The sequence below is a fragment of the Telmatherina bonti genome (genome assembly GCF_933228915.1).
Source record: "Telmatherina bonti genome assembly, chromosome: 7".
Taxonomy (NCBI): domain Eukaryota; kingdom Metazoa; phylum Chordata; class Actinopteri; order Atheriniformes; family Telmatherinidae; genus Telmatherina; species Telmatherina bonti.
The window spans coordinates 36,641,316-36,712,640 of record NC_136625.1 but is presented as its reverse complement, the minus strand read 5'-3'; the positions used below and the strand labels follow the sequence as shown (position 1 = coordinate 36,712,640).

General features: G+C 46.3%; 3 protein-coding genes across 3 annotated transcripts in view; 1 reads left to right on the top strand and 2 right to left on the bottom strand.

Annotated features, from left to right (window-relative positions):
* The window catches only part of cUnh5orf22 (chromosome Un C5orf22 homolog), a 27,132-nt gene extending 16,382 nt beyond the window's left edge, over positions 1-10,750 (bottom strand). The window contains exons 1-2 of the mRNA XM_079244166.1: positions 10,587-10,750; positions 7,851-7,996 (exon numbers count right to left, since the gene is read on the bottom strand). Coding sequence (XP_079100292.1) covers positions 7,851-7,996; positions 10,587-10,655 — 215 coding nt within the window. The 5' untranslated portion in view covers positions 10,656-10,750. The remainder of the gene's footprint in view (positions 1-7,850; positions 7,997-10,586) is intronic.
* A 26,962-nt stretch (positions 10,751-37,712) lies between these two features.
* LOC306758014 (cytochrome b-c1 complex subunit 6, mitochondrial-like) lies at positions 37,713-39,027 on the bottom strand. The gene is made up of 4 exons (XM_079243224.1): positions 38,884-39,027; positions 38,461-38,523; positions 37,993-38,154; positions 37,713-37,910 (listed from the first exon to the last, which is right to left on the bottom strand). Exons 1-4 carry the CDS (start codon positions 38,929-38,931, stop codon positions 37,878-37,880), a joined length of 306 nt encoding a protein of 101 aa, XP_079099350.1. The 5' UTR covers positions 38,932-39,027; the 3' UTR covers positions 37,713-37,877.
* Positions 39,028-39,217: 190 nt separating this feature from the next.
* Positions 39,218-53,369, top strand: nsun4 (NOP2/Sun RNA methyltransferase 4; the record flags this gene model as incomplete). The annotated part of the gene is made up of 8 exons (XM_079243046.1): positions 39,218-39,310; positions 46,018-46,225; positions 46,309-46,462; positions 46,539-46,693; positions 46,780-46,940; positions 47,865-47,989; positions 52,290-52,422; positions 53,104-53,369. The coding sequence occupies 8 exons, from the start codon at positions 39,218-39,220 to the stop codon at positions 53,245-53,247; spliced, it is 1,173 nt and encodes a 390-aa protein (XP_079099172.1). The 3' UTR covers positions 53,248-53,369.
* Between the last annotated feature and the right edge of the window lie 17,956 nt (positions 53,370-71,325).

Below are 71,325 nucleotides of genomic sequence, written 5' to 3'. Positions count from 1 at the left end.
GGAGTCGCGGCAGATTGGAGTCGCGGCAGATTGGAGTTGTGGCAGATTGGAGTCGTGGCAGATTGGAGCTGTGGCAGATTGGAGTCGTGGCAGATTGGAGTCGTGGCAGATTGGAGTCGTGGCAGATTGGAGCCGCGGCAGATTGGAGTTGTGGCAGATTGGAATCGCGGCAGATTGGAGTCGCGGCAGATTGGAGTCGCGGCAGATTGGAGTCGCGGCAGATTGGAGTTGTGGCAGATTGGAGCCGCGGCAGATTGGAGCCGCGGCAGATTGGAGCCGCGGCAGATTGGAGCCGCGGCAGATTGGAGTCGCGGCAGATTGGAGCCGCGGCAGATTGGAGTTGTGGCAGATTGAAGTCGCGGCAGATTGGAGTCGTGGCAGATTGGAGTCGCGGCAGATTGGAGCCGCGGCAGATTGGAATCGCGGCAGATTGGAGCCGCGGCAGATTGGAGCCGCGGCAGATTGGAGCCGCGGCAGATTGGAGTTGTGGCAGATTGAAGTCGCGGCAGATTGGAGTCGTGGCAGATTGGAGTCGCGGCAGATTGGAGCCGCGGCAGATTGGAATCGCGGCAGATTGGAGTTGTGGCAGATTGAAGTCGCGGCAGATTGGAATCGCGGCAGATTGGAATCGCGGCAGATTGGAGCCGCGGCAGATTGGAGTCGCGGCAGATTGGAGTCGTGGCAGATTGGAGTTGCGGCAGATTGGAGTCGCGGCAGATTGGAATCGCGGCAGATTGGAATCGCGGCAGATTGGAGTCGCGGCAGATTGGAGCCGCGGCAGATTGAAGTCACGGCAGATTGGAGTCGTGGCAGATTGGAGTTGCGGCAGATTGGAGTCGCGGCAGATTGGAATCGCGGCAGATTGGAGTCGTGGCAGATTGGAGTCGCGGCAGATTGAAGTCGCGGCAGATTGGAATCGCGGCAGATTGGAATCGCGGCAGATTGGAGTCGCGGCAGATTGGAGTCGCGGCAGATTGGAGTCGTGGCAGATTGGAGTTGCGGCAGATTGGAGTCGCGGCAGATTGGAATCGCGGCAGATTGGAATCGCGGCAGATTGGAGTCGCGGCAGATTGGAGCCGCGGCAGATTGAAGTCACGGCAGATTGGAGTCGTGGCAGATTGGAGTTGCGGCAGATTGGAGTCGCGGCAGATTGGAGCGGCAGATTGGAGTCGCGTCAGATTGGAGCTGCAGAAACGATGGTGATATTTTAGCTCCACAAACAGCAACGGTGAACAGTTTTGATGTTTGTTTGATGTTTGATGTCCTCCTTAAATGGCTGAGATTAGATCGTAAGACAAGCAGAGGTGCAGAGGTTACGATGAGTTGAGTTAAAGAGGAGGAGGACGGATGCTGCAGGAGCATCTGCTTTCGAGTACATCTTTAGCAGCAGAACATTCAGCGCTTCCGGCGATGTCGAACACTTACTGGTTTTTGGAGAAGTGGTTTACATCTGTCTGCTGATGGTTTAAGTTTTTCTGCTGATGGTGGAACAACAGAAGTTCCCTCTTAAAACCAAAGCATCCTGTTTTGTTGAAACGTGTGGTTTATGAAATAAATAACTTCATGTGTTCAGCTTTGATCACGTCATTTCTACAGAACTAGAATCAGTCGGGCAGATAGGTCGATCTGCACTTAGACCTCACGTATTTACCATATGGAGTAAAACAGCCACTTTGACTCATTAAAAGAAGAAAACGATTAAATATATTTAACAGATCAGATTAATTACATTTTAATGTAAATATTTATATATGCACAAATGTCTCCAATTTCACAACAATTTTTTAGTTTATTTTCTGCAGCTGGTGTCGCCGTTTCCCGTTTCTCCAGATGTTGTGCGTGCGGCAGGTCAGAGTTGGCGTGAAGGTCGGGACATTTTACCGCCAAACCGTGTTTTTATGAATCCCAAAAGCTGACTATGATTGGCCCCTGCTGGGTTGTGTGTGTGCGACAGCTTTATGAATAAAGCCCCTGATCATTCCTTCAGTATTTTGGAGAAAACGATGCAGCTCTGGACAGAAAGAAATATTGTGATGATGCAGAAGCTTCTAGAGACGCCGCCACAGCGATCCTGCTGGGATCCCAGGTCAAAGAAGGTTAAATGCTGTTAGAGTCGGACTGTTTTTGGACAGAAACACTCCAGAAAGTTCTTCCCACTTGGGAGTAACTACAGAAGAAAATCCAACTAAAACCCAGATGTCCCAGCGGTAACGTATTGTGTCATTTCCTGTTTCCCTAGCGTGTGTCACTGCGGATTGCTACGAGCCGTTGGCTCCTTTAACTTCTTTCTAACTTCTATCTATTGTTAACCAACCACTCACTTTAGTGCACAATATCTTCCCAAACCACTGTTCTATATATTGCATTTATTTTCGGGATCTTTGGCTTTCTGTTTACTGACTTAAACAGCTCAAGCACTCGGTTTTAGCATGGCTGCCAGCTCTCTTTCCACACCCCGGTCCCCTGCCTTTTCTTGCTCGGTGTGCCTGATGTTTAGCTACTCCTCCGCTCCTTTAGTGATAACGGTAGGTGTATTAAGTGTAGCAGCTTGGCAGCTTTGGAGGCGAGGCTCTGTGAGTTAGAAGCCCAGCTCCGCACTCAGTTAGGGAAGCAGTTAGTCAGCAAGCCCCCATTAGCCAGTGCGGAGCTACCAGCCAGGGCAGCCATCCCGAGCCGTCCCTCAGCAGTTCCCGCGCAGCCGGGAGCCGAGGCGGGCTGGACGACGGTCAGGCGGAAGCGTAGCCCCAAACCAAAACCCACTGGCCACCACGTATTTATTTCACGTTTCTAACAGATTTTCCCCGCTCGGTGACACACCCGCTGAGGCAGAAACCCTGATTATAGGTAGTTCCATAGTCAGAAACGTGGCTCTAGAGACACCGGGGACCATAGTCAAATGCATTCCTGGGGCCAGAGCGGGCGACGTTGAATCGTATTTGAAACTGCTGGCTAAGGCTAAACGTAAATACCGTAAGATTGTAATTCACGTCGGCGGTAACGACACCCGGTTACGCCAATCGGAGGTCACTAAAATTAATGTTGCTTTGATGTGTAACTTTGCCAAGAGCATGTCGGACTCCGTAGTTTTCTCTGGTCCCTTGCCAAATTTAATCAGCAATGACATGTTTAGCCGCATGTCATCCTTCAACCGCTGGTTGTCTAGGTGGTGTCCCGATAACAACGTGGGTTTTATAGATAATTGGAGCGCTTTTTGGGGAAAGCCTGGTCTTATTAGGAGAGATGGCATCCATCCCACGTTGGATGGAGCCACTCTCTTATCTAGCAATATGGACTCTTTTATTAGTCAGCTAAATTGACAACTCAGGGTTGGGACCAGGAGGCAGAATTGTAGTCCTACACACTTTTCTGCAGCTTCCCACCTGCCGCCGCCCACCCAAAACCCCATTCCGACCTTATACAACTCCCCAGCAGTAAGAATTAAACAACACAAAAACACTTCTGGGGTTAATCGTGAAAACCTCATAAAAATAAAAACAATGGATCTAATAAAATCTGAAAATAAGACAATAAAATGTGGCCTACTGAATATTAGATCCCTCCCAAATAAGTCTTTATTAGTCAATGACTTGATAGGTGATCACCACATTGATTTATTCTGTCTTACGGAAACCTGGTTACAGCAAGAGGATTATGTTAGTATTAATGAAGCTACGCCAGCTAACTATTTAAACTTTCACATTCCTAGAACTACAGGCAGAGGAGGAGGTGTTGCAGCTATCTTTAAGTCAGAATTTTTAATTAATCCTAAGCACAAAACTAACCATAAATCCTTTGAATTCCTGACATTAAATTTATCTCATCCAAAATGGAATTCAGAGAAACCGCTCCTTTTAGCATTAGTGTATCGCCCACCTGGACCTTACTCCGAGTTTCTGACCGAATTCTCTGATCTCTTGTCTGAGTTAGTGCTGACTACTGATAAGGTGATTGTACTAGGTGATTTTAATATTCATGTTGACGATGAAAATGATAGTTTAAACATTTCCTTTAGCTCTATTCTAAACTCAATTGGGTTTTCACAAAATGTCAATGGAGCCACTCACTCTCATGGCCACACTCTTGATCTTGTTCTAACATATGGTATTGAGACTGATAAGCTCAAAGTATTTCCTCAAAACCCTGTCTTGTCCGATCACTTCTTATTAACCTTTGAATTCACTTTATTTGATTACTCACTGACCAAAAATAAATTCTACTATAGTAGATGTTTATCAGACAATAATATTACAAAATTTAAACAATCAATTGAATCAATTTTTTCACATCTACCATGTGTTAGCATGACTGAGAGTCCCCCTTTAAGCCTTACTCCTGCTCAGATTGATCAACATGCTGATACTATAACAGCTTCAATGCGTACAACCTTGGATAATGTTGCTCCCCTAAAGAAGAAGAAATTAGGTAAGATTATGAAGGCTCCCTGGTTTAATTCCCAGCTTCGAGCTCTAAAACAGGCATCAAGGCGTTTGGAAAACAGATGGCGTTCATCAGGACTAGAGGAGTCTCACTTAACCTGGAAAGAAAGTTTAATCGTATACAAAAAAGCCTTACGTACGGCAAGAACAGCTTATTATTCATCATTGATAGAGGAAAACAAAAACAACCCTCGGTTTCTTTTCAGCACTGTAGCCAGGCTTACTAGGAGCCGGAGCGCTGTGGAGCCATGTATTCCTTTCTCACTTAGCTGTGATGATTTCATGTATTTTTTCAGGAATAAAATTGACACTATTAGAGATCAAATTCACAATACTCTTCCTTCTACCTATAATGTTGAGCCTGTTGTGGTCTCCGAAGCATCCTTAGAACCAGGATCTGACTTGTGTCTAAATAGTTTCTGTCCTGTCCAACCCTCTGAATTAACTAAAATAATAGCTTCATCTAAACCATCCACCTGTATCTTAGACCCTCTCCCAACGAGCCTCTTTAAGGACATTTTCCCTTTAATTAATACATCACTACTAAATCTTATCAATATGTCTTTAGTGACAGGATATGTACCACAATCATTTAAAACTGCTGTAATCAAGCCTTTACTTAAAAAGCAATCTCTGGATCCAGAGGTGATAGCAAATTATAGACCTATATCTAACCTCCCGTTTATGTCCAAAATTCTGGAGAAAATAGTTTCAGCTCAGCTACATGCCCACCTGAGCAGAAATAATTTATGCGAGGAGTTTCAGTCAGGATTTAGAGCTCATCATAGCACTGAGACGGCATTGGTAAAAGTTACTAATGACCTTCTTATGGCCTCAGACAAAGGACTTGTGTCCGTACTTATCTTGCTTGATCTTAGTGCTGCATTTGATACAGTCGATCATAACATTCTGTTACAAAGACTAGAACAGGTGATTGGAATTACAGGTACAGCGTTAAGCTGGTTTAAATCATATTTATCTGATAGACTTCAGTTTGTTCATGTAAATGACAAGTCCTCCTCCCAAACTACAGTAAGTCATGGAGTTCCTCAAGGTTCTGTACTTGGACCAGTACTCTTCACGCTATATATGCTCCCTTTAGGCAAAATTATTAGACAGCATGGAATAAACTTTCATTGTTATGCAGATGATACTCAACTATACTTATCCTTTAAACCAGATGAAACAAATCAGCCCAATAGGCTACAAAATTGTCTCATAGACATAAAGACTTGGATGTCTAGAAATTTTCTCCTCTTAAACTCAGATAAGACTGAAGTAATTCTCGTTGGATCTGAAAAACTCAGAGCTAAATTTTCCGGTTTTGTAATGAACCTGGATGGCATTACTTTAGCTTCCAGTGCTACAGTGAGAAACCTTGGAGTAATATTTGACCCTGACCTGTCCTTTGGTCCACATATTAAGCAGGTTACTAAAACAGCCTTCTTTCATTTACGTAATATAGCCAAAATTAGGGACATTCTGTCTCAGAGTGATGCAGAAAAACTGGTTCATGCTTTTGTTACTTCGAGACTAGATTACTATAACTCTATTACTGGGCTGTCCTAAATATGCCCTGAAAAGCCTTCAGCTGATCCAGAATTCTGCAGCCAGAGTCCTGACCAGAACCAGCATGAGAGATCATATTTCTCCAGTTTTAGCCTCTCTTCATTGGCTGCCTGTTGAATCTAGAATAGAATTTAAAATCCTTCTCCTTACATATAAAGCCCTCCACAGCCAGGCACCACTATATATCAAAGACCTCATAGTTCCTTATATACCAAGCAGAGTACTTCGTTCGCAGACTGCAGGCTTACTTGTGGTTCCTAGAGTCTCAAAGAGCCGAGCAGGAGGCAGAGCCTTTGGTTATCAGGCCCCTCTCTTATGGAATAAGCTCCCAGTTAGTGTTAGGGAAGCAGACACCCTCCCCACCTTTAAGACTAGGCTGAAGACTTATCTTTTTGATAAGTCCTATAACTAGGGATGGTTAGCATCCCTTAATTATGCTGCTATAGGTTTAGACTGCTGAGGGACATTTCCTGATACACTGAGCTTCTTTCTTTTTCTCTTTATCTCTTTCTTTTACCCCCCCATAACAGTGTTGCATCATTAACATGTATGTCTCCTGTCTCAGCAGGTCTCCCTGGCCGGGAGTAGCAGTTCCTGTTGTCTGTTGTCTTTCTGTCCTCTTCCCCCCACACAGCAGAGGCAGATGGCTGCCTGTCCTGAGCCGGGTTCTGCCGGAGGTTTCCTTCCTGTTAAAAGGGAGTTTTTTTCCTTCCCACTGTTGCCAGTGTGCTTGCTCAGGATGGGAGATTGAGTTGGACTCAACTCAATCTGTTGGTTTCCTTATATAGGCTGTTATGAATTGGCCTTCATTATGTTTTCCCCTCTGTCTGTAAAGCGTCTTGAGATGGCATTGCCGTGATTTGACGCTATATAAATAAAGTTGAATTGAATTGAATCTGCACCTGAAGGCAGCATGTGTTTGCACATGCACACACAAGCTGATGAGTGAGCGCACGTTTCACCATCTGTCTGCACAGGAGTCTTTCCCAACCTCAAAACGATCCCATCTGGGAGGTTGGAGGGAAAAATGTACACGCACAATATTAATTTCCGTACTTTCTAACATGTTTGTTACAAATATGTGAGTTTTATGAGTTCAAACAGCAGCTGTGTGAATGCAGTTCCACAGAAACGGGATTGTTGACCATGCAGCTCTTATTCAGCCTGATTTCTCTCCGCAGAAACGACTCGCAGGCTTTATATAAACTGTTTATACCTGCTGTTTATCTAAAACTTAAAATGGTTCTTTGGTCACGTGGCTTTTCTGACAAAGTCTCGTTCATCTGGAACCGATCTGTTCCAGGAAGAATTCATGCCATTCAGTCTCTCTCTCTCACACACACACACACACATTAAAAACATGAACTTACAAGAAAACCACTCAAAGGAAAATCTACATGTGTGTTAATATGTTTAAAGTTTCCCTGTGTGCTGATCTACGGGCAGAATTACGTTCCTGTGATGTAAAAAGCTGCCTGTCGAACCAGACTCAGGCTGTTCTAATCTAACATTTAACACATGTTCTGTACTGCTGATACCAGAAAGCTTTCTGCAGCGCGGACTGGTTTGTGGTTTTACTTTGGAGGATGATGGAGCCGTTCCTTCATCTTATTTTTATATATTTCTAAAACCTGTTATTGTGATATCCATGACATGAATCCATGACACCGCTGCCGTCTGCATGAAGAGCTGTACACAATGTGACTGGATGGACTTTTTAACATTACTGCCTGCAACATTTTATGGTCACAGATCAACTGTTAAAAGGATAAAACTCAATAAAAAGTACGGAGAGAAATCGCAGCTTGTGGGTAAGACAAACTGAACGCGTGACAGCAGTCATACCTGAAAAGTTTCTCCTTGTCAAAGACGGTGTCAGCAGGCATGTTGACGGGGATGAGCAGGTCGGGGTGAGAGTCCAGATGAACCATCCTGATATTCTGAGGTGGGAGATGTCTTGATGCAATGGCCCGGTAGATGGGACACACAACCTGTAAATCAGGAATTATATATAAAGTTCTCCCATAATGAAATGACCAAACTATCTAAAGGTTTTTCCACGACTCTGTCACCATAAAGAACTTGCAGAGAAGTTTAAACAAAGATCCAGTGAGGCTGTTTAGACCTGCTACATGGAGACGTTAACCTGGGCAATTCATCGATGGTCAGAACCACATTCAGGACATGGTCCAGGAGATTTACCTGCATTATTCTGATTACTCACACAAAAACCATCCTGTTCTGCAAACACCTGAGTGAAGGAGTTACTGCTAGGATGTTTGCAGATAAATGACTCGAACAGCAGCAGATCTGCTGTTAAATACCTTCTGTTCCAGCTTTTTATGATCATCTCTACAGAAACAGCGGCTGCAAAGCTCCAGACCCTTCTCTTTTTTTTTTTTTTTTATGATTGAAGCATTGATGACGGCGTTCTTTTTTTTTTTTTACTTTTATTTTTTTATAGTGAACATGGTTACATAATACATTATAATCATGCCCCATTTGACATTACTTACGCAACAAAATGAATCAGAAATATCAGGGGTATGAAAAATCTGATATTAAAGCGAGAAAAAAGTACAACAATAACACATATAATCAAAACAACCAAACACACGCATACACACACTAACAAACATAAAAAAAGAAAGAAAGAAAAAAAAAAAAAAAAAAACTCTGAGAAGATTGTTTTGATATTCAGTTAAAGCTCCAGACTCTTCTGGCCGACAAACTAATGGATCATTAAAGGTGTTTACTTGTTTACTGAGGTAATAAACCTACTCTGCAGGGCTTTGATGGTGCGAGATGTTGGGGCAACTGGTCTGTAGTCACTTTTTAAGCACTGGAACACAAAGCAGGATGTTTTCACAGCTCAAGAACCTTTTCCAGACTCAGACAGCCATTCAGTTGCCATGGAAACACGTAAGAGATGTGGAATAAGGTCAAAACAAACATGAAAACAATAAAGTGAAGGTTATGTAAAATGATTCAGCTGTAGTTTGCTGCCACCTGCTGGTGAAAGCCTGGAACTGAGAACTTTATGCTGACATGTAAACACTTTTCATCAGCGTCAACATGTTGTTATTTACACCTCAATGAATAAACACTGTCATTATTTTCCATACAAAGACCGTTCCCTTCAGAGGTAGGAGATACAATCTGGATCTTACAGTCATGATGTATTAAAGCTCCAGTTTCTAGAAGCTGGTTTAGTTTTCTTATCAATTAAACACATTTGAACACAGATTGCTAGAAAAACTGAAAAGTGGAAGATTTTTTACACTTTTCCACTGTAAAATATCATGTTACTTGGTGGCATCAGGTCTGATATGACATATAAAGCTAGCTAGCTTGGAATATGTGAAATTATTGCGGGAATTATTTTGTGTTTCTCTTCTTTCTCAGCAGGCATCTCTAGCTGAGAGCCATGCTGCTTATTGACCCGTCTTTTCTGTCCTCTCCGGCTGGTCCAGGCAGGTGGCCGTCCTTCCTGGTTCTGCTTCTGACTGAGGTTTCCTTTCCTGGTTATGGTGGAGGTTTTCCCTCCAGTTTCCTCGTGCAGCTCAGGATGAAGGATTGAATTAAGGATAAGACTTGATCCAAACTGTTTTTATGGTATTTTTCATTACCTTGTTAAATTTAACACTTTTATTATAAACTGGACTGGTGTGGATCATTATTAATTGGATTATACATACATATATTAGGGGTGGGAATCAAAATCAAAATCAAAAAATCTGAAATCGGTTTTTTCTTCAGTTTTAAAATCGATTTTTTTGGTTAAAAAATTGTTGTTTTATTTTTAAATGAATAAAATAAATCCACTATAAAATTTTTGTCATTTTTATTGTTTTTTTATTGATCTTTTTACTTGTCTTCTTGTTCATTATAGCAGCAAAAACGATGGTATTGCTACTGCATTGTTTTTTCCTCATTAAAAGAAGAAAATTAAGCCCAAAAAAAAAAAAAAAAGTTTTATACTTTTTTTTTTCTTTTTAAATCCACAAAAAAAAATCAGCAGTATTGGAGAATTGTGAGAATCGCAATTTAAATCGAATTGGCACCCAAAAAATAAAAATCAAATCAGGACAAAAGCATATAGTCACACCTCTAATATATATATATATATATATATATATATAATATATATATATATATATATATATATATATGTATACATATGAGCTATTTTCCCATATAAATCAGATAAAGCTGTCTGTGCTTAGATTTTAATCAGTCTGGACTATAAATAGATTTATTTATTTATTATATAATGTTTAAAGGAAAAAATGGTTCCAACTCGTCATGGTGAAAGTCAATAATTTAAATGACTGATTAAATTTTGAGGGGTTAAATAGAAAAAGATTTCCCTCCAGGTCAGAATCCTACTTTATGCCTCAAGACACCAAAACAATTCAGTCACAAAAACAGCTTCATCTGTCAACAACGTCCTGGTTCATGGTCAAATATGCACTTAAACATGTGTATAAGGTAAATAAATGACATTACTTATGACTTTAAATCTGTCTTGATGAATTATAGAACATGATAAAATACTCTCGGCTTCATATTCAGCCTTACTTCGTGGTGGTCCTCCACGATCCACACCGGTAACTTCTGGTAAAACCTCTTCTGTGGAGCTGAGTTCATCCTGACAGCATGGAGCTGAGGCCATAAAGCTGCGTTTTTAGTCACCTTCAGCCCAGCAAGCTCACCACCTGTCAGCTGCTGCGAGTCAAAACAACCCGGCATGAAAACACATTTCACTTCCGACGGAAATTACGACACAGACACCATCTAAAGTCCGGGTAGAAACAAGCTTCCGGACAGATTAAAGGTTCTTATTTTATCCTACAAAAATAAACAAATAAATAAAACAAATAAAAATAATAATGAAAAATATTAATTAGAACTTAAATAAAATAAAATAAACAATAAATAAATTTTAAAAAAGTTTCAAATGACTGCTAAACATATATTGTATAAAATCTTAAATCTGGGTAGAAACAAGCTTCCGGACAGATTAAAGGTTCTTATTTTAATCTAGAAAAATAAACAAATAAGTAAATAAAATAAATAAGAATAATTAAAATATATATTAATTAGAAATAAAATAAAATAAACAATAAATAAAATAAAAACATGTTTCAAATGACTGCTAAACATATATTATATAAAATCTTAAGTCCGGTGAGAAACTAGCGTCTGGACCAAAGACTTTATTAAAGGTTTTTATTTTAATCTACAAAAATAAACAAACAAATTAATTAATTAAATTAAAAAAAAAAAAATTAATTAGAGATAAAATCAAATAAACAATAAATACAATTTTAAAAAAATGTTTCAAATGACTGTGAAACGTATCTTGTATAAAAAAATAAAAAAGTAAATATGAATCGCAAGTGAATTTGATCATTTTGTCATATAAAAGAATACAAGAAAAAAAATGCTCAGTTGTCTCAGATTTGTTGTGGAATTGTGATTTTTTTTTTTTTTTTTTTTTGTACATTACAGTATTTGTCTTTTCTTCCACTTCTTTCCTCTGTGGTCAGAGCAGGGCTTTAGTGAGATGGAGATGGAACAGACTGACAGGGAAACTGGTCTTGATACAACACCCGCCATCTACAAGAAGGCTACACTATTGCAGCTGAGTAGCTCTGATCGACACTGTGGAAGGCGACTAAATTCTGTCCTACAGTCAGTTTTCCAGGTATTCTCGCAGAGAAGAAAGATGCTCTGTGTTTGTCTGCAACTATGGATAAAGTGATTGGCTCCATGAGGGATGTGAAGCTTTTCACTGTGTTCAACAGCACACTTTCCCTGCAGCTTAACACAGACATCTTATTAAGATGATTTGTTTTGGACTGATTGAAGGATGAGGCTGTTCAGAAGTCTGACAGTTTTAGATATGATTATCAAATATAGTACAGCTAGAAAATGCTGAATTCAACAAACTACAGAAACGTTTTCGTCTTCGTCGTGATGCGAGGGAAGCTCCGGTAGGGTTGGCGAGGGTGAGGGGAACACTTCATTTCATTTCATGTTTACGTGTCTGTGTGTGACTTGTTTCCAGTTTGGGGTAAATATGGGTTTTTATGTTCATTAAGTTTCGTAAAGAACTTTATGCTGCAGTTTCTTCTCGGATTTTTCAGTATATTCCTTTTTTCTTTTCTTTTTTTTAAAGAAAAACATAAAAACAAAAAAATATAAATCATTAAAGCCCAAACGATTTCAAGGGGGGGGGGGTCATTTACCAAGAGAGGGAATGGTTGTGTTGCGTGCACAAACTCACGTCCACTGCAGTGATAACTGGTCACATTAGAGAGACATGAGAAATAAAACATCTTTAATAATCTGGATCTCCAAGTGGAAATATTTGCAACAAGGATCAAAACGCTCCACATGAAGGTCAGCTGGTTGTTTTGGGGTAAAAAATGTGAAGCTTGATGTCGTAGTCAGGATCAGGTCTGGTTTACTGTCTGTAGACTGGATCCCTGTGTGGCTACCTCCATGTTGGGAGCCGTTGGGATGGTGATATGAGGTGGGGGGGGGTCTGTCTCCACCTGATCTGTGTCCTTCCTCTTTACAAAACAATGGAAATATCTGCAAATATCGTCTTTCTTGTGTCGTCCATGAAAAACATTTCTAAAGGAAATGTTAGAGCCATTTATCCAATATCGTTCATTTAAAATAAAATGCTTTCTAAATGACCAAAAGTAATAAAAAATGATTAAATTTATCGTATTTTGATGAACTGCACAGCAGAAGAAACACAAACACCAACTCAGTTCAAACATTAAGTCAAATACAAAAAGCTTTATAAAGTACTTAATATGATCAAATCAAGTTATGCACACTAACAGGCACAAACCTTCACACACACGTGTGTGTGACAAGACAAAAAAAACCAAACACACTTCATGTTTAATTCCAACTTTCCTCTGTACAAACATGAACACTAACCATACTTTTTGTTTCTTACCTAAATATAAATGTAAAAACACAAAAGTAAAACACATCAGGGTCCACGCGGCAGCCAAAGGGCTGCAGCGCAGGACCCCCAATGTACCAGGAAAGTTTCATCTCCATGGCAACAACTCTGCAGATCGAGCAAAGCTCCCAGAGAGAAGGTTCCTATCGAGGACACAAGTTGTGGACAGAGTACATTTACTTAAGTATATTTTTGAGTATTTATACTTCACTTGAGTATTTGTTTTTTTGGAAGTTTATCACTGAAGAACTGAAGATGACTACTTTGCCCTTCACTGAAGAAAAACACCAGAGATAAAATGCTAAAAGCACAAATCAACCTTAAATCAATAAGAACACATGGGAGCAACAAGTATTAAAGTATAAATTAGAAAGTTAATAAGAAACAATGTAAAGAATAAAAACAGTGATGTAAAACATGAAGAAAGGAGAACAGAGGAAGCTTCAGAAACAGGTAGGAAGCATACAGTTGTGCTCATACGTCTTCATCCCCTTTCATTAAAGAAAAGCTGAATTTACAACAGTCACTCAAATAACTGGAGACTTAAAAAAGGAACAAAAAAAAAACCTTGCAAAAATATAATTTAGTCATATAAGACACTGTTTTTTCATTTTATTGAGTTGAAGAAAGAAAAAACAAACATTATTCATTATTAATTTTCTTTTTTTTTCACCATCAGTGTTTAATTTACTTCTCAGACTTTTTTACGTTTGCAAAGCTATTGTGACTTTTCTGACTTTGGAGTCAGAAGCTGTAATGGCAGAATGATCCCTATCTCCCCAAGCTGAAGAACTCTGCCTGGATCCAGGCTCTGATCCAGATCACCTCCGGTGTTCACACTACGTCACCACTCACTGGAGAGGTCATATTTAATTTTATGGGTATCTCACTTGTTTCTTATTCCATGAGATTTCCTGTAAAAATTCATTTAAAAAATTCATCCATAACTTTGTAAATGATGTTGCGAACATGTTGCTGAATATGTAACCTACACTTTATATATCTATATAATAAATATATTGCCCCATATAATTACTTCTAGATGAATAAATTTAATGTATTTAAAGCTGCTTTTATATCAATATTCATAGTTTATATATATGATTTAATTTGTATGATTTGTATCATTGATATAATTTATATAAAGATATTATATAAACATATTATTCCTTCAGTCATTCAGTTCCTTTCTGTAACTCTTCAGCTCCACTTGGAGAGTGTTGAAGGTGTTTGTTTTCAGAAAACTGAACTTGATGTAGTTCAGCAGTTTGTCCATCAGAGGGGGGCAAATATCTGATGTTGTCGCCGTGGTAACTGTCCCATCCTGGCTGCTGGATGCGGAGGGCAGCAGCACCACTACCGGGAGTCTGCTTGGGATTTATTTGTGAGTAAATTCTCTGCAAACGTTCAGCCTTTACCGGCAGGGCAGCAAGGGGTTTATTCCAGGTGCTTTACATGAAAACATGACAAAATAAGAAGCTTCAGTTAATATTAAAACAAGAAGGAAGGAAAAAGAAACATCTGATAAAAAAAAAACAACTGTAAAATAGTGATAAATTCCAGCTGAAAAGAAACATGCAGACCTGGACTTAAAGATAACTTCAGATAGAAACTAATGAAGTGCAGCTGAGAGCAGCAGAAGCAGGAAGATGCTGAAAGCTGTGAGGTTGTTCACCACCTTTTATCTGCAATGTTTTACAGAAATGATGAGAACTTCAGCTGATTTTTCTCCTCTATCCTCACCAGGTCATCGCCACAGTATTGATCCCGTCATGAGATACTAGTAAACTGACCACCTCAGAGGATATCACGGAGCCATCCAGTACATCATTCATCCATTTTATTCACCACTTAGTCCACTTCATGGTGGCAGGAAGCTGGAGTCTATCCCAGCCATCATCAGGCAGACGCAGCTGGACAGGTCGCCAGTCCATCACAGGACACTACGACTCACTGAAGACTAAAGAAATGTCTCGTTTTATGGGTTTATTTCATTGCAATTAATTACAATTAATCTCAGTATCCTGAGTTATTTTGCCATTAATCACATTTTTATCAGCTTTTAAATGAACCAAACCAGGATCATGTAGCTGCTTGTAGAATCATCCATAAGGGACAGTCTGCAGAGGAGGAGGAGGAGCAGGAGGAGGAGGAGGAGGAGGAGGTCTTTTCCAGGTGTTTACCAGGTCTTTTCCAGGTGTTTCCCAGGTGTTTCCCAGGTCTTTCCCAGGTGTTTACCAGGTGTTTACCAGGTCTTTCCCAGGTCTTTTACAAGTCTCTTACAGGTATTTTTTCCCAGGTCTTTCCCAGGTGTTTACCAGGTGTTTCCCAGGTGTTTTCCGGGTATTTTCCAGGTTTTTTCCCCCCGGGTGTTTTCAAGGTCTTTCCCAGGTCTTTTCCGGGTGTTTTTTCCAGGTGTTTTCCAGGTGTTTACCAGGTGTGTTCCAGGTCTTTCCCAGGTGTTTTCCAGGTCTTTCCCAGGTGTTTTTTTCCCAGGTCTTTTCCAGGTGTTTTTTCCAGGTGTTTTCCAGGTGTTTACCAGGTGTTTTCCAGGTCTTTTCAGGTCTTTTCCAGGTGTTTTCCAGGTGTTTACCAGGTGTTTACCAGGTCTTTTCCAGGTGTTTTCCAAGTGTTTACCAGGTATTTTCCAGGTCTTTCCCAGGTCTTTTCCAGGTCTTTTCAGGTCTTTTCCAGGTCTTTTCCAGGTATTTCCCAGGTGTTTTCCAGGTCTTTCCCAGGTATTTTCCAGGTGTTTCCCAGGTCTTTTCCAGGACTTTTCCAGGTGTTTTCCAGGTCTTTCCCAGGTGTTTACCAGGTGTTTCCCAGGTCTTTTCCAGGTGTTTTTTTTCCAGGTATTTTCCAGGTGTTTACCAGGTATTTTCTAGGTCTTTTCCAGGTGTTTTCCAGGTCTTTTCCAGGTTTTTTCCAGGTATTTTTTTTCCAGGTATTTTCCCGGTGTTTCACCAGGTGTTTTCCAGGTCTTTCCCAGGTCTTTTACAAGTCTCTTACAGGTATTTTTTTCCAGGTCTTTCCCAGGTGTTTACCAGGTGTTTCCCAGGTGTTTTTTTCCCAGGTCTTTCCCAGGTGTTTTCCGGGTATTTTCCAGGTTTTTTCCCCCCGGGTGTTTTCAAGGTCTTTCCCAGGTCTTTTCCAGGTGTTTTCCAGGTGTTTTTTCCAGGTGTTTTCCAGGTGTTTACCAGGTGTTTTCCAGGTCTTTCCCAGGTGTTTTTTTCCCAGGTATTTCCCAGGTGTTTTCCGGGTATTTTCCAGGTTTTTCCCCCCGGGTGTTTTCAAGGTCTTTCCTAGGTCTTTTCCAGGTGTTTTCCAGGTGTTTACCAGGTGTTTTCCAGGTCTTTCCCAGGTGTTTTCCAGGTCTTTCCCAGGTGTTTTTTCCAGGTGTTTTTGAGGTATTTTCCAGGTCTTTCCAGGTGTTTTCCAGGTCTTTCCAGGACTTTTCCAGGTGTTTACCAGGTCTTTTCCAGGTCTTTTCCAGGACCTTTCCAGGTGTTTTCCAGGACTTTTCCAGGTCTTTCCCAGGTCTTTCCCAGGTCTTGTCCAGGTGTTTTTCCCCCAGGTATTTTCCAAGTGTTTACCAGGTATTTTCTAGGTCTTTTCCAGGTCTTTCCAGGTGTTTTCCAGGTCTTTTCTAGGTCTTTTCCAGGTTTTTTCCAGGTATTTTTTTCCAGGTATTTTCCCGGTGTTTCACCAGGTGTTTTCCAGGTCTTTCCCAGGTGTTTACCAGGTGTTTCCCAGGTCTTTCCCAGGTGATTTTTTCCCCAGGTATTTTCCAGGTGTTTCCCAGGTCTTTTCCAGGTGTTTCCTAGGTATTTTCCAGGTGTTTTTGAGGTATTTTCCAGGTGTTTCCAGGTGTTTTCCAGGTGTTTCCCAGGTGTTTTCCAGGTTTTTTCCAGGTCTTTCCCAGGTGTTTTCCAGGTCTTTCCCAGGTGTTTTTTCCAGGTGTTTTCCAGGTGTTTTCTGGGTGTTTTCAAGGTCTTTCCCAGGTCTTTTCCAGGTGTTTCCTAGGTATTTTCCAGGTGTTTTTGAGGTATTTTCCAGGTCTTACCTAGGTGTTTTCCAGGTGTTTCCCAGGTGTTTTCCAGGTGTTTTCCAGGTGTTTACCAGGTGTTTTCCAGGTCCTTCCCAGGTGTTTTCCAGGTCTTTCCCAGGTGTTTTTTCCAGGTGTTTTTTCCAGGTCTTTCCCAGGTGTTTTCCAGGTGTTTACCAGGTGTGTTCCAGGTCTTTCCCAGGTGTTTTCCAGGTCTTTCCCAGGTGTTTTTTTCCCAGGTATTTCCCAGGTGTTTTCCGGGTATTTTCCAGGTGTTTTCCAGACGTTTTGTTTCACAGACCGGCCTCTGCTGCCATCTGCTGTCCTACAGTTCTCTTTTCCGTCTTTTCCGACGCATTTCCTTCATGATTCTCCCTCCTTTAGCATTTGTGTGCCTCTATATCTATAGTTCATGTCAGGATTAATGAGGTCTTATGAACAGACTGTTGCTTTTCCAGCTGCATCAGTCGGTAAAATAACTTCAGCCATGCAGGAATTATCCAATAGGAAACGTTTAAAAACTGCAGCATATAAATGGTTAAACTCCTACAAGTCAACAACTGAAACAGAAACTAAACCACCTGAAAGAAATGGATTTACTCTGCATGTATCAGTAGCTCAGGTCTTTCCCAGGTCTTTTCCAGGTGTTTACCAGGTGTTTACCAGGTGTTTTCCAGGTATTTTCCAGGTATTTTCCAGGTGTTTACCAGGTGTTTACCAGGTATTTTCCAGGTATTTCCAGGACTTTCCCAGGACTTTCAAGGACTTTTCCAGGTCTTTTCCAGGTCTTTCCAGGTCTTTTCCAGGTGTTTTCCAGGTCTTTCCAGGACTTTTCCAGGTGTTTACCAGGTCTTTTCCAGGACTTTTCCAGGTCTTTTCCAGGTCTTTTCCAGGACCTTTCCAGGTGTTTTCCAGGTCTTTCCCAGGTCTTTTCCAGGTGTTTTTTTCCCAGGTATTTTCCAAGTGTTTACCAGGTATTTTCTAGGTCTTTTCCAGGTCTTTCCAGGTGTTTTCCAGGTGTTTTCTAGGTCTTTTCCAGGTTTTTTCCAGGTATTTTTTTTCCAGGTGTTTCACCAGGTGTTTTCCAGGTCTTTCCCAGGTGTTTACCTGGTCTTTCCCAGGTGTTTACCAGGTGTTTCCCAGGTCTTTCCCAGGTGATTTTTTCCCCAGGTATTTTCCAGGTCTTTCCCAGGTCTTTTCCAGGTGTTTCCTAGGTATTTTCCAGGTGTTTTTGAGGTATTTTCCAGGTGTTTCCAGGTGTTTTCCAGGTGTTTCCCAGGTGTTTTCCAGGTGTTTTTTCCCAGGTGTTTTCCAGGTGTTTCCTAGGTATTTTCCAGGTGTTTTTGAGGTCTTTTCCAGGTCTTTCCCAGGTGTTTTCCAGGTGTTTTTTCCAGGTGTTTTCCAGGTCTTTTCAGGTCTTTTCCAGGTCTTTCCCAGGTGTTTTCCAGGTCTTTCTCAGGTCTTTTCCAGGTCTTTTCCAGGTATTTTCCAGGTCTTTCTCAGGTGTTCCCCAGGTGTTTCCAGGTGTTTTCCAGGTGTTTTTTCCAGGTGTTTTCCAGGTGTTTCCTAGATATTTTCCAGGTGTTTTTGAGGTCTTTTCCAGGTCTTTCCCAGGTGTTTTCTAGGTGTTTTTTCCAGGTGTTTTCCAGGTGTTTACCAGGTATTTTCCAGGTCTTTCTCAGGTGTTCCCCAGGTGTTTCCAGGTGTTTTTTCCAGGTGTTTTCCAGGTGTTTTCCAGACGTTTTGTTGCACAGACCGGCCTCTGCTGCCATCTGCTGTCCTACAGTTCTCTTTTCCGTCTCCTCCAGCTTTAACTCTCCACATCTGCACTCAGTCCTGCAACTAAAGACTCTTTTGTTCATGGTGTCTAGTTTTCCTTTGGCAGTGGGAGGTTTAAGATGTAAAACTTAAAGACACTTGTCTGTGTTTTCTAATTCATCCTCTTTTCTCTTTGTGTCTTTTATCTTCTGGTTTTAAGTCCTTTGGTTTCACTGGGAGTCCAGCTGTTGTCAGTAAACTGGTTTATGCTCAGCAGCTCTGTGGAAGATCCCAGCTGCAGACAGATTCAGACGGTGATGTGGGTCTGTTGATACGATGACGTTTCCTCCATGTGGGACTTCCTGCTCTGCTCTGTTCTTCATGTTAATCATTAAAACAAAACTACAAAGGAGAAAATGACATCCTGATTGGATGATGTTACATCCCATAAGTAACGGTTCATAAAGGTGAGTTTTCCTTTCTAAAGCTGTCATGGTTTGTCTCATCTTGTCTTCTAGGTTCCTGTTTTATTTTATACCGTTGTGTCTTTGTTTCCTGTTCTGCTTCCTGTTCATCAGTTCACCTGGCTTCATTTAGATCATTCCCTTCAGCTGCGTCTGGTTTTGTTCCTGTGTATTTACACCCCTTGGTTTCAGTTCCCATTGCTGGTTCACTGTGGTAGGTTCAGGTGTCTTTTGACATGCCTGCAGTTTTTTGGTTTGTGGAAATAAACGTCCTGACTCTGCATCTCTGGCTCCTGGATCTGCTTTTGGATCCTCACCTCCACCTCCACATCTTGACAAAAGCATCTATAACAGTCCTGTGATGGATGGGCGACCGGTCCAGGTGCACCCGCCTCTCGCCTGCTGCTTGTTGGGATAAGATCCAGCTTCCCCGCGACCCTGAACTGGATGAAATGATTTAGAAAGTGACTGAATGAATGAAGCATCTTTTAATTTGAAATCACAAAGCAAGAAAACATAAAACATGAACTAAATCTAAGCATAAAGATGGTTTTCAGCTGCAGGATGTCCATGGATGTCATGCTCTGTGGAGTTCCTGAGATGGATCTGACACCTCCAGTCTTTTAACACACCAGCAGACCCTGATCACATGACCTCGGGGACCTGCAGAGGATATAAATAAATATATTTAGAAAGAAAAACTTTATATATTTCTTTGAGGTCATCTTTTTGTAGTTTTTAACATGACGTTTTCAAGAGGAACACTAAATGTGTCAAGCTGGGATAGGTAATGTTCCTCAGAGACATGTTCCTCTGGGTGAAGCGGTTCCTCGTCCTGATAGTAGTCTATATATTCTGTAATCATGAACAATAAGAAATCAGTTTACCCCTCAGTTTACTGTAAATCTGTAAAAACTCTGACCAATCCAAACGTTCCGACCCAAATGGAGTTGTTCATTTCTTATATTTCGTAGCTTCTTCTCCCGGCTCCCCTCCTCCCCCTCCAGCAGAACATACCTGATAGCCACACCCTGCATATAAACAGTGTGTTCGGATGAAAATACAAAGTAGTGAAGAAGAAACACGGAAGGCAAACATGGCTGAGAAAATGCAGGAAGGATTTCCCGATCCGGCTCGGTTTATTTCCCTCCTCCTGCTAAACAGCCGAGAAAGAGAAAATCGTTGGTGGAAAAAGCTGCGAATAAAAAAATCTTGGCTCACGCAAGGAGCAGAACCAGAGGGGGAGGGGCCAAGACAGGAGGAGGAGCCAAGACAGGGCACCACTTTTACACCTTGCTAGTTCCCCATCATTACCCAGCCCAGCTTTAAGTAGAAAAAAGTTTATATCATACATCCTTGTAAAAGTAAAGCAAAGTGCCGGATCCAAAGGCAAATAGTGACAAACAGAAAAGTAGGTCCGCACACTACAAGTAGCTCCATGGTGTATTTCAATTAGTACATATTGTGTGTCATTGCTCTTTTTATGTATATATGTATATACACATGGTCGTTATTGTTTTATCTTTCACTACCTCACGTTACTAAACATAACAATGAGACCTCAGAGCATGACTAAATGTAAAATGCTTATAAATGCTGCACATAACTTCCTGCTGTACAGCTAGCGGCTAACATAGCGACATGGGAGGATGATCTATAAGGCAACAGGCGGTGACTGCATTACAGGCCATAATGCTCATTAAGCCTACCCTAGTGTATGCTGGCCATGAGCAAAAAATAAATAAATAAACAAGAGGAAAATGTGTAATTATGCAAATAATTTCTGTTTTTTGTTTATTTCAATGTCAACTTTTTTCTCCTGAATGCCAAATTCTGTTATTCTGCCTTATGGTACAAAGGTTGAACTTTTAATTGCATTTTTATTAAAAAAAAGAACCCAAAAATAATTGATAATCCATCAATGCATCCATCCAAACCAACATCTGTTTGTATGATCTTCCTCAGACTTGGTGTTAAAAAGCTGATTTCATTTTGTGGCTATAAGAAACTATAATAACTTTGGCTGCATGTGGGCAGGGGCTGAGTTTTAGCCGTTGCTAGGCAACATCCAACAGGTCTAATTTTTGGATAGAATCATCTGAAGGGTGGAGACCATTTTGGTGTTGCCTAGCAACAGTTATAGAATGCATTCAGCCTAGGGGCGGAGCCAGGTTTCCTTTAATGCTTTGACATCGTTTGTGACATCATCGTTCCTATAAAAGCCCCCCGCTTTGTTACCAAGTCAGTACACTTTGAGAACGCATCTCGGTACGAATCTCAGTACGCATCCCGATTCTAGTTTTTGGCGAAAGGAAAAAGATCAGTTTGTTTTAACAATGGAGATCAATAGAAAAGCTCAAGTCCACGGTGGACGACCTAAGACGGTCACAACACCCACGTCTCTGGAGTCTGTCTGGAACGTTAAACGTCTCCAGGAGCCTCCTAGCTCACAGCATGTTGGAGAAAATACATCAAATCTCCAACAAAAACGTGAGAGCAACTCTGGCATGGCGTTCAGCGTTGAAAATTTTCCCTCACTGGAAAAAATGACGCCTAAAGACAAGAAACACCAAAGCAAGAAAGAAAACACTGAGGCTAAAACTTGCAAAGTTTCTAAGAAACGCAAGAATGTCCAGAAAATTACATTTGGACTTATTCTTGGAAACAGTTCTGGGACTGTTTCATCTGCACAGCCTTCCATTGAAGAAGCTGAAGAAGACGTAGCTGAGGTGGAAACGGAAAGTGTTATCCAAACACCGGTTGCAAACCAGGTTCCCCAACCTGGACGAACCTTTACTGAGCAAACAACTGAATCCAACATGTTTGCTCCCATCCCAGCAGAACCTTTTGTGCAGACCTCCACCGAACCACCACTGGAGAATCAAACACCGGATGTACAAGATATCAAGTTCGTCATTGATTTTGAACCAAATGCAAGCGGATTCCAACAGCAAAAGAAACGACGCAAGAAAAAGAAGCGTGCATCTTCTGAGCCTGTCTGGGATCTGCATCTAGACTCGATGGACAAAACCTACGATGACTATCTCGAGGAATTTCCTCAGCTACCAAAGTTGAGTAAAGGTCGATCAACTCTCCAGGAAAATGGTGAGTCTAACTCTGGTTTTTTGCTAAACAGTGAAGAATTCCCTGTGCTGCCGTTAAAAACATCTGTAGCTCACCAGCCCCAGACAAACAACGCCAAGACTGATGTTTGCAAGGACTCTGAAAACGTGGACAATCCCCAGAAAACCACATTTGGGGGACAAGAATCAGAAATTCCTTTAAATTTTGTTGCAAACACCAACCAGTCCCTGGAAGAGGAACATTGTAAGACCAAAGAACGGGATATTTCCACCGTGCAGAAGAGCATAAAGGAAGATCAAAGGAAAGTCCAAAAGTGCAATGAAGTCAAGAGACACACACCGTTGGTACCAGTCTGTGAGGTGCCGCTTACAGCCGCAGAGGAGTCTCATCTGGGATCAAACTTGACGGAGAATCCTTCAAAGGCTGAAAATATAAAGAACCACCCAGTAACATTTGGAGGCCCAGAAGCCAAACTCCCTGCAGAACCTTTTGCGACTGCCAACAAGCCCCTTCATCAGGGTGTAAAACAAACATCCAAACATCCTAAAGGAGAGGTTCAGGGAGACGACAGGGAGGCTTGCAACAAATCTCAATACCTGGAGAATCCTCAGAAAATAATGTTTGGAGGACCAGGCTCAGAAATCCCCATTGAACTCCTTACAAACGCAAACCAGCCAAGGAACGCGAAGGAACATCATAAGATCAAAGGACAAGTTGAAGGAGATCAGAATAAAACCAAACAACGTAAGAAAGTTAGGAGACATAAACCTCTGGTACCAATCTTTGAGTTTCCATCTCAGACACCAAACTTTACGGAAACTTCATCAGTAAACTCTGGAAACCTGAACCCGCCAATAACATTCGGAGGCCCAGGATCCGAAATTCCGGTCGAACTCATCGCAGAACCTTTGGTTCTCAGAAAACCAACACAAGTTCAGCTTCAGGAGACTTCTAGTCCTCCATCATCAGAGACTAAAGTAGCTGATTCTCTGCCTGCTCAAGAAAACCCAAATGAGTCCCGTCATCAGGCAGAGAGTCCAACATCTCAACATTCAATGGACGGGCGACAAAACAACACAAAGGCTGAACTGGAAAGTCCTGGGACTGTTTCATCTGGACAGCCTGGAGATGAAGAACCTGACCAAGATACATCTGTGACTGCAGCTGACAGTATTGTGAATACGTCTGTTGCAGACCAGATTGCCCAACCTGCAGCAACACTTTGTGAACAAGCAGCTGCAGAGCAGTCTGTACAGACTGCCACCCAACCCGCATCAGAGGGTAACACATCTGTTTCACAAGAAGTTGAGGTAATCAAAGAGCCAAGTGGAACAGAACAACAGAGTGTTAAAAAACGGCGCAAGAAATGCAAGAAAAGTAGACCGCCGATTGTCTGGGATGTGCAAATGGAATCCGTGGACAACCTTGGAGAACTTCCTCAGTTACCGGAGTTGGTTAAAGAGCCATCAGATGTGCCGGACAAAGGCGAGTCATGCTCTGGTGCATTGTTGAACACTCTGCCAGCAACACCATCTGAAGATCAGAGCAATGAAACCATCACTGATGTTTGCAAGGAACCGGAAAACCCAGAGACTTCTCCAGGAACATATGGATCAGTTATACCAGTGGGAGTCCTTACAGAACCTTTGGTTCTACGTAAAGATGAAGAATCCAGTCATCCATCATCAGAGACGGAAATAGCTGCTTCTCTGCCTGCTAAAGAAAACCAGAATGAGTCCCGTCATCAGGCAGAAAGTCCGACGTATGAACATCACATAGACGGGACTCAGAAAGACCTCCGCAAAATGTCAGAAAACCTGGAAAATCCCACAATAAGATCTGGAAGCCCAGGATCAGACACCGTTTGTAGGGTCCCTTCAGAATCTGTGGTTCTAAAAGCAACAGAACCACAGCTTGAATTGATCCCATCATTGCCAACACCACCAGCTGCAGAGCCACATCCAATCCTGAAGCTTCTGCAGTCCAACAACCCAACAAGTCAGCAGTCTATCACCATGAACCATGTTGGTGAACAGAACATCCCTGGTCTACTGATGATACCTGAACATCAGCTTCATCAAACTTTGGCTGCCAAAGACGAGAAAATCTCAGCACTGCAGAAACAACACGAGGACTTGCAGAATCAGCTGAAGGACCTGCAATATCAGGTCCACAAAACCAACATCGTGCAGTCATTAGCGTTTAAGCAGGTGCAGCAAATGGAGACAGAACTCAGCGAGGAAAGACTGAAAAGAGAATCAGCTGAGACTTTTTTAACACAACTGCAACGTGAAACCCACAAAGCCAAGGCAGATCTGAGGCAGATTCAGCTCCGGGAACAACAACCGAAATGCACCGAGGAGACACTGCCGTTCATGGCTGAGGTGGAGAAGTTAAAACAACAGATGGAATCTCAGAAATCTGTGTCTGAGAAGGAGAGAGCCATTCTGTATTCAGAACTGAGGAAGAAACAAGGCCTCCATGCAGACGTCTCCAACAGAGTCATCCAGCTGGAAGCAGCGCTCACAGCAGAGAGGACGAGGGCATCAGAAACTGAGAGCCGCTTAGCCCAGGAGGTGGAGAAAACCTCCAGAATAAAGTCTGCTCTGGAGGAAACCCAGGAGGAACTTCACAAGCAGAAACAGCAATGGGAGCGGTACAGAAACAGCCTCCTGGCTGAGCAGGAAGAAACTGTAGCTGCCGTGGAAAGACATGTGATGGAGTCTGAGAGGGAACTGGAAGACCAGGAGAAGCAATGGCAAGATGAAAAGTCAGCTTTTCTACAACAATTAGCCAAGCTGAAGAAGGCTCATGAAGAGAAAGAAGAAGAGAGGAAACGCTCAAGAGAAGCCCTGCTGAGAAAACTTCAGCATCTAGAAGCTGTGATGTTTGCAGAGGAACAAGAAGACAATAGATCTGTGAGGCCGAAATCCCACCGCATCAGAAGGCGAGAATAACTCCTCCATATCTTCTTCTTTTTTCTTTCTTCTTTTTAATCTTCATTTTTATCAATAATTGAACAAGTAACACCCAGTGTAACAAAAAACAAAACAAACGACAACAACAACAACAACATATATACATATGGATGAATAAGTTATTATACATACTTACAAAAGTATGTATAAGTAAACAAAACAAACAACAACAACAACAACAACAACATATATACATATGCATAAACAAAACAAACAACAACAACAACAACATATATACATATGTATAAACAAAACAAACAACAACAACAACAACATATATACATATGCATAAACAAAACAAACAACAACAACAACAACATATATACATATGCATAAACAAAACAAACAACAACAACAACAACATATATACATATGCATAAACAAAACAAACAACAACAACAACAACATATATATACAAATGTATAAACAAAACAAACAACAACAACATATATACATGTGTATGTATAAGTTATTATACATACTTACACAAGTAAGTATGTATAAGTAAACAAAACAAACAACAACATATATACATATGTATGTAGAAGTAGCACAGTTACTTCTACATACATATGAACATCATTTTCTGTTTTGTACTTCTCCATCTTACATTCAGATATTAAGCATTGAACTCTTGACTAAGTTCATTCAGATATGCCCACAATTATTTTCTGTACTTAAATTTAAGTTTTCCTCCCTGGTTTTATGGTTCAGAAAAGGGACCCATTTCTTCTGAAATGTCTCTTGTTTATGATGCAGTTTTAGGGTTAGCTGCTCGTAATTAGCCATTTTAATTATTCCCACCATTCGTTATAAGAAATATCGGTTTTATTTCTCCAGTGTCTCAGAACGATCCTGCAGCCGATGTCTAAAGCGAGTCTACACCACTGCATCTGTTCAATTAAGAACTTCATCTTTTCTAGGCCTCTACCTAATACACACACAAAGCTGAGCATTGGAGCATTTTATTCTAAACATGTCATTTATACACTCCACTATACTTGTCTAATAGCTCTCAACTGTTTGACATTCATAAAACATGTGTATTAGTGCACCTCTGGCTCTTTCACACCTCCAGCATTTTACAGTCTCACACTTTTAGTTTTACCATCTTGTCAGGAGTCCAGTAGCTTCTATGGATCATTCTGTACATAATTAATCACATCTGCACCTCTCTTGATGTCTTTTACCAGGATTTAACAACATCGTCCCATGTAGTATCTTGTATTTCCTGTTTTAGGTCTTTTTCCCAAGCTCTCTTAAGACCATTATGTTTTGGTTGGTTAGCAGTTCTTCATAGAATTTAGACGCTACACCTTTAGATACTTGTGTATTTTCACAGATTCCCTGTATAGTAGTAGCATCAGCAGAAAAGTTTGCAGCCACACAGTGAGGACAGAGACCATTGTAGCTGCACAGATTATGTCAGATGGACTGTTGTCATAGAAACGGTGACAATCCTTTGCTAACATTCAGACTGCAAATTAATTCATTTTCAACTAAAAATTAATTTCTAGTGATCAGTAGGTCTTTCACCCTCTTCCTTTACCCTCATCTATTTTCTCTCTTTCCTATCCCCTCTCAAAAAAACAAAACAAAAAAACAATGTAAAATTTAAAGCCGCAAGCGCCATCCATCGGGTCCGAGCCTCATGCTGAAATCCCCCCTGCCCCTCCTCACAATGCAACATGTTAAGGACGTAACAAACATGAATGCTGTTAACCTTGGTGCAGATCCAATGTATTGCAACAGAGATGTACGATGCGTATAAAGTGAAAAAATGGGCGTAAACACCAAGATGGCGGACACACTGTTGCTTAATTGAGCTTTTTGCTTGTCTTTAGTTGTTACACATGTGTGCTGAATTTAGTCTTCTTTCCTACATCATAGTCGACGATCAGGACCCTCATAATCCCCCCCCCCCAACACACACACAATACATGTTTCAATGTGTTGAGGATCTAACAAATATAAATGCTAACAGTTTTGGTGCAGATCCCATGTATTTCTGCAAGTTATGAGTAAACCGTGTTATATTGGCGAGAAGGCTTTTTTCCATGGGTTGCCACGGCAACACGCCTTTTGGAAAGATTTGAATAATATTTGGTCCCTATCTTATCACAAAGCTTTCTGCTGAATTTGGAGCCAATCGCATGAATCCGCTCAGACTTAGTTTGTTCAGACACGATGCGCCTAAACTGAAAAAATGGGGTAAAAAATGGGTCATAAACGCCAAGATGGCGAACACCCCCTTGCCATGGCAAAAGGTGTTTCATTGACTTTTTTGCTCGTCTTGAGGTGTTAGACATGTGTGCCTAACTTCGTTTTCCTAGGTCAAAGTAGAATTTTAAGACCGTATTCTATGAGGGATTTTTTTTCTAGGGGGCGTTGAAATGTGCGTGAACTAAAGAATATCGTTACTTTCGCTGGACTTGTGATGTGTGCCAAGTTTCACAGCATTTTTAAAAGTTCGTATGGTTGGTCATATGTCAGATGTCTGTTGTCAATAGGTCATATGTATTAGCAATATGTTAGCATCTTTGTTAGCAGTAGGTCATATGATTCGTTGCTATGCGCCGGGCCACTGGCAGCAAGTTCCCGCAGCGCCTAATCTGTTATTCGTTTTTTAGATACCAGACGGGCTGGGATTGATTGAGTTATTGTCACAAATCGCTTTATGTACTTCAGACCGACCCTCTCCGTAGGCTGTCAGATCAGCCTGTGGGTAAAACGAGTGGATTGAGACTCTTCCGCATTAAGCCCCGCCTCCCGCCACTGCGCTACATCGGGATCGCGCACCGCAACTGCTTTCGCCGTCATTGTAACATCTCATAAACAGAAGGATTAGGCTAATATAAACTAAATAAAAAAACAAAATACAATGTCAGCACATAGCATACAGCCCTACATGTTGGAACCTGAATCAGAGCCTGAAAACGAAGTGGAAAACAGCAACCCACAGCAACGAATGCAGCAGGATGTCTCTCTTTGGTAAACTCACCAGCCATCGTTGGAAATAACTTTATCCCACGTTTTCCACCCTCCTGATGTATTTGTACATGCCCTTGTTAACCAGTAGAAGGTAACCAATCACCGAACCTTATCCCCCGGGACGTCACAAGGATTTCCAAGTAGAAAAAACTCTCTAAAACGACACGTTTTTTGTCGCCATGGAAACCGAACGGAGAGCGTGCTGGAACTCAAACTCAAACATGCGTTTAGGTGATAAAAAACCGTGCCGTTCACATGTCTGATGAGGATTTAACACATTAACACTGTAGAAAGCTCAGAAAACTCCAAATACCATAATAGCACCCCTTTAATGAAAGATGGGTTAATCCCCGTGATGTGACAGTCAGAGAGAACGTTTGCTGTCCGGACATTGAACTTCTTTCCGTTGGTTTCCGAGCGTACTACACGACAAGGGAGATTCCAAATGTCGTTGTTGTTTTGGGTTATATTCCCCCCAGAGCAGCGCCAACATTGGCATGTGACGTCATACATGACACGGTTGCTCGGATACAAAATCAACACCTGGTGGGGCTCATTGTTATTATGGGAGATTTTAACCGTCTCTCTGACATCCTGCCTGACTGGTTTTGTACAGTATGTGGACTGTCCAACTCATGGAGATAAGACTCTAGATCTGCTGTATGCCAAGCAGAAGGAAGTATACAGGGCTGTATCCCTTCCACCACCGAGGCGAGTGGTCGCTAGAGACAATGGATGCACTGAGGGACTGTTTTGGTTGCACTGACTGGGATGTATTGCTGGAGGAGCAGGACATGGACAGGAGTGTTGATACCATCACAAAATACATACGTTTCTGTAGAAACACTGTGATTCCCGTCAGGACTGTTAGGTGCTGTCCTAACAATAAACCATGGATAACCAGTGCCATGAAAGGTCTCCTGAACCAAAAAAAAGAGGGAATTCCAGTCAGAGGACCTGGTTCGTCCACCTCTGCGGCTGGTTGCTCCACCTCTGCAGCTGGTTCCTCCACCTCTGTGGCTGGTTCCTCCACCTCTATGGCTGGTTCCTCCACCTCTATGGCTGGTTCCATCACCTCTGCAGCTGGTTCCTCCACCTCCGTGGCTGGTTCCTCCACCTCGGCAGCTGGTTCCTCCACCTCTGTGGCTGGTTGCTCCACCTCCGCGGCTGGTTGCTCCACCTCCGCAGCTGGTTGCTCCACCTCCGCGGCTGGTTCCTCCACCTCCACGGCTGGTTCCTCCACCTCTACGGCTGGTTCCTCCACCTCTACGGCTGGTTCCTCCACCTCTACGGCTGGTTCCTCCACCTCCACGGCTGGTTCCTCCACCTCTACGGCTGGTTCCTCCACCTCTACGGCTGGTTCCTCCACCTCCACGGCTGGTTCCTCCACCTCTACGGCTGGTTCCTCCACCTCTACGGCTGGTTCCTCCACCTCTACGGCTGGTTCCTCCACCTCTACGGCTGGTTCCTCCACCTCTACGGCTGGTTCCTCCACCTCTACAGCTGGTTCCTCCACCTCTGTGGCTGGTTCAGGTGGGGGAATCTGTCCACAGGACAACTACTGGGCATGCACTCCACAAATCTGGCCTTTATGGAAGAGTGGCGAGAAGAAAGCCGTTGTTAAAACCAGAGGAAGTCCTGTTTGCAGTTTGCCAGAAGCCATGTGGGGGACACAGCCAACATGTGGAAGAAGGTGTTCTGGTCAGATGAGACCAAAACTGAACTTTTTGGCCCAAACACCCTGAACACACCATCCCCACCGTCAAACATGGTGGTGGGAGCATTATGCTCTGGGGGTGCTTCTCTTCAGCAGGGACAGGGACGTTGGTCAGAGTTGATGGGAAGATGGATGGAGCCCAATACAGCGCCATCTTGGAAGAAAATCTGCTTGAGTCAGCAAAAGTCTTGTGACTGGGATGGAGGTTCACCTTCCAACAGGACAACGACCCTCAACATAAAGCAGGGCGACAACGGAAAGCTTTAAAACAAAAACTATTCATGTGTTAGAACGGCCCAGTCAGAGTCCAGACCTAAACCCCATGGAGAATCTGTGGGAAGATCTGAAAACCACCGTTCACAAAAGCTCTCCATCTAATCTTACTGAGCTTGAGCTGTTTTGTAAAGAGGAGACATATTTCAGTCTGTATGTGCAAAGCTGGTAGAAAGTCATTCCACAAAAGTCTTGCAGCTTTAATTGCAGCAAAACGTGATTCTACAAAGTATTGACTCAGGGGGGCTGAATACTTTTAAACACTGCACTTTTTTTTTTATTTGTGAAAAAAAATTGTGTAATTTCCATAGTACTTAACTACAGAAGAGTACTGGGGTCACTGAATAGAAAGATAATATTTCTGTGAATTCTGACTTTAATCTCAGAATTCTGAGATTAAAGTCGCAAAATAACGCTGCATGGCTGCCTTACATCAGCAGAAACTCTGACAATTCTGAACTGAGGCTTACACACTATACACAGCTCAATGGAAACACCTGCAAATCACAATTGTTTCTGTCAAAACTGACAAATGTTGCTTTCATTTTGTGAAAGAATGAAATGGGAACACAGCTACTGAAAACCCAGACGTTAAACTTGTAGTTTTAACTTGTAGTTAAACTTCTGAGATTCAAGTCAGAATTAATTTTCACAGAATTAATTTTACTTTTATTCAGTGGCCCTAAAACTCTTCCGTACTTCACAACTGAGCGACACTTTGTGGTTTTCTTTCCATAAGATTCCTTTAAAATATGTTTATGTTTGTGGCATATGGGTATGAATACACTGTATTATAACCTCCGCCAAGGAGCTGATGGTTTTGTAGGCGTTTCTCTGTCTGTTTGTGACTTTACATAAAACCTGCTGGAGGGATCTTCATGATGTGTTTCTGAGAACGGGTCCTGGTCTCACTTAGACCCCATTAGATGGTGGGAATGATCCTGATCAGCATCTGGATGCAGGAATGTTGTGAAGGATTCTTCCTCATTGTGAGCAGAGTTGGATAAAGTAGAAGTCCTGCCATGTTTCTGGGTCTACCTGTGCATGTAGAACAGGTGTTTTCACTAACAGGCTCGTCTACCTTTAGGTTTAGTTACTGGTGGGAGAGATACGGTGGCCCTGAAGTGTCACAGCAAAACAAAAGTCACAACACAACACAATTAGCTCAAAAAGATGCTGCAGTGGAGATGGTGATTAAATCAAGCGGTGAGAAACTATAGATAGCCTTCTTAATTTTTATGAATTGTTTTATTGAATAGATGCAACACAGAAATAATAAAATGCAATACAGAGAAATAAAACATTATCAGGGATTAATGTACACATCACAGTTGAGAGAATAATGATAAGTGATTCTAAAATTAATAAGCTTTTTTAATCATTTATTCATTTCTTTTTATTCATTTTCTAATTTATTTACTTCTCAGACTTTTTGAAACGATCTCCTGCTTTTCATCTATAAGGACTGAAAACTTCCTGTGATGTTACCTACGTCGCTGATCACTTCAGGTGATGGAAACTCCATTGCGGTGGTCCTGAGAAATAAAAAATAATAAAAATCACTTCTGTTGTGACTTTTGTTTTGCAGGAACAACTTTTCATCACTGCAACAGAACAAACAAGCAACAAACAGCACAATGTAGCCGAGACACTGAGGATTCATTATCAGTGGATCAGAATCTGATTATGGATCCATATAAGATGAATGAAGGACCAAAACATGACCTGGAATCACTTTGATTGATCTGCAGTGGGTGGAAATGAGCTGTTATGAAAAGCCAGTTCATAACAGCCTATATAAGGAAACCAACAGATTGAGTTGGACCATTCTGGTGTTTCCTCACATGGAATCAGTGTTAGGGAACCAGAACGCGATAACTTTGCATCATTTTATCAACGAGACGTCTGAGAAACGCAGCAGGTCAGATGATTCGTCCTCATTTTGAAGAAGACAAAAAGTGAAACAAAAATAATGGATGAGATTTCTGCGGGGCTTCTCAAGGCACCCAGAGCGTTGACCTGAATCCTCATTCAGACTTAGTGATGGCAAGGTGTAGCTGAGGCACACTGAAGCAGCCACTCCGACCTCCGAAACCATCATCCACATTCCCACATGGTGATGCCGACACTGGAGGTGAGGAAGACCAAACATCTGACCAGGGGAGCAGGAACTGCTGACCTTCAGGTGACGGGAGGATCTGCTCTACCTGCCGTTGGTAACCAGCATAAAACCACCTGGTTTGAACACAAGGCGGGCGGGGGGGTCCTCAGCTTTTGGCAGTAGCATCAAGGGGGCTCTTAAGGGAAAATAGGTTGGGTACCACTGGACTAGAACTCATTCATTCTCCAAACCGTTTAGTCCGATTAAGGATTGGACTAGAACGACATATAGAAAGTAGAAACTAGAACTATGTTTCATGCTGCATTCACTTGCACTTGGACATGTGAGGTTTACCCAGATAAAGGTCGGTTTGCAATAAATAGTTATGGACCAGGAAAAGGGCGGCCCGTGTAAACGTCACCTTTGGCTCCGCCCTTGTACCTGTTGTCAATAGCAACTACGGAAAAGAATGTTGGAGGACCAAATAATTCCATCGGTCATCAAAGACGCGTGTATTCCAGACAGAATTCAGAATCTGTTTGTTTCTGGTGACGACTTTCTGTGGTCTGAAACCTCCTGACTGTAAATAAAGATGAAGACGGAAACTTCCACGATGGAGGACGTAAGTTACACTGCTTTTACATCCATATGTCTCTCTTGTTGATGTTAAGACTCTTGAAATATTGTAAACCTTTTTTTGAAAAAATTGAATATTTGTTAAAAAAAAATTAGAATAAATTCTAAAATCAGAAATCTTTGCATTAAACTTTTACAAGGACGACAAATATTTGCACAGTTTATATGTAAATATATATACATATATGTGTGTTTATGTATATATATATATATATATATATATATATATATATATATATATATATCATGCGTAGTGGTCATGTGTGGACGCATATTTACAAGCTTTTTTCTTGCATATTCATGAATGAAGATGGTATATTTGTAAATGAACCACTTCAGTGGGTGTTAGTGAGTCATCCAATACGTTCCCATTTGCTGAAAAATAAACAATATAACTGAACATAAGTACATATATTGTAATTACGACAGTTTGATGTTTTGATAAATGGGAAAAGAAAACGAAACAGCCATAGTTTATATAATATTTATATAGTATCATTTCAATTATATATAATTTTATTTACAGTAGAAAACAGTAAAATAAATGAAAATATCACAAATAAACAAAAACGTGTCATTGTATGTGTCTGTAGAGGTAAAATACTGCATGTCATTCTGGTTTTTATTTTTTAATGCATGCATGAAAATGTCAAATAGAAAATGAATAAGATTTTTACAGTAATAAGTTTTAGACCAGACGTCTCCAACTCCGGTCCGTAAACTTTCCTGCAGGTTTTAGTGTTTCCCTGCTGCAACACACCTGACCCAAATCCACGGCTCATTTACAGCAGCTGCAGAAGATGATAAAGCGGTTGGACAACTTTTTCACCTGAATCAAGTGTGTTGCAGCAGGGAAACACTAAAACCTGCAGGATGGGAGCTCTCCAGGACCAGATGTGGTGACGTCCGGCCTTTTCTTCATGCTCATTAGCTCCGACTAACGCTTAGACCAGAGCCGTCGCCGTGGTTTTTAGATGACGAGTTCAGAAAATCACAGGAAGTTGGAGTCCTCAGTATGTGTGTGGTACTGTGGGAAAAGTCCAGCGGGGGACTGGTTCTGCCATCACCACTTTTCTCCAGTTCAGATCTGATTAAATCAGCTGACTGTGATCAGAACTGACTTCAGCTTCCCAGCTCTGATGCAACGTTTCAGGCACACAGTTAACCTCCTGACTACCAGGGAAAACAACTACAAATGTCCACATTGCTTAAACTTTTAAATATTGTGGTAAAATAGTTATATTTATCTAAGAAATGGTTTAATGTGTTTAGAAGATATTCTATGAAAATATAACTACAAAATTTCAAGTAAAAATCAGCACAAAGAAAAGTATTATGTACTGTTGTCTTCCCATAAAACATGCTTGTTGCAGTGGAGGCCATTTTTCTTAAAGAGAGAAAGAAAGTTCACAAAGCCCCCCCCCCCCATTTAAAAGCACTAAATGTCCTCTTTAAAGACCAAAAGCTGTTAGTTCAGTAGCATTAAGGGAGATGAAATATTTAGGTTGACATTCCTCCACAGAGGAGGAATTGAACTACTGGTAGTCAGAAGGTTAAAGATTGTCCTTGTCTCCATCTTCTCAGCAGAGTTCCTCTTGGAGGTGCGTCCTCCTTTCCAACCCCCCCGCGTCTGGCGGCCTAAGGGTCGTACTTCAGAAAGTAGCAGCTCACATGGAAATCTCGTCTGAAGCCTCCACATCCAGGCCTTCAGGCTTCCTGTCCACCTCCCACCCAAAGTCACGCGGACTTCAGCAGTGGACTTATAGACTCTCTGAGGACCAGTCCAGGATAATCCTTCTGAGGAGACTGACAGCAAACTCCACCGCAGGCGCCCTTTCTTCCCCCTCTGCCAGCTCCTCACCCAGCTGCTCGTCTTTCTCCACCTCCTCACCATCTGACTCTCCTCCTTCCTCCCCGTGTTCCAGCCCACGCTCTTCCTCAAGCTCTCCGTGTTCACAGGACTCCTCAGCTTCAGGAGATGACTTCTGGACCTGTCAGGTTCTTCAAGACCAGCTCAAAGTCATCTTGCGAAGGCAGCAGGAGACGAGGTCCACATCCAGATTCATCAGGTGCTCCTCCTTAAGCTTTAGTAAACCAGAGCGTGTCACCTTCAAGAGGACAAAAATGGACATTTACGGCTCTGAAGGCCGACCAGAAGACAACAGGGAGAGACAGCAGAGAGGACGGCCTCTTTCTGAGAGAAGAACCCGTCTGCCCACCTCCAGCAGGACTGGGACAAACTGGAACTAACCAATAAAACTGGTGCTCCTCCAGTTTCAGGCTTTCTGTTGGTCAGCGTGTGAACTTACAGCTGGAATTAAAACTGAAGTACGGTTTTTTCTATCAGATCAATGCAATCATTGTAGACAACACACAGCTGACATTTACATGCATGTTTTCTGGTTTTGGACACAAGTTTCAGATCATCTATCTCATATTTTAGGCTGCCGTATCCCTCCGTCCCCACAACTCTGCATCTTAGGAGACACGTCTTCTTTACGACGACACACTCACATTAAGATTTTTACAGCACTGCTGGTCGCCAAGACAACGATCTTCCTGAACTGGAAAACAAGAAATCACTTGAATCTCACCGTCTGGAAGAAAATGTCTGCCTTAATGAATCACACCTTGTTTCTAGAAGACTTGGTCCCATTCAGAAGCAAATTTATGCTGAACTCTTGACAATCCCAACCCACAGTGTCCCCAGAGCTTTAGCATACATTTAATACACACATGCACACACACACACACACACACTCAATTTATTTCCTTATTTTATTTTATCATTCATTTTGCTTTCTTCTCCATTAATTCTTGGATCACCGTGCCATTTAATTTAGTTTGTTTTGTCCTTGTCTTTTGTCAAAATATAAAAAAAAATAAATAAAAAAAACAACCCACAAAAAAACTGTTTGGTGACAAGACCAGAACTTAAATCTGGTTTAGTGAACATCTGTATGTTTAGCATCAATGCTAACATCTTTACAAAGCCCTGGGGGGGGGGGGGCCCTCTGGGATTAAACATCTGAACCCGTGTCCTCCGCCACTCTGCCACACACACAGCAGCGTGTTGGGAGGTGTGCATGCACGCCCTGCCACAGGCGGCGGATGGGGACATCTCGTGGCCTCGTTGGGACTTGGGGGCCTCTTGATCCGGCCCTGAACCTCAGAAAGGATCTGGTTGCGTTTGCATGATCAGTCAACACATCTCCCCCCTAATGTTTAGTACACACACACACACACACCCCTGCATAAAGTCACACACATGTACACTGCCCCTGTTGCGACCGTGTTCATGTTTTACAGTTTTTCCTCCGGCTGCTCCCGACGACGTGTTTCCTCAGAGGTTCTGGGAAACTTGCTGTTTCTTTACAAGCGCAGAAGGTGTTTAGTTTTTCTGTGGAGGATTTGTTGCAGCGCCTTGTTTTCTACTTAGTTTTACTTTCCCTTTTTTCTTCTTTTTCCACTGTTTCCCTCCAGTCGGGTCCAGCAGGTGTGAGCAGAAATGGAAAAAGCACCTCTATGATATAAATAATATAATAATAAAGAATAAAAGGGAGCCTCGTATCCATAAGGCTCCTCCTGGCAGAGTAAATTTGTTCATCGCAACGCAGCGTGATGCTGCTGTCCAGATGATGGACAGGACAGATAAAACATTTCTGCAATGGTTCATCCATTCCACAAAACACACAAAGCGCTGGGACGGAAGTGGTGTGTGCCACCAAGCCCACTTCCTCTGGAGAATCGTCTGGATGAGAGTCAGATCGATGCAGGCTTTAAGAATCTCTTTCTTAAGAGAATTAAGGAACAATCATGTAGATTCCTTCAAAAGAATTCAGTTTCAGGACAGATCCTGACGCAAACCAGCCACATGCTATATATACATATATATGTGTATATGTATACATGTATATATATATATATATATATATGTATAAGGGAAATGATGGCTCAGGTTCAAGTTCTCAAAGTAACATACAGTGTGAACGAGGGGTGTCAAACTCCAGTCCTGGAAGGCCGGTATCTGGCAGGTTTTTACTGTTCCCCTGCTCCAACACACCTGATTCAAATCAAATGGATCCAACAGCTTCTCATCAACCTGTTTATTCATTTCTGTCAGGTGTGTTGGAGCAGGGAGACAAAAGTCTCCCTCGAGCACTGGAGTTTGACATCTGTAGCTATGGATTCAGCCTCTAAACTGCTGCAGTACGAACAAGCCGAGTCTGACAGCTGCTTCGGGTGGGAGGAGGCAGGTAGAGACGCAGGGATTCTTCACGGTGAACCTGCCAGTATGTTCCTGGAATCAGTTGCCGTGGTAACTGAATCAGTAAGGTGTAGCTCTCTTTCTAAAACAGGTGGCAAGTCGTCAGATCCACTTCAAGTGGAAATCAGGTCATATGAAGTCCCTCTGATGGAAATTAATTAAAACATAAACAGATGAATCTTTTCAGATAAAAAAATAATAAATAAATAAATAGATAATAAAGAGACCAAAGAGTAAACCAAAGGAACATTTTATTTTCTAGAAGGAGCATTGTTGTCCATGACCAAGCCTGAGGTGAACCCTCCACTCGTGGAGCAGCGTGGGTATTTTTGCATATGATCTGACAACATAAGGAACTTTCTGGGACCCTGATTGCATTCATTTATAACGTGCAGCACTACCTCAATGTAGCAGCAATTTTTAATGTTGATGCTTCTCACACTGTCAGCATGTCTTCACAGAGGCAGGGTGGCGTGCATTTAGTCCCAAACAACCGAGAAAAGACTTCACAACTGCAATTTAATAACTTTACTGTGTTAAATATATTCTATATCTGGGACAGGCAGGTCATTTCACATTATGGAACAGCTTGTGTGCAACCTGTAAAGAGGAAAGACACCAAACATGAGTAAGAAAAGAAGGTTATCCATCTTTGTTTTCCCTTTGTGCAACACAAACTTACACAATGGTCCCGTGCGTGCAGGAAGTCGAAGAGTTCTTCTGTGCATTCCTCCTCGGTGCTGGATCTGGAAGAGACCCTGGCTTCGCAGATCTCCAGACGCTCCTTGTAGTGCACACAGTGCTCAGTCTGCTCACACTTCGCTCGGATTGTTTCCAGAGGGTCCTGAAAGGCACAAGATGGAAATGTGACGCACCTAAAAAATGAGTCATTAAAGCTCTTCATGAAAGAGACTTTGGGAATAAATTCATGGGTCACAAATTTCTCTTAGCAGAATTATTTCACTATTAAAACCTATGACAATAAAAAGGATACAATCAATCTTACTTTAATGATGCAGCTGCCCAACAAAGCTATGAGGTAAACATACAAAAAGGACTCTAAAGTCTTCAGATAAAATGTAAATACAGTCAGATGTCTGGCCAAATTCAGCCATTAAGTAACAATTCCTCCATGTTTCTTGTGACTTACCACCATTTCTTCCTCTTCTTCCTCCTCCTCCTCCTCTTCCTCTTCTGCAGGTGCATCTTCTTCCTAGTCAGTTTCATATAAAGTCATTAATGTTGGATCAATAAACACCATAATGTTCTAAAAACAAGACTAACTTGGTCCTGTCTAAAGGTCTGAGTATGAATGGGAAAAAAGGGGATATTTCACAGCAAACCTAAACATAACGAGCATATATATATATATATATATATATGTATGTGTATGTATATATATATATATATATATATATATATATATATATATATATATATGTACAGTATTTCAAAGAGTAAAACGTCAGATCATAAACTTCTATGACACACAGCTATGCAGCACAGCAAGGTAAGGTTACGCAACCGAGCAAACACACATTAAAATATACAGTTAATGGCACAATTTGCCAACCTCGTCGTCGGGTTCCCCGTATGTGAGCATTTTTCTTTCAAAACCCATGTTTATGTTTCTGAAATGTGCCAAAAAAAAAAAAAAAGAAGGCGGAAAAGGTCCGAAGCGAGCAAGTGCCTCTGCTTGAGGACGCGAGGTCGGTCACACGCCGGAAACGGAATAAAAAAAAAACCTCATATTACGTTTTCTATTGGCGGATCAACGTGATTGACATCTATTAACAACAATCAAATGCGAGTTTAGGTAAAAGTCCCGCCCATCTAAAAGTTCACAGTACGGAACGAATGTTTTGAGTAACAGAAAAGTCGGAGCAGATAACTTGCCGTACGGCGTGATGGCACTTTTCATGGACACCAGACTTCTAGTGAGAAAAGCTAAAGATTTACGATGTTTGACGCCTAAAAGAAACAGAGTGAAAGAAAAATGGGTACGTTCTTCATCAACTACTATTTAAAGGATGTTTGTTATTTGCAAAGACAGTTTTAGTGTAAATTATAATTCCCCCATGTGATCTCATATTTACATGCTGTACTCACCGGATACTTTATCGGGTATACCTCGCTAGTACCAGCTTGGACCTTTTCCTCCAGAACTGCCTTCATTCTTGGTATCATAGATTCACCAAGGTGGAAACAGAGATTTTGCTCCATGCTGACATGAAGCATCACAGTTACTGTTCATCACGATTAGAATCTCCCGTTCCACCTCATCATGATGAGAATCTCCCGTTCCACCTCATCATGATGAGAATCTCCCGTTCCACCTCATCATGATGAGAATCTCCCGTTCCACCTCATCATGATGAGAATCTTCCGTTCCACCTCATCATGATGAGAATCTCCCGTTCCACCTCATCACGATGAGAATCTCTCGTTCCACCTCATCACATCATGATGAGAATCTCCCGTTCCACCTCATCACGATGAGAATCTCCCGTTCCACCTCATCACGATGAGAATCTCCCGTTCCACCTCATCACATCATGATGAGAATCTCCCGTTCCACCTCATCATGATGAGAATCTTCCGTTCCACCTCATCATGATGAGAATCTTCCGTTCCACCTCATCATGATGAGAATCTCCCGTTCCACCTCATCACGATGAGAATCTCCCGTTCCACCTCATCACGATGAGAATCTCCCGTTCCACCTCATCACATCATGATGAGAATCTCCCGTTCCACCTCATCACGATGAGAATCTCCCGTTCCACCTCATCACGATGAGAATCTCCCGTTCCACCTCATCATGATGAGAATCTCCCGTTCCACCTCATCACGATGAGAATCTCCCGTTCCACCTCATCACATCATGATGAGAATCTCCCGTTCCACCTCATCACGATGAGAATCTCCCGTTCCACCTCATCACGATGAGAATCTCCCGTTCCACCTCATCATGATGAGAATCTCCCGTTCCACCTCATCATGATGAGAATCTCCCGTTCCACCACATCATGATGAGAATCTCCCGTTCCACCTCATCATGATGAGAATCTCCCGTTCCACCACATCATGATGAGAATCTCCAGTTCCACCTCATCACCATGAGAATCTCCCATTCCACCTCATCACCATGAGAATCTCCCATTCCACCTCATCACCATGAGAATCTCCCGTTCCACCTCGTCATGATGAGAATCTCCCGTTCCACCTTCATCATGATGAGAATCTCCCGTTCCACCTCATCACCATGAGAATCTCCCGTTCCACCTCATCACCATGAGAATCTCCCGTTCCACCACATCACGATGAGAATCTCCCGTTCCACCACATCACGATGAGAATCTCCCGTTCCACCACATCATGATGAGAATCTCCCGTTCCACCTCATCACATCATGATGAGAATCTCCCGTTCCACCTCATCACGATGAGAATCTCCCGTTCCACCTCATCACGATGAGAATCTCCCGTTCCACCTCATCATGATGAGAATCTCCCGTTCCACCTCATCACGATGAGAATCTCCCGTTCCACCTCATCACATCATGATGAGAATCTCCCGTTCCACCTCATCACATCATGATGAGAATCTCCCGTTCCACCTCATCACGATGAGAATCTCCCGTTCCACCTCATCATGATGAGAATCTCCCGTTCCACCTCATCATGATGAGAATCTCCCGTTCCACCACATCATGATGAGAATCTCCCGTTCCACCTCATCATGATGAGAATCTCCAGTTCCACCTCATCACCATGAGAATCTCCCATTCCACCTCATCACCATGAGAATCTCCCATTCCACCTCATCACCATGAGAATCTCCCGTTCCACCACATCACGATGAGAATCTCCCGTTCCACCTCGTCATGATGAGAATCTCCCGTTCCACCTTCATCATGATGAGAATCTCCCGTTCCACCACATCACGATGAGAATCTCCCGTTCCACCACATCATGATGAGAATCTCCCGTTCCACCTCATCACCATGAGAATCTCCCGTTCCACCACATCACGATGAGAATCTCCCGTTCCACCACATCACGATGAGAATCTCCCGTTCCACCACATCACGATGAGAATCTCCCGTTCCACCTCATCATGATGAGAATCTCCCGTTCCACCTCATCACGATGAGAATCTCCCGTTCCACCTCATCACGATGAGAATCTCCCGTTCCACCTCATCACGATGAGAATCTCCCGTTCCACCTCATCACGATGAGAATCTCCCGTTCCACCTCGTCATGATGAGAATCTCCCGTTCCACCTCATCACCATGAGAATCTCCCGTTCCACCTCATCACCATGAGAATCTCCCGTTCCACCACATCATGATGAGAATCTCCCGTTCCACCTCATCATGATGAGAATCTCCCGTTCCACCTCATCATGATGAGAATCTCCCGTTCCACCTCATCACGATGAGAATCTCCCGTTCCACCTCATCACCATGAGAATCTCCCGTTCCACCTCATCACCATGAGAATCTCCCGTTCCACCTCATCACCATGAGAATCTCCCGTTCCACCACATCACCATGAGAATCTCCCGTTCCACCACATCACCATGAGAATCTCCCGTTCCACCACATCATGATGAGAATCTCCCGTTCCACCTCATCACGATGAGAATCTCCCGTTCCACCTCATCACGATGAGAATCTCCCGTTCCACCTCTTCACGATGAGAATCTCCCGTTCCACCTCTTCATGATGAGAATCTCCCGTTCCACCTCATCACCATGAGAATCTCCCGTTCCACCTCATCACCATGAGAATCTCCTGTTCCACCACATCATGATGAGAATCTCCCGTTCCACCTCATCACGATGAGAATCTCCCATTCCACCTCATCACCATGAGAATCTCCCGTTCCACCTCATCACCATGAGAATCTCCCGTTCCACCTCATCACCATGAGAATCTCCCGTTCCACCACATCACCATGAGAATCTCCCGTTCCACCACATCATGATGAGAATCTCCCGTTCCACCTCATCACGATGAGAATCTCCCGTTCCACCTCATCACGATGAGAATCTCCCGTTCCACCTCATCACGATGAGAATCTCCCGTTCCACCTCGTCATGATGAGAATCTCCCGTTCCACCTCATCACCATGAGAATCTCCCGTTCCACCTCATCACCATGAGAATCTCCCGTTCCACCTCATCACCATGAGAATCTCCCGTTCCACCACATCATGATGAGAATCTCCCGTTCCACCTCATCATGATGAGAATCTCCCGTTCCACCTCATCATGATGAGAATCTCCCGTTCCACCTCATCACCATGAGAATCTCCCGTTCCACCTCATCACGATGAGAATCTCCCGTTCCACCTCATCACCATGAGAATCTCCCGTTCCACCTCATCACGATGAGAATCTCCCGTTCCACCTCATCACGATGAGAATCTCCCGTTCCACCTCATCACGATGAGAATCTCCCGTTCCACCACATCACGATGAGAATCTCCCGTTCCACCTCATCACGATGAGAATCTCCCGTTCCACCTCATCACCATGAGAATCTCCCGTTCCACCACATCATGATGAGAATCTCCCGTTCCACCTCATCACCATGAGAATCTCCCGTTCCACCTCATCACCATGAGAATCTCCCGTTCCACCTCATCACCATGAGAATCTCCCGTTCCACCTCATCACCATGAGAATCTCCCGTTCCACCTCATCACCATGAGAATCTCCCGTTCCACCTCATCACCATGAGAATCTCCCGTTCCACCTCATCACCATGAGAATCTCCCGTTCCACCTCATCACCATGAGAATCTCCCGTTCCACCTCATCACCATGAGAATCTCCCGTTCCACCTCATCACCATGAGAATCTCCCGTTCCACCTCATCACGATGAGAATCTCCGGTTCCACCTCATCACGATGAGAATCTCCCGTTCCACCTCATCATGATGAGAATCTCCCGTTCCACCTCATCATGATGAGAATCTCCCGTTCCACCTCATCACCATGAGAATCTCCCGTTCCACCTCATCACCATGAGAATCTCCCGTTCCACCTCATCATGATGAGAATCTCCCGTTCCACCTCATCACCGTGAGAATCTCCCGTTCCACCTCATCACCGTGAGAATCTCCCGTTCCACCTCATCACCGTGAGAATCTCCCGTTCCACCTCATCATGATGAGAATCTCCCAAAGCTGCTCTGTTGGATATAGATCTGGTGACTGATCACCAGATTACATCATAATGTGAGCTTTGTGACATGGTGCATCATCCTGCTGGAAGTTTCCATCAGAAGATGCTACACTGTGCTCAGAAAGGGTCATGGTCAGCAGCAATACTCAGGTAGGCTGTGATGGTTAACCACAGCCTTCCAAGAAAATACCCCCCTGCACACACACACACACACACACACACACCATTACATCACCAACCAAAGGGACCTGTTGATTCATGCCAGGATGGATCTTTCACCAAATTGAACCATCTAAATAAGGAGCTGACACTCATCAGACCAGGCAGTATTTTTGCATTTTCCATGTGTGAATTGTAGCCTCAGTTTCCTGTTCTTACTGACAGGAGGGAACCCGCTGTGGTCTTCTGCTGCTGGAGAACATCTGCTTCCAGCTTATAACCTTTGTTTAACCAGATAAGTCAACTGAGAACAGATTCTCAATGACAACGATAAGAAACCAGCGACAACCAGAAAAACAAACCGTAGGCTGGACGTGTTGTGTGTTCAGAGATGATGTTCTGCAGATCATGGTTGGAACCAGTGCTTACTGGACTTCCTGTTGTCTTTCCATCATCTCAACCAGTCTGTCCAGTCTCCTCTGACACCAACCAGACGTTCTGGTTCAGACAACCGCTGCTCGCTGGATATTTTCTCTTCTTCAGACCTTCTCTGGAAACACTGGAGATGTTTGTGTGTGAAAATCCCAGTAGATCAGCAGTGTGCTCGAAGTATACTGGCAGCCTCCCATTAAAGAAAAGCCTATATTCACAATAGTCACTCAAATAACTGGAAACTGAAAAAAGTAGTCATTATTTTTGTTGAAAAAATAATAATAAAAAATAAAATTGTCCCAGACAGTCAGTAGCACTTTGCTGATGAGCAGAAAACCTGCAGACAGGTGCAGAAAACACCGACTGAAGGATTGTGTATCAGTATGTTAGTTCTCTGGTCCCATCGTGATTTTTTTTATATTTCTGTTCAACCATAAGGAAAAAGCAATGCCAAGAATTCACTCACATTTTTATTATTTATTTCTTTATTTGACACAAACGTCTCAGGAGAATATCAGCTTGCCTTGATGATATCTCTGCATGGATGAAGACTCGCCACCTTAGGCTCAATCTGTCCAAGACAGAGCTCATTGTCTATCCAGCCAATCCTTCCTTACATCCGCAAGTGTGAAGCTTGACTCTGCCACACTTGTTCCTATGTTGGCTGTCCGGAATCTTGGGGTCATGATGGATGACCAGTTGACCTTTTAGGTCCATGTTGCCTCGGTTGCCCGTACCTGCCGATATGCTCTCTACAACATCAAGAGAATCAGACGTACCTGACCGAATACACGACTCAGCTTCTGGTTCAGGCTCTGGTCATCTCGCGCATCGATTACTGCAGTTCCCTACTGGCAGGTCTGCCTGCATGCTCTGTTAAACCTCTGCAGATGATCCAGAACGCCGCAGTGCGTCTGGTTTCCAACCAACCCAAACGAGCTCATGTCACTTCGCTGCTAATCGCTCTTCACTGGCTTCCAGTTGCAGCACACATCACATTTAAATCTTTGCTTCTGGTTTACAAAACAATAACTCAAACGGCTCCCGTCTACCTTCCCTCATCCAGACCTACACTCCCTCTCCACAGCTACGTTCCACCAGAGAAAGACGCCTCGTGTTACCACCACAACGTGGGGCTAAATCACCAGCCAGACTCTTTTCCTCTGTTGTTCCACGATGGTGGAATGATCTCCCAAACTCTGTCCGCTCTGCAGAGTCCCCGTCTACTTTTAAGACCCAGCTGAAGACTCAGCTCTTCAAGGAGAACTTCAACACTTAGTATAGTTGTATTTGTCGGGAAAGTTGGAGAACTTAGCCCAGTTCTTTGCAACAAAATTTATGATATTAATTCTTTGTATTATAACATAGGTGGTATTATGGGGTGGAAAGGGAGTAAACCACAAAAAAAAAAAAAAAATCACTTCATGTAAGGACCTGCGTCCAACTGGACAGTCCACCAGCACCTTCCTACCATGTCCTCCACTGTTTGATTTCCTGCTTGTGTTGTTCTCACTCATATGTAAGTCGCTTTGGATAAAAGTGTTGCTAAATGACTGTAGAATAGATTAGAATATAAAAGCTCATTTCAGCAGCTGCTGTGTTTTTCCCTCATTTAACGGGAGGGTTCAGAGACGCTTGAGACAAACAATCCTTCCATGTTCAAAGTCCCATTCATCTCCTTTCTTCTTCATCCTGATGCTCAGGTTGAACTTCGGCGAGTCGTTGTCATCATGAATGTGCTGAGCTGCTGGCATGTGATTGGTTGATGAGACATGTGTGTTAACAGCAGGTGGCGCCGGTGAGGCTGACAGTGAGTGTGTAATAAACATGGGACGCTTGTATTGCAAAGGAAAACTCTCCCAGTTAAATGAAACATGAAGAAAAATGACTGAATATTTAATCTTCCTTCATGTCAAACAGGCTGCTACACGGACCAAGCACCCCCCCACCAGTCTGGCTCTGCAGCACTTTGACGCCACCTACCCTGCCCAGCTGGGACAGCTGTGGCCGTCCGTCCGAGTCGCCCTGCTGTCGGAGAGGAAATACGGAGCCCTGCTGAATAACTTCTCCCACGATGACGCTCTGGCAGCTCTGCAAGCCCAGGGATGCAGAGACTTCGTCAGCGATGGTGAGAGTACGTGTGCCTTCGCGTCCGTTGTTTCCTTTCAGCTTATTTTAAAACATATTTCACATTTTCCGTCGTCTCTGCAGCTCAGTCGTCCTCAGAACGAGGCGTTGAAGAGGAACGAGGCGACGTTTGTGAGGAAAAGTCTGATGGACATCAGCTGTCTCCCACACCGCTCAGCCCCAATGTCAAGTGTTTGGTGTTTCCACGAGGGGACATCACTCGATTCAAGCCTGCGAAGTGAATAAAAGTCGAACAAAAACCCCCGATGACGTTGCTTCCTGGCTGACGCTCCCCTCTCTCTGCTCCTTCTCAGGCCAGACAAGTCCGGCCTGCTGGGTTACTATCTGATGGACGCGGCGTCTCTGCTGCCGTGTCTCGCTCTGGATGTCCGCGAGGGTCACGTCGTGCTTGACCTCTGCGCTGCGCCGGGTGGGAAGACCTTGGCTTTGTTCCAGACTCAGATGATCAGTGAGTGGACGGATGTGACTGGGTTTGCTCCGTGGTCCTTCCTCTGCTGCTCAGCTCTTCATCTTCCGTCTCCACGTCTCTTTCAGGGTTTCTGTGCGTGAACGACTCCTCCGTGTCTCGAACGTTGCGACTCAGAAAGGTCCTCCACAGCTACGTTCCTAAACATTTATTGACCGATGAGAAGCTGCGCATCACTTCGTTTGACGGCACAATGTGGGGAGACATGGAAAGGGACACGTTTGACAGAGTAAGTCGTCCTTCAGGGTGGCAGCAGCTGAGTCAGCATGTAACGACTCCCTGTTCCAAATTATTCTGCAAACAGTTTTCTCTGATTTCCTGTTGGTGCAAAAGACAGTCAGACGTCAGCGTGTCGTTTAGATGTCAGACTTAAAATGCACAAAAGACATTTTGTAGTCTGTGAGAACTGAAAAGAATCAGAATTAGGAGGTCATATCTATTAAAATCCAGATCTATTCCAGTCAGAAACATCGGAACATTGTAACGTCGGAGCGTTGTCTGACAACGGCGTCTTCTTGCAGACAAACTTTGGAGTTTCTGCTTGAATTTCTTGGTATAAAGTAAAGTGTTGGAGGCCGAAGGAAACAAGTGAGGTTCCAGTTTGGATTGCAGGCAGCAGGGTCTGGTGTGTTGTGGGAGGGACTTCCAGAGGGTTGGGGCAGCAACAGATCTGACCCCCCCCAACGTTCATGTTTGGCCCGGCAAACGATGAGGAGGCATTTGTGGAACGGAGGGCACCTGTAGGCGGCCTGGTTGTGGGGACTTGAATTTGATGCGGGATGGGATGGGGAGCCAGTGGAGGTTTTGGAGGACATAGGTAGGTCTGGGGAACAGGTCTGGGTGAGGAGGAGGCGAGCAGGAAGTCTGTTGAGGAGGACGACGATGGCGGACGCTGTTTCTGTTCACAGCTCAACGTGTCGGTGGAAGAGAGCGCCTGGGTGATGGGTGATAGGATCCAGTTGTCAAATGAAAGGTGGGGGAATCTGGACCAATCATTGCAGGTGTCTGAGACAGATTTCAGGTCAAAGCGCCCAGAGAAACGTCACCATCCACGAGTTTAACTGATAAAACCTTCGTGACTCTTAAATCCAGTTTGCATAATAAACTGGAACGGCGGTCCTCGTCCATCTCCTGCTTTTGTCTCTGCCTACAGGTGCTCGTGGACGTCCCCTGCACCACAGACAGACACTCCCTGATGGAGGACGATAACAACGTGTTCAGTAAGAACCGGCTCGGAGAGAGGCGACGGCTGCCGCAGCTGCAGCTGGAGCTGCTGTTGTAAGTTTGGAGACGGATGCTGTTTGTCTTCATTTTGGCTTTTGCAGAAAATGCAGAAAACAACAGAATGTAAGCAAGTTTTTTACAGTTTCGTTGGAAAACAGAGAAAAAAGCCAAACATTTAACGTTTATCTTAAATTACAGTAAATTATTCATGTAAAGACATCGTTGAAGTGAACATTTTACTGTTTAAAGATTTATTTTTGGAAAACTACTTTTCCCACTAGGAGCCGGATGGGGGGGGGCAGTCAGGACCACCCACTGAAAATACCTTTCTTCTGTTTTTTCCAATAATTTTCCTGGTTTTTGGAAATAATTTGCTCATTTATACACCAAAGTAGTCATCTGATGTAAACAGTAAAGACAAAAAACAGCCCGTGTTATTTTCCCGTATTGACAGCATGTAGAGATGCGTTACGTGCTGCGTTTACTGACACTTGGACATCTGAGGTTTACCAAAATGAAAGTTGGTCAACACTAAATAATGTTCAGTAATTCTTTACCTTAAATGGTGCCTTTCTATGCAGATACACTTTCCTCTGATGGTTAAACTGGAATTAGGTTATTTAACCAGAACGTAATGGTTTCCTGAGTGTCGTCATGATAATTCCACACGTGATTGGACACTAGACGTGTCTGTTGTGTTGAGAAAGATTTAGTCCCTGTGAAGAGGTTATTGGTGAGTTTTCTTTGACAACAGGAGATACGCTAACATGGCTGAATCACAGGGTGTAAAACATGACTTTTTTGGCTCTTTCTGTTGCTTTCCAGGGCAGCTGGAAACCATGAACACCTGTGTTTTAATGGCTTTTTTCTCATCTTAATGGGAGAAAAAAGTTATTATTATTATTTAAAGAATCAAAAAGAAAGTGAAATAGATTTAGAAATGAAAGTCTGTGATGCCGAAATAAAAAATCTACATGGAAATCTACCCTAACCAACAATAACAGAATATTTTAATGGCAAAACAAACAGCTGCTTCAGACTGAGACAACGTGTTACGGAACCGAGGGACTGGATCTTATCTGAACCGAAGCAGAGTGATGCTGAGGGTGAAACCAGAGCCGCCTCCACTGGGTTTGGACCTGCAAGAGAGGAGCTGCAGCTTGTTGCTGAGTCAGCGTGAAACGAGATGGAAAACACACCTGCCTGGAACCATTCAGCAGCAAGACAAGCTGGATCTGATGGGAAGGAAAAATATTCACTGAAAAACGGCTGGTTGCGTAGCTGGAACCAACTGGTACCAACTGGAACCAGATGGAACCAGATGGAACCAGCTGGAACCAACTGGTACCAGCTGGAACCAACTGGAACCAACTGGTACCAACTGGTACCAACTGGAACCAGATGGAACCAGATGGAACCAGCTGGAACCAACTGGTACCAACTGGAACCAGCTGGAACCAGCTGGAACCAGCTGGAACCAACTGGTACCAGCTGGAACCAACTGGAACCAACTGGTACCAACTGGTACCAACTGGAACCAGATGGAACCAGATGGAACCAGCTGGAACCAACTGGTACCAACTGGAACCAGCTGGAACCAACTGGTACCAACTGGAACCAACTTGAGCCAACTGGACAGCTCAGGATGGACGACGATGATGATGACGATGATGATGATGAAATCTCTCTGTTTCTCAGACAACTAATAATTTACTAACTTCAGATTTACACAGTTAGTCTGCTGGCCTCCTCCCCCACGCTGCCCCCCCCCTTCTACTACTCATCTCCCCCCCCCCTTCTCCCTCTTTCTTCTCCTCCACCACTTTCTACTCCTCTTCCTCCTCCCTCCTTCTCCTTCTTCTCTTCTCCTCTTCCTCATCCTTCTCTTCCTCCTCCACCACCACCACCACCACCACCTATTCCTCCATGTCCTCCTCCTCTTTCTCTTCCTGCTCAATTCAATTCAATTCAACTTTATTTATATAGCGTCAAATCACGGCAATGCCATCTCAAGATGCTTTACAGACAGAGGGGAAAACATAATGAAGGCCAATTCATAACAGCCTATATAAGGAAACCAACAGATTGAGTTGAGTCCAACTCAATCTCCCATCCTGAGCAAGCACACTGGCAACAGTGGGAAGGAAAAAACTCCCTTTTAACAGGAAGGAAACCTCCGGCAGAACCCGGCTCAGGACAGGCAGCCATCTGCCTCTGCTGTGTGGGGGGAAGAGGACAGAAAGACAACAGACAACAGGAACTGCTACTCCCGGCCAGGGAGACCTGCTGAGACAGGAGACATACATGTTAATGATGCAACACTGTTATGGGGGGGGGGGGGGGGGGGGGGGGGGGGGGGTAAAAGAAAGAGATAAAGAGAAAAAGAAAGAAGCTCAGTGTATCAGGAAATGTCCCTCAGCAGTCTAAACCTATAGCAGCATAACTAAGGGATGCTAACCATCCCTAGCTATAGGACTTATCAAAAAGATAAGTCTTCAGCCTAGTCTTAAAGGTGGGGAGGGTGTCTGCTTCCCCAACACTAACTGGGAGCTTATTCCATAAGAGAGGGGCCTGATAACCAAAGGCTCTGCCTCCTGCTCGGCTCTTTGAGACTCTAGGAACCACAAGTAAGCCTGCAGTCTGCGAACAAAGTACTCTGCTTGGTATATAAGGAACAATGAGGTCTTTGATATATAGTGGTGCCTGGTTGTGGAGGGCTTTATATGTAAGGAGAAGGATTTTAAATTCTATTCTAGATTCAACAGGCAGCCAGTGAAGAGAGGCTAAAACTGGAGAAATATGATCTCTCATGCTGGTTCTGGTCAGGACTCTGGCTGCAGAATTCTGGATCAGCTGAAGGCTTTTCAGGGCATATTTAGGACAGCCCAGTAATAGAGAGTTACAGTAATCTAGTCTCGAAGTAACAAAAGCGTGAACCAGTTTTTCTGCATCACTCTGAGACAGAATGTCCCTAATTTTGGCTATATTACGTAAATGAAAGAAGGCTGTTTTAGTAACCTGCTTAATATGTGGACCAAAGGACAGGTCAGGGTCAAATATTACTCCAAGGTTTCTCACTGTAGCACTGGAAGCTAAAGTAATGCCATCCAGGTTCATTACAAAACCGGAAAATTTAGCTCTGAGTTTTTCAGATCCAACGAGAATTACTTCAATCTTATCTGAGTTTAAGAGGAGAAAATTTCTAGACATCCAAGTCTTTATGTCTATGAGACAATTTTGTAGCCTATTGGGCTGATTTGTTTCATCTGGTTTAAAGGATAAGTATAGTTGAGTATCATCTGCATAACAATGAAAGTTTATTCCATGCTGTCTAATAATTTTGCCTAAAGGGAGCATATATAGCGTGAAGAGTATTGGTCCAAGTACAGAACCTTGAGGAACTCCATGACTTACTGTAGTTTGGGAGGAGGACTTGTCATTTACATGAACGAACTGAAGTCTATCACACTCCTCCTTCCTTCTCTTCTTCTCCCTTTTTTTCCTCCTCCTCTTTGTCCTTCACTTCCTCCTCCTGCTCCTCCTCCTCTTCCTCCTACTTATCTTCCTCCTCCCACCTCCTCCTCCTTCTCTTCCTCTACCTCCTACTCATCTTCCTCCTCCCCCCCCCTCCTCCTTCTCTTCCTCTACCTCCTACTCGTCTTCCTCCTCCCCCCTCCTCCTCCTTCTCTTCCTCTACCTCCTACTCATCTTCCTCCTCCCCCCTCCTCCTCCTTCTCTTCCTCTACCTCCTACTCATCTTCCTCCTCCCCCCCTCCTCCTCCTTCTCTTCCTCTACCTCCTACTTATCTTCCTCCTCCCCCCTCCTCCTCCTTCTCTTCCTCTACCTCCTACTCATCTTCCTCCTCCCCCCCTCCTCCTCCTTCTCTTCCTCTACCTCCTCCTCCTCTTCGTCCTCCTGCTCCTCCTCTCTACCGATGCGGTGTGGTTACCTGCATGTTTCCGTGTGTTTTAAGCCGGATGACCTACCTGACAACCCCGGGCTCGAACCGCCGACCTTCAGGCGGGTGGAGCGGCTCCGCCTCCTGACCAATCAGCAGACCATGTGGACAATAATACGTTGGTCAAACTGGTTTACAGAGAGTTGAACTGGGAACGATCGCTGCTGTAAACTCGTATGAATATTGATTCTAAGTTTCTGTAATTTCGGTTTGTATGTTTTTGTCCGACGCCATCGTCCACCTGGAGGACAGGAGCGTAGAAGACCGCCGCGGGTGTCCAGCGTGTGTTAACTCTGTTAGACGAGGAAAAGCTGATTTTACTGATCTGCTTCTGTTTGCAGAAAATGTCTGAATAAGTTTCTGCTGAAGTAAATGTGTGTATCCGTCTCCGTTAGAGCAGGGATCCAAGCAGCCTGTCCAGGTGGAGAGATCCTTTACTCCACCTGCAGCCTGGCTCCAAACCAGAACGCCGCTGTGGTCCAACAAGCCATCGCCCTGGCTCAAGAGAACTACGGCATCCGTCTGCAGGTCAGGGGAGATTTTATTTCTCATGTCCGAGTTGAAGAGCAGGAAGTAATGCAACCAAGTCAGCTCAGGTTTCATATTAATATATATATGTAAGGTGTGTGTGTGTGTGGATAGAATGGTTTAATATAATGTAAGGTGTGTGTGTGTGTGTGTGTGTGTATGGATAGAATGGTTTAATATAATGTAAGGTGTGTGTGTGTGTGTGTGTGTGTGTGTGTGAATGGATAGAATGGTTTAATATAATGTAAGTGTGTGTGTGTGTGTGTGTGTGTGTGTGTGTGTGTGTGTGTGTGTGTGTGTGTATGGATAGAATGGTTTAATATAATGTAAGGTGTGTGTGTGTGTGTGTGTGTGTGTGTGTGTGTGTATGGATAGAATGGTTTAATATAATGTAAGTGTGTGTGTGTAGAAGATATAGATATAGAACAGGATGTTTACTGTTTAAAGTCGCTGTCCTACAGGTTTTCCATGTGTCCCTGCTCCAACACACCTGGCTCACATTAAACAGATCCAACAGCCTATGTTGTTCTCTGTGTCTCATTAATGTGAGTCAGATGTGTTGGAGTAGGGACACATGGAAAAGCAGCAGGATTGTGGCCCTGGAGGACCTGATGTAGCCGAAGACATTCAGGTGTAAAAGTGGTCATTTTTCCTTCCCTCCCTGATCGTGTCGCCATGCAGGTGGTCAGTCTGCGACGCCTCACACAGATGTTCCAGAAGACGTTCCACTTCGCTCCCGACGTCGCCCTGGGGGAGATGGTCATCCCGCATCTTGCTGCTAACTTTGGGCCCATCTACCTGTGCAAGCTGAGGCGGCTGCTGTAAATCAGTCATCCAACCGGACCTGACCTCCAGTCATCCAACCGGACCTGACCTCCAGTCATCCAACCGGACCTGACCTCCAGTCATCCAACCGGACCTGACCTCCAGTCATCCAACCGGACCTGATCTCCAGTCATCCAACCGGACCTGATCTCCAGTCATCCAACCGGACCTGACCTCCAGTCATCCAACCGGACCTGACCTCCAGTCATCCAACCGGACCTGACCTCCAGTCATCCAACCGGACCTGATCTCCAGTCATCCAACCGGACCTGATCTCCAGTCATCCAACCGGACCTGACCTCCAGTCATCCAACCGGACCTGACCTCCAGTCATCCAACCGGACCTGACCTCCAGTCATCCAACCGGACCTGATCTCCAGTCATCCAACCGGACCTGATCTCCAGTCATCCAACCGGACCTGACCTCCAGTCATCCAACCGGACCTGACCTCCAGTCATCCAACCGGACCTGATCTCCAGTCATCCAACCGGACCTGACCTCCAGTCATCCAACCGGACCTGACCTCCAGTCATCCAACCGGACCTGACCTCCAGTCATCCAACCGGACCTGACCTCCAGTCATCCAACTGTATCGTTGTAAACGTGCACTTTGACCTGGACGTCTTCACCGTACCTGGACGGGGTTCTTTGTCCTGCAGGTGTCCAAGCAGCTGAGAAACTGAGCTCTGTATGATCTGTGGCCACTAGAGGTCACTAAGCAGACATGTATGAAGGTTGCAGGAGCGCTGCATGTTCGTCCTCCTGCAGCACGTGTCCTCCTGGACCGTGTGTCCTCCTGGACCGTGTGTCCTCCTGGAGCGCGCGTCCTCCTGGAGCGCGCGTCCTCCTGCAGCGTGCGTCCTCCTGGACCGTGCGTCCTCCTGGACCGTGTGTCCTCCTGGATCGTGCGTCCTCCTGCAGCGTGCGTCCTCCTGCAGCGTGCGTCCTCCTGGACCGTGCGTCCTCCTGGACCGTGTGTCCTCCTGGAGCGCGCGTCCTCCTGCAGCGCGCGTCCTCCTGGATCGTGCGTCCTCCTGGATCGTGCGTCCTCCTGCAGCGCGCGTCCTGCTGCAGCGCGTGTCCTCCTGCAGCGCGTGTCCTCCTGCAGCGCGTGTCCTCCTGCAGCGTGCGTCCTCCTGCAGCGTGCGTCCTCCTGCAGCGTGCGTCCTCCTGCAGCATGCGTCCTCCTGGACCGTGCGTCCTCCTGGACCGTGCGTCCTCCTGGACCGTGCGTCCTCCTGCAGCGTGCGTCCTCCTGCAGCATGCGTCCTCCTGGACCGTGCGTCCTCCTGGACCGTGCGTCCTCCTGGACCGTGTGTCCTCCTGCAGCGCGCGTCCTCCTGCAGCGTGCGTCCTCCTGCAGCATGCGTCCTCCTGGACCGTGCGTCCTCCTGGACCGTGTGTCCTCCTGCAGCGCGCGTCCTCCTGCAGCGTGCGTCCTCCTGCAGCGTGCGTCCTCCTGGACCGTGCGTCCTCCTGGACCGTGTGTCCTCCTGCAGCGCGCGTCCTCCTCGACCGTGCGTCCTCCTGCAGCGCGTGTCCTCCTGCAGCGCGTGTCCTCCTGCAGCGCGTGTCCTCCTGCAGCGCGCGTCCTCCTGCAGCGTGCGTCCTCCTGGACCGTGTGTCCTCCTGCAGCGCGCGTCTTCCTGCAGCGCGCGTCCTCCTGCAGCGCGCGTCCTCCTGCAGCGCGCGTCCTCCTGCAGCGTGCGTCCTCCTGCAGCGCGCGTCTTCCTGGACCGTGTGTCCTCCTGCAGCGCGCGTCTTCCTGGCCCGTGCGTCCTCCTGCAGCGCGCGTCTTCCTGGACCGTGCGTCCTCCTGCAGCGCGCGTCTTCCTGGACCGTGCGTCCTCCTGCAGCGCGCGTCTTCCTGGACCGTGTGTCCTCCTGCAGCGCGCGTCTTCCTGGACCGTGCGTCCTCCTGCAGCGCGCGTCTTCCTGCAGCGTGCGTCCTCCTGCAGCGTGCGTCCTCCTGCAGCGTGCGTCCTCCTGCAGCGTGCGTCCTCCTGCAGCGTGCGTCCTCCTGGACCGTGTGTCCTCCTGCAGCGTGCGTCCTCCTGCAGCGTGCGTCCTCCTGCAGCGTGCGTCCTCCTGCAGCGTGCGTCCTCCTGGACCGTGTGTCCTCCTGCAGCGTGCGTCCTCCTGCAGCGTGCGTCCTCCTGCAGCGTGCGTCCTCCTGCAGCGTGCGTCCTCCTGCAGCGTGCGTCCTCCTGCAGCGTGCGTCCTCCTGGACCGTGTGTCCTCCTGCAGCGCGCGTCCTCCTGGACCGTGTGTCCTCCTGCAGCGTGCGTCCTCCTGCAGCGTGCGTCCTCCTGCAGCGTGCGTCCTCCTGCAGCGCGCGTCCTCCTGCAGCGTGCGTCCTCCTGCAGCGCGCGTCCTCCTGGACCGTGTGTCCTCCTGCAGCGCGCGTCCTCCTGCAGCGTGCGTCCTCCTGCAGCGTGCGTCCTCCTGCAGCGTGCGTCCTCCTGGACCGTGTGTCCTCCTGCAGCGCGCGTCCTCCTGGACCGTGCGTCCTCCTGGACCGTGCGTCCTCCTGCAGCGTGCGTCCTCCTGGACCGTGTGTCCTCCTGGACCGTGTGTCCTCCTGGATCGTGCGTCCTCCTGGACCGTGTGTCCTCCTGGACCGTGTGTCCTCCTGCAGCGCGCGTCCTCCTGGACCGTGCGTCCTCCTGGACCGTGCGTCCTCCTGCAGCGTGCGTCCTCCTGCAGCGTGCGTCCTCCTGGACCGTGTGTCCTCCTGCAGCGTGCGTCCTCCTGGACCGTGTGTCCTCCTGGACCGTGTGTCCTCCTGCAGCGTGCGTCCTCCTGGACCGTGTGTCCTCCTGCAGCGTGCGTCCTCCTGGACCGTGTGTCCTCCTGCAGCGTGCGTCCTCCTGCAGCGTGCGTCCTCCTGGACCGTGTGTCCTCCTGGATCGTGCGTCCTCCTGGATCGTGCGTCCTCCTGGACCGTGTGTTCTCCTGGATCGTGCGTCCTCCTGGATCGTGCGTCCTCCTGGATCGTGCGTCCTCCTGGATCGTGCGTCCTCCTGGATCGTGCGTCCTCCTGGACCGTGCGTCCTCCTGGACCGTGTGTCCTCCTGCAGCGTGCGTCCTCCTGGACCGTGCGTCCTCCTGGACCGTGCGTCCTCCTGGATCGTGTGTCCTCCTGGACCGTGTGTCCTCCTGCAGCGTGCGTTCTCCTGGACCGTGCGTCCTCCTGGACCGTGTGTCCTCCTGCAGCGTGCGTCCTCCTGCAGCGTGCGTCCTCCTGGACCGTGTGTCCTCCTGCAGCGTGCGTCCTCCTGGATCGTGCGTCCTCCTGGACCGTGTGTCCTCCTGCAGCGTGCGTCCTCCTGGATCGTGCGTCCTCCTGGACCGTGCGTCCTCCTGCAGCGTGCGTCCTCCTGCAGCGTGCGTCCTCCTGGACCGTGCGTTCTCCTAGACCGTGCGTCCTCCTGCAGCGTGCGTCCTCCTGCAGCGTGCGTCCTCCTAGACCGTGCGTCCTCCTGGACCGTGCGTCCTCCTGGACCGTGCGTCCTCCTGCAGCGTGCGTCCTCCTGCAGCGTGCGTCCTCCTAGACCGTGCGTCCTCCTGCAGCGTGCGTCCTCCTAGACCGTGCGTCCTCCTGCAGCGTGCGTCCTCCTGCAGCGTGCGTCCTCCTAGACCGTGCGTCCTCCTGGACCGTGCGTCCTCCTGGACCGTGCGTCCTCCTGCAGCGTGCGTCCTCCTAGACCGTGCGTCCTCCTGCAGCGTGCGTCCTCCTGGACCGTGCGTCCTCCTGGACCGTGTGTCCTCCTGCAGCGTGCGTCCTCCTAGACCGTGCGTCCTCCTGCAGCGTGCGTCCTCCTAGACCGTGCGTCCTCCTGGACCGTGCGTCCTCCTGGACCGTGCGTCCTCCTGGACCGTGCGTCCTCCTGCAGCGTGCGTCCTCCTGCAGCGTGCGTCCTCCTGGACCGTGCGTCCTCCTGGACCGTGTGTCCTCCTGCAGCGTGCGTCCTCCTGGACCGTGCGTCCTCCTGCAGCGTGCGTCCTCCTGCAGCGTGCGTCCTCCTGCAGCGTGCGTCCTCCTGCAGCGTGTGTCCTCCTGCAGCGTGCGTCCTCCTGCAGCGTGCGTCCTCCTGGACCGTGTGTCCTCCTGCAGCGTGCGTCCTCCTGCAGCGTGCGTCCTCCTGGACCGTGCGTCCTCCTGCAGCGTGCGTCCTCCTGCAGCGTGCGTCCTCCTGCAGCGTGCGTCCTCCTGCAGCGTGCGTCCTCCTGCAGCGTGCGTCCTCCTGGACCGTGCGTCCTCCTGCAGCGTGCGTCCTCCTGCAGCGTGCGTCCTCCTGCAGCGTGCGTCCTCCTGCAGCGTGCGTCCTCCTGCAGCGTGCGTCCTCCTGCAGCGCGCGTCCTCCTGGACCGTGTGTCCTCCTGCAGCGCGCGTCCTCCTGCAGCGCGCGTCCTCCTGCAGCGTGCGTCCTCCTGCAGCGTGCGTCCTCCTGGACCGTGTGTCCTCCTGCAGCGCGCGTCCTCCTGGACCGTGCGTCCTCCTGGACCGTGCGTCCTCCTGCAGCGTGCGTCCTCCTGGACCGTGTGTCCTCCTGCAGCGTGCGTCCTCCTGGACCGTGTGTCCTCCTGGACCGTGTGTCCTCCTGCAGCGTGCGTCCTCCTGGACCGTGTGTCCTCCTGCAGCGTGCGTCCTCCTGGACCGTGTGTCCTCCTGCAGCGTGCGTCCTCCTGGACCGTGTGTCCTCCTGGACCGTGTGTCCTCCTGCAGCGTGCGTCCTCCTGGACCGTGCGTCCTCCTGGACCGTGCGTCCTCCTGCAGCGTGCGTCCTCCTGGACCGTGTGTCCTCCTGGATCGTGCGTCCTCCTGGATCGTGCGTCCTCCTGGACCGTGTGTTCTCCTGGATCGTGCGTCCTCCTGGATCGTGCGTCCTCCTGGATCGTGCGTCCTCCTGGACCGTGCGTCCTCCTGGACCGTGTGTCCTCCTGCAGCGTGCGTCCTCCTGGACCGTGCGTCCTCCTGGACCGTGCGTCCTCCTGGATCGTGTGTCCTCCTGCAGCGTGCGTTCTCCTGGACCGTGCGTCCTCCTGGACCGTGTGTCCTCCTGCAGCGTGCGTCCTCCTGCAGCGTGCGTCCTCCTGCAGCGTGCGTCCTCCTGGACCGTGTGTCCTCCTGGACCGTGTGTCCTCCTGCAGCGTGCGTCCTCCTGGATCGTGCGTCCTCCTGGACCGTGCGTCCTCCTGCAGCGTGCGTCCTCCTGCAGCGTGCGTCCTCCTGGACCGTGCGTTCTCCTAGACCGTGCGTCCTCCTGCAGCGTGCGTCCTCCTAGACCGTGCGTCCTCCTGGACCGTGCGTCCTCCTAGACCGTGCGTCCTCCTGCAGCGTGCGTCCTCCTGCAGCGTGCGTCCTCCTAGACCGTGCGTCCTCCTGCAGCGTGCGTCCTCCTAGACCGTGCGTCCTCCTGCAGCGTGCGTCCTCCTGCAGCGTGCGTCCTCCTAGACCGTGCGTCCTCCTGGACCGTGCGTCCTCCTGGACCGTGCGTCCTCCTGCAGCGTGCGTCCTCCTAGACCGTGCGTCCTCCTGGACCGTGCGTCCTCCTAGACCGTGCGTCCTCCTGCAGCGTGCGTCCTCCTGGACCGTGCGTCCTCCTGGACCGTGTGTCCTCCTGCAGCGTGCGTCCTGCTAGACCGTGCGTCCTCCTGCACCGTGCGTCCTCCTGGACCGTGCGTCCTCCTGGACCGTGCGTCCTCCTGCAGCGTGCGTCCTCCTGCAGCGTGCGTCCTCCTGGACCGTGCGTCCTCCTGGACCGTGCGTCCTCCTGGACCGTGTGTCCTCCTGCAGCGTGCGTCCTCCTAGACCGTGCGTCCTCCTGGACCGTGCGTCCTCCTGCAGCGTGCGTCCTCCTGCAGCGTGTGTCCTCCTGCAGCGTGCGTCCTCCTGCAGCGTGCGTCCTCCTGGACCGTGTGTCCTCCTGCAGCGTGCGTCCTCCTGGACCGTGTGTCCTCCTGCAGCGTGCGTCCTCCTGGACCGTGCGTCCTCCTGGACCGTGCGTCCTCCTGGACCGTGCGTCCTCCTGCAGCGTGCGTCCTCCTGGACCGTGTGTCCTCCTGCAGCGTGCGTCCTCCTGCAGCGTGCGTCCTCCTGCAGCGTGCGTCCTCCTGCAGCGTGCGTCCTCCTGGACCGTGTGTCCTCCTGCAGCGTGCGTCCTCCTGCAGCGTGCGTCCTCCTGGACCGTGTGTCCTCCTGCAGCGTGCGTCCTCCTGCAGCGTGCGTCCTCCTGCAGCGTGCGTCCTCCTGGACCGTGCGTCCTCCTGCAGCGTGCGTCCTCCTGGACCGTGTGTCCTCCTGCAGCGTGCGTCCTCCTGCAGCGTGCGTCCTCCTGGACCGTGCGTCCTCCTGGACCGTGCGTCCTCCTGGATCGTGCGTCCTCCTGGATCGTGCGTCCTCCTGGACCGTGTGTCCTCCTGGACCGTGCGTCCTCCTGGACCGTGTGTCCTCCTGCAGCGTGCGTCCTCCTGGACCGTGCGTCCTCCTGCAGCGTGCGTCCTCCTGGATCGTGTGTCCTCCTGGACCGTGTGTCCTCCTGCAGCGTGTGTCCTCCTGGACCGTGTGTCCTCCTGCAGCGTGCGTCCTCCTGCAGCGTGCGTCCTCCTGGACCGTGTGTCCTCCTGGATCGTGTGTCCTCCTGGACCGTGCGTCCTCCTGGATCGTGTGTCCTCCTGCAGCGTGCGTTCTCCTGGACCGTGTGTCCTCCTGCAGCGTGTGTTCTCCTGGACCGTGCGTCCTCCTGGACCGTGTGTCCTCCTGCAGCGTGCGTCCTCCTGCAGCGTGCGTCCTCCTGGACCGTGTGTCCTCCTGGACCGTGTGTCCTCCTGCAGCGTGTGTCCTCCTGGACCGTGTGTCCTCCTGGACCGTGCGTCCTCCTGCAGCGTGCGTCCTCCTGCAGCGTGCGTCCTCCTGGATCGTGCGTCCTCCTGGACCGTGCGTCCTCCTGCAGCGTGCGTCCTCCTGCAGCGTGCGTCGTCCTGGACCGTGCGTCCTCCTGGACCGTGCGTCCTCCTGGACCGTGCGTCCTCCTGCAGCGTGCGTCCTCCTGCAGCGTGCGTTCTCCTAGACCGTGCGTCCTCCTGGACCGTGCGTCCTCCTGCAGCGTGCGTCCTCCTAGATCGTGCGTCCTCCTGCAGCGTGCGTCCTCCTGCAGCGTGCGTCCTCCTAGACCGTGCGTCCTCCTGCAGCGTGCGTCCTCCTGCAGCGTGCGTCCTCCTGCAGCGTGCGTCCTCCTGCAGCGTGCGTCCTCCTAGACCGTGCGTCCTCCTGCAGCGTGCGTCCTCCTGCAGCGTGCGTCCTCCTGGACCGTGCGTCCTCCTGGACCGTGCGTCCTCCTGCAGCGTGCGTCCTCCTGCAGCGTGCGTCCTCCTGGATCGTGCGTCCTCCTGGACCGTGCGTCCTCCTGCAGCGTGCGTCCTCCTGCAGCGTGCGTCCTCCTGCAGCGTGCGTCCTCCTGGACCGTGCGTCCTCCTGGACCGTGCGTCCTCCTGCAGCGTGCGTCCTCCTGCAGCGTGCGTCCTCCTGGACCGTGCGTCCTCCTGCAGCGTGCGTTCTCCTAGACCGTGCGTCCTCCTGGACCGTGCGTCCTCCTGCAGCGTGCGTCCTCCTAGATCGTGCGTCCTCCTGCAGCGTGCGTCCTCCTGCAGCGTGCGTCCTCCTAGACCGTGCGTCCTCCTGCAGCGTGCGTCCTCCTGCAGCGTGCGTCCTCCTGCAGCGTGCGTCCTCCTGCAGCGTGCGTCCTCCTAGACCGTGCGTCCTCCTGCAGCGTGCGTCCTCCTGCAGCGTGCGTCCTCCTGGACCGTGCGTCCTCCTGGACCGTGCGTCCTCCTGCAGCGTGCGTCCTCCTGCAGCGTGCGTCCTCCTGGATCGTGCGTCCTCCTGGACCGTGCGTCCTCCTGCAGCGTGCGTCCTCCTGCAGCGTGCGTCCTCCTGCAGCGTGCGTTCTCCTAGACCGTGCGTCCTCCTGGACCGTGCGTCCTCCTGCAGCGTGCGTCCTCCTGGACCGTGTGTCCTCCTGGACCGTGCGTCCTCCTGGATCGTGCGTCCTCCTGGACCGTGCGTCCTCCTGCAGCGTGCGTCCTCCTGCAGCGTGCGTTCTCCTAGACCGTGCGTCCTCCTGGACCGTGCGTCCTCCTGGATCGTGCGTCCTCCTGGACCGTGCGTCCTCCTGCAGCGTGCGTCCTCCTGCAGCGTGCGTCCTCCTGGACCGTGCGTCCTCCTGCAGCGTGCGTCCTCCTGCAGCGTGCGTCCTCCTGGAACGTGCGTCCTCCTGGACCGTGCGTCCTCCTGCAGCGTGCGTCCTCCTGCAGCGTGCGTCCTCCTGGACCGTGCGTCCTCCTGGACCGTGCGTCCTCCTGGATCGTGCGTCCTCCTGGATCGTGCGTCCTCCTGGACCGTGTGTCCTCCTGGACCGTGCGTCCTCCTGGACCGTGTGTCCTCCTGCAGCGTGCGTCCTCCTGGACCGTGCGTCCTCCTGCAGCGTGCGTCCTCCTGGATCGTGTGTCCTCCTGGACCGTGTGTCCTCCTGCAGCGTGTGTCCTCCTGGACCGTGTGTCCTCCTGCAGCGTGCGTCCTCCTGCAGCGTGCGTCCTCCTGGACCGTGTGTCCTCCTGGATCGTGTGTCCTCCTGGACCGTGCGTCCTCCTGGATCGTGTGTCCTCCTGCAGCGTGCGTTCTCCTGGACCGTGTGTCCTCCTGCAGCGTGTGTTCTCCTGGACCGTGCGTCCTCCTGGACCGTGTGTCCTCCTGCAGCGTGCGTCCTCCTGCAGCGTGCGTCCTCCTGGACCGTGTGTCCTCCTGGACCGTGTGTCCTCCTGCAGCGTGTGTCCTCCTGGACCGTGTGTCCTCCTGGACCGTGCGTCCTCCTGCAGCGTGCGTCCTCCTGCAGCGTGCGTCCTCCTGGATCGTGCGTCCTCCTGGACCGTGCGTCCTCCTGCAGCGTGCGTCCTCCTGCAGCGTGCGTCGTCCTGGACCGTGCGTCCTCCTGGACCGTGCGTCCTCCTGGACCGTGCGTCCTCCTGCAGCGTGCGTCCTCCTGGACCGTGTGTCCTCCTGCAGCGTGTGTCCTCCTGGACCGTGCGTCCTCCTGCAGCGTGCGTCCTCCTGCAGCGTGCGTCCTCCTGGACCGTGTGTCCTCCTGCAGCGTGCGTCCTCCTGCAACGTGCGTCCTCCTGCAACGTGCGTCCTCCTGCAGCGTGCGTCCTCCTGCAGCGTGCGTCCTCCTGGACCGTGTGTCCTCCTGCAGCGTGTGTCCTCCTGGACCGTGCGTCCTCCTGGACCGTGTGTCCTCCTGCAGCGTGCGTCCTCCTGGACCGTGTGTCCTCCTGCAGCGTGTGTCCTCCTGGACCGTGCGTCCTCCTGGACCGTGCGTCCTCCTGCAGCGTGCGTCCTCCTGGACCGTGCGTCCTCCTGCAGCGTGCGTCCTCCTGCAGCGTGCGTCCTCCTGGACCGTGCGTCCTCCTGCAGCGTGCGTCCTCCTGCACGGTGGCAGATACATGCAGACCATGTCCCAAAGTCCACGTTACAGAGACACAGATTGACCTTTTCTCTTTAACTCTGCAGAGGAAATAGATTTGCTTGTCGGCGGTTTCTCAGGTTTGATGGTTTTCTCTAACAACGCTTCCTGCTCTGCGTGGAAGCAGGAGATAATGAACAGGCAGGTAACGACTTGTTTGACCATTTGGCTTCTCACATCTGAATCTGTGCAACTTGGATTGACTCGGGTTTTGCATCGGCATCGCTCAGCGGTGAAATGTTTCCTCTTATCACGACCTAATGTGAGAAGAGAGGTGCTGTTTTGCCAACGCACCGCCGATGACCCTTTATGTTGTCCTGTGCAGGAAATGTAGCGTGAAAAAGGTGTGTGTGTATGTATGCGTGCGTCAAACGAATCCACTTTCTGCTATCATTAAGCTGTTGTGAGTGCGGGAGTGGAGTGCAGGGATGGACGGCAGCCATGCGGCTCCCAGATGAACATTAAAGAGGCAGCAGAGAGCTAAAATGGGACGACTCGCCCTGTTTTGCCCCTCCGCTTTCGTATTCCACAGATGAGTGCAGATAATTTTCTGTGCAATTGTGAGTGATTACTGTATTACTGTGGCAAAAGGGGGATGTATCGGGGAATGCAGAGGGAATTAATGACACATAAAAACTATTTTTGTATTGACTGCGTTCGTCCCGAGGGCCTTGAATGCCTCTTCGCATATCTTGTGATTACCTAAACGTATTGTAAATATGTGTTTCCTATGGGCTCTTCCATAAATTTACATGTTTTAACACTCAGGAGACGGCAGGCTGTTAGAGATGAGTTACTCTGCAGCCTGCCTGTCTGCAGACTCGACTGGCTGCCTGCTTTATTATTGAATTAGCCAATGAGGCGCTGTGCGTTTGTGTCCCTGCGCGTAAGCCTGAGTTAGGCAGACATGCTGTGTATTAGAAAGATGAATATTACGGAGTTATCTACACATTCGTGCTTCTGCTGTGTTTTCAGATACAATTTAAATGTTCCATTTTTCTAATAAACCTGAGAAGCGTGTGCTAGTCTCGTTTTTCAGAACCGTCCCAGTTTGGATTGTTAAATGGTTTAGAAGCCATTCAGTGGGATTATAAGGTATCTATGCTCGATAGAAACTCTCATGTTGTACTTTTTATACTTGCTGTGATGGTTTCAACCTGCAGGTGAAGATCTGGACCTGTTTCCCAGCTGGAAGTGGTCGCAGCGTGTTTTATTGGTTTGATTTATCTTCCCATCTGCTTCTGACTAAATGTTGCTGATGACTCTGCAGGTGTGTTTGATAACGGTTGGTATTGTAATTGTTATTTTATTTATTCATTTACTTTTATTTTGTTTTGTTTGTTTGTTTAGAATATTGTCACTATTCTACTTATGTCTTGTTGTATTTCTATGGTAGTTTATATTGTGTTTATATTGTTTTGCAAATACTGTAACTTTAGCAGCTTAGACACGCCTTTCTTTTCTCTCTCTCTTTTTCTCCCTTCTTTTTTTCCTCTTCCCCTGCCAGGTCCATATTCAGACTGACGATGATTGCAAAATAATAATAAAAATTAAAAAAAATAATACAAATATTCAGATTATCAAGGGCAGCTCTATACATGAGATGTTTCCTTTGACAGAGCAGATCTGTCTGGTAAAATGATGGCATGCAGATTGTTGTTCTGTATGCTGAGATGCTGGACAGGACAGGTTTAAAGGGAAAAAAAAGTGGTTTTATTCCTGTTTTCACTCATTTCTGTTCACACTTGTTCACTAATCTTAAATACATGTTGCTACAAAACCAGTTCCACGTGTTTAGATGCTGGTTTAAATGTAAACTAAAAGCAGAATAATCTGCAAATCTGATGCTGAAACTGACACATTTGACTGTTTTGTGGAAAATATCTGATGCAGAAACACATTTAAAAGCTGCAACAGGAGGAACGAATACCTGGAAAGGTAACTGGAAGAGCATCTGGCAACTGGCTGGATTTACTGGCAGCAGAGGAGAATTTCAGAGACTCTCATGTAAAACTGGACAGAGGACTCATCAGTCTGAGACAAACTGGGTCTACAAACATGCAGCTGGAGATTCCTGCAGCAGAGTTTATTCTAACCCAGTCTTGCCCATCATCGTAACAGAACAGCCGTCTGGTTGCCATGGTGAGGGAGGCGTGTCGTAGGCATAGCTGCCATTAATACTTTAAATCTTTTCATTACTTTGTTTTATTTATCAGCTCCAACAGGTCTGATGCTGAACCTGACAGGAGAGACGAGGACAGAAGCAAAGAGACAAAAAGCTTTTTAATTTTAAGTTTCTTGTGACTATTTTCAGGACACAAAAAGCAGTTGTTCCTCTCCAGATGAGAGCGGTTGCAGTGACCATAGACGGCAGAAGAAAACAGGTTCTGTGTTTACTTCCTGACCCCCGCCTGCGTTTCGTAGCATCAACACTCCATCAGATGAAATCCAGCAAATCAAAATGTTCCCACATTATTAGAATAAAATCAGCTGTATGTAATATTTAATAACTGTTTTATATAATCTGCCAGCTTTAATTCTGTAGTTTGCTCAGATGATGCTGGTTTAAGTCTTTCTGCACCAGTTAAACATCCGTTGCTTGGTAACCAAATAAAGTGATGTGTATAATCATCAAAGATGTAAAGTTTATCGGGTCATTGAATAAACTCCAGGTAGTTTAAACGCTTGAAGAAAAATATGAACCTGGTAACGTAACCTCATGCAGTGGATCAGCTTCTTGCATCTCAGTAATATCACTAAAACAAGGAACACCCGGTATACTCCACGGACCACCGCAGTTCCTGGTTCTGTCCCAGAAATGTCTGAAAAGATCCAAAACGCTGCAGCGAGGGTACTGATGAGAACCCTCTTCATTGGCTGCCTGTTGAATCCTAACAGAACTGAAGTCTTCTCTCGTGTAAAGCTCATAGGGACCAGGCTCCATGGGGTCTGAAAGACCTTAAATCTTTCCAACAGGGAAGGTGACTCCCAGACCGCAGGTTTACTTGTGGTTCCTGGAGGTTCTGATGGTAGACTAGGAGGCAGAACCTTCAGTTATCAGGCCCTCTCTGTGGAAGCAGACCTCCTCTTTGCTGAAAGATCACACTGAAACAGTTCCTTTTTATTAGGCTCCTACTTAGGTCTGGCTTGGCGACCCCCAAACATCCCTTTATTTCTGCTGCTATGGGGAACAGAAAGATGACGTCACATCAGTAGTTCCACAGTGGCTGGATTTTCTTATTGCTCCTTTCTTTTCTTTGTTGTTTCCTTTGGTTAGTTTTTCATATAGTTCCCTTCTAGAGATGATGTCCTTTGTGTACATAACCTATCACCAGTTAAAACTGCAGTTCCCCCTTCATCCACTAGGGGCTGCAAATCCCCATAGACTCCCATGTTAAAAAGACCAACTTCACAGCAGGAATAAACATGTTTACAGCAGGAATAAACATGTTTACAGCAGAAATAAACATGTTTACAGCAGAAATAAACATGTTTACAGCCGGGTACAAAAATCCATTTTCGGTTTAATAGGTCAGATTTACTTTCACGACAACTGTGGGGGGAGTGAATTTTTTTTCTAACTCGTCCGTTTAAAAGTAATTTAATCTCGAAGTTCGGCATATTTAGGGGCGTGTCCTTTTGATTGACAGGTACCCGATCTCCCGCTTCAAGTAAGAAGAACGTAGAACAACCGCAGTTTTTAGCCGGTTAACAACGTGACTTAGCTTTAGCCCGTTTACCTCCGTTAGCTGGTTAGTTCTCGTTATCTCCAGGTTAGCTCGGTTAGCTCTTAGCTACAGGCAAGTTGGAGTTTTCTCGATGTCAATCATCCACCATGACGCTCACAGCCCCCCTCTCAGCTCCACCTCTTTGCCCATATTTGTATTTTCTAGGAGAGACGACACACATGCCCCTGCCAAGATGGCGACGGTGAGAACCGCCCACCGAGCTTCAGTTCAGCTCCTCAGAAACCTACGGGTGACGTCACGGAGGTTCCGCCAATCTTTTATATACAACTTACCTCACACTAAATCCTAAGCTTTTGCAGGGAACTTTTTCTGATGCAACACAGGATATTTACTCTACACTTCTTTCCGTCAGTAGCTTAAAGTTCTTCCATTAGCGCTGAAGTGTCCCATTCAAACAACATGAAATGCCCTTCATAAGGCAGAGATGTTTAAATGTGCACGCTCAGCTTTCACTCACAGACTTAAAACCGAGAGCGCGCCTGCTCTGGCGAGCGAAGCCCACATTGAAAATGCAACCTAGAGGTTTAGGCTGCAGTCAGATTAAGAAAAGAAAGAATGGGGGTTTTCTTCTCTTTAAGAAGATTACCCAGGGAGGGGTGAGATGGCAGTCAGAGTGTTTAAGAGTAAAAGGACAAGAAGAGAATTGAAGATGAAGTGGAACTAAAGGAGGGTGGCTCTGAATACACAGTTTAGCCACCTGTTGTGTGCCTCTTCATATCACTCTCCTGTTCTGTTTCATTTCTGCAAGGATGAAAACTTTCTTCTGGAAATGTATTTCGCTGTTGTTCAGTTTCCACCTTTTTGCTGCTTTGCATGTGTATTTGCAGCTGTAAGCCTGGTTGTACGTCCCTTTAGTTCCTGCTGCTGGTTTCCAGGAGGGCTTTGATGTGTATCTGAGAAATGCACTATTAGAGGGATTTCCCCGGGCCTGACAGCTCAGAGAATATGCTGCGAAATGGCAGTGCCACTGGGCTAAAAGAATGCTGGAAACAGGATTAGGATCATATTCTGGCAGACCCTGTCACCTCCTCAATGGGCCGAGGTTTCTAATGCTGGCACTTTTCTTTCTTGGCGTGGAAAAAACCTTTAAGAGAGCCATGGAGAGGAGGGAGGAAAAGCACTGATTGAATGGTACACTGCTATTTCTGTGTGGGGGTCTTGATCCTTGGGGCTGAGTGAGTGCGTAACCGAGTGGGAGAGTCAAAACAACAACAAAAAACCCAACTAAGCTACGCTAAAATGTGTAAAACTACCTCTCAATTCACTCTGTGGTACAAAAGCACTTCATTTACATATTAAGTAAAAGCTATATCATCAGTGGCAGACTTTCATACATGGGGGGACCAGGGTGGGCAGGCTTTAGCAGGGGGGTCATATAAGATAGGAGATGATTGTGTTTATCTCAAACACACTGTGTGTTAGCTAGCTGTGGTCACGTTACACAGAGATATACGGTGGCCGGGCAGTGCAAAACAAAATTACATCCAGTGAAACAGTTTTACGTTTTCGCGATACACATTTACATCTTGTGAAACATCTTTTCCGGGAAAAACCATCAATGCAGCCTGAAATGGCAAGACCCAAACGTTGTCAGCTTCTCATAGCCGTCCGCGTGCCACATGTAGCTCGGTCCCAAAGAGTGATGTGTTCGTCTTCTAGCCCTCCTCTCACAGCCTCGAAGGTTAAGCTCCCGCAGAAGAGTCATGACCTCGTCTCTCCTCACGCGAAGTTTATATTTCTTCTTGAGCACCTGGGTCATTGTCCTGTAGCCAAACAGTTGTCCTGGTCCTGGTCCACGAAGTTCCAATCTGATGACGTTTCTTATCTCGAATGAAGATGAATCATTTTTTCTGCGGTAGAATCCAGCATCATTTAATTTAAGTTTCACGGTCGGCAAAGACAAGCGGACATTGTGCAGCCTTTCCATCATGTCAACAATCACACTGTGTGTGTGTGTGTGGCCTTCGTTGAAATACTTAACAAGACAGGCCATTAAAATAACCTCTTCTCCCTCCACATCAGCGAGAAAACCAAAGCTGTGACCACAATCGCCACAAAATTGCCCTAATACTTGAAAGTAAACTCCACAAAACGGGCAAAACATCTCTGCTTCGATTCTGCTACCAGTTAGTTTCCTGTTTACACTGTTCTGTCCCACCCCACAACGGTATCATTTCTGGGGCAAAACTTTGTAAAAGTGTTTTGGTAAACTTGTAAACTCATATTATGAAAATGTAAAAGTGTTTCACTGGATGTAATATTGTTTTGCACTTCCAGGCCACCGTAGGGATGAGACGTAAAACATCTTTACCTTATTAGTCTGGTTCACACTGTGGAAATACTTGCAACAAGATCAAACAGCTGCATAGAAAGTTGGTTGTTTAGTGGTTCAGCATGTGTAGCAGGATCGTGGTGATTTGACTTAATGTCTGGTGTTGGCAGAGGTGGACCGGACTCTTGTGTCTGACCGCGGTGACGTGTGCGACCAGCTCCATGTGTCAGGGCTGCTGGCACTTTGACCGAGGTCCATCTTGGCCTGAACTTATTTTTAAAAAAATCTAAAATATATAATTCCTCTTTATTATGTCCCCTTAAACAAAATAAGACTAGTTACAGGACATATTTCTCCACATTTTAATGCTGTAGCTGGTTGTAAAATCAGCCAGCAGTCTTGCTAGCCTCCTGTTAAACGTGCTGCATAGAATAAAAATCAAAAGTCAGTGACAGAAAAAATTACTTAATTAAAAACTGTACTTCCATTGCTATCTAATCACTTTATTAAATAACTGTTTTTATGTATTTATTTATTTTTCTACTTCATTGTTTAAATTAAAACATACATTTTACAAAGTGACTCAGTATTTTTTCACTGTGTATTAAATTATATACAATTATACATATCTGCAACCAAACATACACCTTACATATGTCCATATCTTAATAGTTTATCGATATGGTTACATACCTAATTGAATATATAAATAAATAAATAAATGAATTAATTAATTAATTAAAAGTGGGAAAAATATTTAAATCAGGAGATATATTTTGATTACAGACTATTCTTCCGTAAATATTTTGTTTTGTTTTTATGTCTTAAAAAAACAGTTTATATTCTCTCAGAATGGTCTATTTATATTTACATGGCAGCTACCGTATTTACCCACCATTTTTACCACGGAGTCACAAAATGGACAAAACACTCCATGTGTGAAGTGGGAACTTTCCATCATGGCTTTGTTTGATGCTTGAGTAATGTTTGGAATAAGTAACACTTTAAAAGGTGCAAAGAAGAAAACAGTGCATAAGTACACAGTTCTGAAGAAGTTACTGTACCTGTAGAGCAGTCATCGCTACACTTGAAGCCACTGGATCCACTCACAGAGGAAAACATGCATATTTTGGCCACTGATGGCCACCGTCCATTCACAACTGCCCTTTTGGGCTGCATGGTGACACTGTGGCCTCACAGCAGGAAGGTCACTGGTTCAAGTCTCAGCTGGGAAAGGGTCAAGCGGTGGCCTTTCTGTGTGGAGTTTGCATGTTCTTTTCCACCAAAGTTTCCCGTTGAGCACTGCCTGACACATGAGCCACACATCCCTGTTCCTCTTCCCCTGCTTGCCTCGTCTGCAAATGAACATGCAAATTGCAAAAACACCGACTCATGTCAAAGTCGAAAAGCTTACGTAGTTACTTCCAGGAGAAGAAGAGCTATCTCTGAGTGAAATACAAAACCAATGGAACTTCAGTTCTGTCTCTTTCTTTATCTGAAAGCTTCTTTACCAGCAGTTGTTTTTAGAGGTGATGTTTGAACCTGGTTGTCTTCAAGTGAACATTTAGTTTTGAAAATACACGAAGCTGTTGTTCGCTTGTTGCAGCCTTTTATGGGGAGGGAATGTCGAGGGCTGCGAGAGGAGGTGGTGATTCAACGAACACATATGAGCGTGTGGCCAAACCGGCTGTGTGCGACCGATGCAACTAGTCCTCTTGTTTTTCACAAAGTGATTTTTAAATTCTTTCAATCCTAAATTAACAATATCCCAGTTATTGCTGCTTAAAATTAAACTGGATCATGTAGCTCTTGCTTAGCACGGAGAAACGTGGATGCAAAGGTACTTTAAAGATTCTATGTCTAATTTCAGCTCGAATGTAAAAATCTTGATTAACTAAGTTGATGTTTAGTCCCTAAATACCCTCACTGAAAACTAAATGATGGTTCCCCTCATTTCTATTAACAGTATACTAAGTTTTATTGTGCACCAAGCAGCGATAATAAAAGCTTCTCATCTTAAAACCAGTGGTGTAGCGGGCCCTGAAGAAGTGGGTATACTCAGGGAGGAAGAGTTAAGAAATGACTAAACAAGTACTGGCACACAGACTGGTGACAGGCAGGCTCATATATACATTTATCTTTATTATGTCTATGTTCAGGCTAAAGTTAATGTTGATGGTGGCTAACTGCAGCAGTGTAGCATAGCTAACCTAAGCTTAGTCGACGTAGCTACATGTGTAGGGATGTTTGTAACTGTAAAAGCCACCTCACAGCGGAGTTAGAAGTGGATTTACTCCATGCTGACTGAAAAAGAAGTGGTTTTATCTAAAACAAAAACTAATACAATAAAACTAATGAAGCAGCAACTAGAATAGTGCTGCTGCACTGCTATATGCTAACATTAAGTTAGCCTTCTTTAAAATCAGCTGTTGTACTTGTTTATGGACAAAATCTCTTCTAAACTTGTGTTGCCACCAAGCGGCAACCTCCGGTGGTTAAAAGTGAAGCCTATGAGGAAGTGCATAAAACTGCAGT

Excerpts from the sequence above, each read along its gene's own strand:
- LOC306758014 (XM_079243224.1), bottom strand. The coding sequence starts at position 38,931 with ATGGGTTTTGAAAGAAAAATGCTCACATACGGGGAACCCGACGACGAG. Across the intron at positions 38,524-38,883 it reads ACGGGGAACCCGACGACGAG|GAAGAAGATGCACCTGCAGA; the intron begins GTTGGCAAATTG and ends GAAACTGACTAG. Across the intron at positions 37,911-37,992 it reads TGCACGCACGGGACCATTGT|GTTGCACACAAGCTGTTCCA; the intron begins GTAAGTTTGTGT and ends TCCTCTTTACAG.